Source organism: Amphiura filiformis, chromosome 8 (genome assembly GCF_039555335.1).
Source record: "Amphiura filiformis chromosome 8, Afil_fr2py, whole genome shotgun sequence".
NCBI lineage: Eukaryota > Metazoa > Echinodermata > Ophiuroidea > Amphilepidida > Amphiuridae > Amphiura > Amphiura filiformis.
Window position 1 is genome coordinate 10,428,880 of NC_092635.1, and position 72,089 is coordinate 10,500,968.

The 72,089-nt window shown below is 37.3% G+C and overlaps 2 protein-coding genes across 3 annotated transcripts; both read left to right on the forward strand.

Moving 5' to 3' along the window:
- Positions 1–722: 722 nt before the first annotated feature.
- On the forward strand, positions 723–22,680 carry LOC140158600 (uncharacterized). The gene is made up of 10 exons (XM_072181756.1): positions 723–792; positions 1,941–2,353; positions 4,227–5,201; positions 7,350–7,805; positions 8,222–8,302; positions 8,740–9,297; positions 9,936–10,406; positions 14,601–14,756; positions 15,581–16,039; positions 16,734–22,680. Exons 2-10 carry the CDS (start codon positions 2,047–2,049, stop codon positions 18,032–18,034), a joined length of 4,764 nt encoding a protein of 1,587 aa, XP_072037857.1. The 5' UTR covers positions 723–792; positions 1,941–2,046; the 3' UTR covers positions 18,035–22,680.
- A 6,711-nt stretch (positions 22,681–29,391) lies between these two features.
- Positions 29,392–40,654, forward strand: LOC140158593 (uncharacterized). Of its 2 annotated transcripts, XM_072181744.1 has the most exons (4): positions 29,392–29,658; positions 32,344–32,427; positions 34,749–34,832; positions 38,769–40,654. In XM_072181744.1, the coding sequence occupies exons 1-4, from the start codon at positions 29,427–29,429 to the stop codon at positions 40,352–40,354; spliced, it is 1,986 nt and encodes a 661-aa protein (XP_072037845.1). In that variant the 5' UTR covers positions 29,392–29,426; the 3' UTR covers positions 40,355–40,654. The 2 variants fall into 2 exon arrangements, with proteins under 2 accessions (XP_072037845.1, XP_072037846.1); XM_072181745.1 differs by lacking the exon at positions 34,749–34,832.
- The last annotated feature ends 31,435 nt before the right edge of the window (positions 40,655–72,089 follow it).

A 72,089-nucleotide genomic window follows, 5' to 3' on the forward strand; every position in this document is an offset into this window, starting at 1 on the left:
GATGTCCGATTTTGATGGGGTTTGCAGCAAAATGTAGCATTTGTAAACTGCCAGAATATGATGCAAAAAACTTCTAATTGAAAATTGCCAACATGTGACTCATTCCCCTTGATCATGTCACAAATGAACTTAATAGCAATTAGCATCTCATGAGTGCACATAAAAGCTAAAATATATATGAACTTGCGCCGTTTTTTTAACAGGATGAGCTTGTGCCTGGTGTATCTCTTTCATATGTCACCATGTGTCTGGCATACTATGATTTAGGAGCATATTTGGTTTTGCACTCTCCCTGTAATGCCTAGTGATACCAAATGCTAAACTGTAATGTGCAGACCTTTAACACTCATGCTGAAAAGACACAAAGTATTATTTAGTTTTGAACATGTGCTGATCAATGCTGAAGTACACTACTTTTGCCCCCATGTTTAGCATTCCAATTGGTCAATTTCATTATTACTTAGCATTGGTTTACACATAGTCCTAGTTCTCCAAGTCTGTAGACCTTCTTTGGTGTGTGTTGATGAAAGAAAAAGATCAATGACTAATCATATGAAACCTCAAAAATGAGAACAGGTGTTAGTAGGCTTTGATTTTCTGTACCCAATCATCCGTAAAGTTCTAAATTTTCATAAAGTTGTGACATAGCACTGTTATCAGTTTTACAACAATGTTGCAATACTTTTAGAACTAATGTCTAGTACATTTTGTTTCATGCAGATGTGAAGCCAACTGTTGTCAAGAGAGAAGTGATAGACTTAGCATATGATGAACAAACTTCAACCACATCAAGTAAGCTGATGTCTCTCTCATTTTTATTGTTTGAAGAGTTTCTTCTAGTTCTCCCTCCATCAAATCAGTTAAAGACATTTGTTGAGCTCTTGTGCTTTTTGTATGTGTTTGTAAACACTGCCAAATGAGACCATACATTATAAAACAGACCTACCATTAAAATATGGGCATACATTTTCCCCAAAAAATATTTTTACCATTGTCCAAAACAATAATAAATCCCATTACAAAGTACCTGAGAATGTGGACTATAAAAGTTGACACAACACAAGCCCCGATCTTGTAAGCTTGCACATCTGTGAGTGAAGGCATATTAACCAATCACAATTTTGCATACAAAAGTGCTAGGTACTCTGCGAGAATCATCAATGGTTGCCATTCATGCATTGAGCAGCGAGTGCCAGCAAGGACGATAGTTTCACGATCAGTTTACTTTAAGGGCTCATATTGAAATTCCCTTACACAGGAAGTTGTGCGCCATCCTGCAGCTTTTCTGTGCTAGCCTTCTTTTGTTAAAATCCTGTGTGATTATATAACACTGCAATTAGCCACTTAAATTAGGAGCGCGCTTTCCTGGGTTGTGCGATGAGCCATAGTCAGTTTGTTTTCTTCCCATTCATCATGGACCACTTCAAAAGGCAGGGTGTATCACTGATGCATATTATCCATCCGTTTTATGACCGAGCTTTCCTGAGGCACGCGCTTAGCGAGGGGAATCCTGCCTTCTTTCTGTGTGAAAGCGTGGTAGGGTATTTCAATATGAGCCCTAAGCATGTATTTTAAAATATGGTTTTGACTTCATCAACTTAAAATTCCAAAAATGATCAAGGAGCAATCCTTGAAAGCAGAGTATTGGGTGAAATGGAAATTCATAAAGTCGTCTCAGAAAGGAGAAAATCATGTACGATGTGCATTTTGCAGTGTGGATTTTCAGCATCGCTCACACTCACTGTGGATTGTATGACATTGTACGTAAGCAAGTCTAGGCGTGATATTTTTGAAAATATGTTTAAATTTTAATGAAAAATACAACAAGTTAAAGTTCGGCAGGTTTGCATAAAAGGTGAAAAAGCTTGAACGTTGGCTATGATTGGATACTTAATTGTGTTTGTACTAAATCTATTTTGTATCTCTCTCATTAACATTAGGTTCAAATCAGGAGGCTAGATTTTGCACAGATGTACCTAAAAGAGGCACCTCCCAACACATTTGTATGTAAAGCGTACCACAATATTGGATGTTGTGAGGGCAAACATGGACTTGCATGGTAGGGAAATGTGTCTGCTTGTTCTGAAAGCAATATGCCAAGAGAAATCTGTAGATCTCATTTGTAATACGAGAGTGGAGAATCAACTTGATAGTATTGTTTCAAGATACAGACATGAATTTAGATTTACTGCATCAGGCTGGCCATTGAAAGTGTCAGTGTCAGACTTTGTTAATAAAGAACAGTTTGAAGAGATTCGTAGAGAGCATGAGAAAAGTGTGGCCCAAAGCAACAGTGTGGATGCATCTTCTGTGACTGAGGTCAAGATGGAGACTGAAGAAGTCCCTTTTGAAGGTATGTGCAATTTTTTGCATGGGATAGGTTTTAATTTTTGAAGTACAGGTGATCTCTCCATTTAACTTCCTCAGGAAAGTAATGCGTTGTTCACCTTAAGGTGGATTGGAGGGGAGCATGATATAATGGTGAGACAAATAAAGCTGACACACAAGGGGAATCATATGGGTCCTTAAAGGAGATCCCAAGACTTTAATAAAAGGGGTGTCATTTGTGCCCCATGTGCATGAATTTCCTTGGAAGGGGGACAACACCCATAAGTTTTTATATATTGTTGGCTTTAACCAAAGTATGGTACTCTTTACTTAAGAAAATATAAATGTGATTATGGCTCCCTTAAAGGAGTATTTCGTGATCCTAGCATCCTCTATTTATGTCATTTTTCATTAGATATCCACGAAAAAAACCTATTCCCAAACTTTCAGTTGATTCCGATTTTGCGTTCGCGAGTTATGCATGATTATGTGTATTACACTGCTCCATAGGATAGACAATGCGTTGTAATTTCGTTCTGGTGCACCAGAACGAAATTCAAATTTCACGATATCTTTGCTAAACTAATTAATCTGCAAGAAATATTTTGTACATAAACATTATGTAGCCAGAGGTTTCCAGTGATATAAAAATCTCAACTTTTTTTGAGAAAAGTGGGGGATGAGGCTGTGGATCACGAAATGCCCTTTAACTCATTTCCTACAAGATCAACAATGTGTTATTCTTATAATTTGGTTCACCCAGAGTTTGTTAGTGATGTATGTGCATATTTCGCTGGCCTAAGCAGTGAATCGCGCCGGTCAAGTAAATCACGCCAAGTGTACACTCACGCGTGCAAGAGCGATTTGTCAGCAAGCTTGCGGCGCAACCGTGAAAAAGCATTGACGGCACTACCAAACTAAGTGAACCAAATTATAAACACTTGAGAATGTTCTTGCAATCTTATTGGTTCTTGCCCGCGTGACATGACACAATATATCACACACTTTAGCGCGTGCATGTCGACGCGATACTCATACACATTATTTGGACCAATCGGGAGGTGTACATGTATAGCAACAACGGGACTGATTGATTCTGAGCCCTAGGTAATTCCTTGTAAAATGTAGGATTTAATTTGAATGAAATTTGGTATACTTATGATTATATATTTATGTGTTTAAGAATGAGAATAAAGGTATTGTTTTTAGCCGCTGTCTTGCATCTATCGTCTCATATAACACGCAACATCATTATTTTTGGCGTAAAACAACTCGGCTTTGCCTTGTTGTTTTACTTAAAATAAGGATGTCGCCTGTGTTATATGAGACGATAGATGCACTCCTCTGCTGACTAAAAACAATACCTTTATTCTCTAAATATTAAAGGCATAATATACGATCTTATAATATGAAATTAGTTAATTTTTTTCAAACCTGATTTTTTGGCATATTTGTAATGTTTACACATGTCACAGCTTGCACCTAAATTGAATCAGCCAAAATTGTTGTGTTTATAGGTCAACAGAGCAATTTGGACATGTCTGCCATAGAACTCTGTGTTAAACAACCAAAATAGCCAATGAGGGTTCTTTCAATTTCTCTTGTTATTTAAGCTTAAAATGGACAGAAAGCCTTCCGGCAGTTATTACTTATATCATTTCAGCATTTTGGGCAATGAATAACAAAATACAAATTTGACGGAAATCATACATTAAGGCTTTAAGAAATGCATTGAAAAATATGTCTCCTCTCCTGATCCCAGCTGTCCTAAACATCCTCAAAAGAGTGGTATGCAGTTCACCTCCAATGTTATCAGTCAAAAAAAGTAAGCTACGCATATTCTGTACTGTCTCATTTATTATTTTGTTTTCTATATTTTTTTATTTGTTTCAACCTAGACTCAAATGATGATGAAACCATCAAAGATGGAGAAAGCTTGTCTGGGGGAAAGACAGACTCAAATGATAATATAACCAGCAAGGATGGAGAAAGCTCATGTGGGTGCAAGACAGACTCAAATGATAAAGAAACCATCAAGGATGGAGAAAGCTTGCCTCGGGGAAAGACAGAATCAAATGATAACATAACCAGCAAGGATGGAGAAAGCTCATCTAGGTGCAACACAGACTCAAATGATAACAAAGCCATCAACGATGGAGAAAGCTCATCTGGGTGCAACACAGACTCAAATGATAACATAACCAGCAAGGATGGAGAAAGCTTATCTGAGGGAAAGACAGGCTCAAATGATAATGAAACCAGTAAGGATGGAGAAAGCTCATCTGAGGGAAAGACAGACTCAAATGAGAATGAAACCATCAAGAATGGAGAAGGCTCGTCTGGGTGCAAGACAGACTCAGATGATAACCTAACCAGCAAAGATGGAGAAAACTCATCTGGATACAAGACAGAATCAATGGATAACAAAACCATCAAGGAAGGAGAAAGCTGGATTGGATTAAAGAGAAGTGCAACAATAGACTTCAATATGAGTGCAACAACTGTGCTTGATGTTGTCAGGGAGAATCTTCACCTTTCATCTACTGACATTGCAGTACATGTGTTTCAAGCTATATGCCAAGAGAAATCCATTGAGTTCATATTTACTGACAAAATGGAGCATCAAATTGTGAAATACACAACCGCCATAAAAAGAAACCTCATAAATGATGATGGCAAGATGACGTTTACACCATTTAGAGTGATGGTATCTGACTTTGTCCAAGAGGAGCAGTTTGATCTGATGTGTGAGGAAAGTGCTGTCCACAAGAAGTCTAATCCCCATTTCAACTTATGGCATGGTCCATTTGCACGATGGTACTCATTGGCTGGAAACAAACAGAAGGAATCTGAAATGAAATTGAGAAGTAAAGGTATGTCTAGGTTTATTTCACCTTCTTGGCCAAGACAAATTGTGATCATACACCACAAATGAGTCGTAAAGTTGGCAAATTGTATTCTGAGTTACAGTGTAAAATGTGCATGAAGATCATATTAATAGGTACCTCAAGTTTGTGCTACATGTATCTCATTTTGGTAGTGACAGTCAAACACCTTTTAAACCAATCAATAATCCTGTTGTTGAAGAGGTTATTAAGCTTCTACCTATGTCTATAAAATTCTTAGATAGCTCTAGTCTTTGTTTGCTTTGTTTGAAGGAGCAAAGTTCAACAAACCATAACCCTGCTTCTAGATATCGTTTGAAGTCAAATGATATAGCATTTTAAAGTTTACTAGTGGGATACCCGCGCTTTGCGCGGGTCCCCGCTAGATGAGTAATCAGTAAATGGGGGCGTTCACTATAACAGGAAGAATTTCTGAACAGGTAGAATCATTGAAAAGGTACATTTTATTTATCTAAATCTGTCTCTTCTTACATTTTCTTTTTTAGTTTCTTCTGCTCAGATTTATTTAACCCCGTTCCCATTATTTTCTAAATCTATTCTTTCATCACTTTTAGCTTCTTTTTTTATTTGCTGCTTGTGATTTCCCGTTTCCATGTTTTTTATTTAATTCTGTTCTCATTATTTTGGCTTCCTTTTTTCTTACATTTCCTGATTAGTTTCTTTCCTTTGTTTCGTTCCCGTTTCATTTAGTTACTTTCACCCCTTATCATAATCCCGTGAGAGACCCGTCCATGTACCTTTTTGTCCTTTATTTTTCCTTCTTTCCAGATATCATATCCACTGGTCTCTGGCTCATAGTCGTGTGTGGCTCTCGCGCCGCTTACGTGACATTTGCTTAATCGCGCATTACATGCACGCTGGCGCCGACGCGCTGCCGACCAGCTGCAGTGACGCATAGGCTGGTAACCGATTTTCATAACAAAAACCCCGTTTTTACCCATATTTTCACTGTTTTTGCAGCCAATTCTTGACTGTTTTCAACCAAATAAAGTTTAAACACATTGCCGTATATTCATCGATCTCCCGTATGAATTTGGCGACATTTGGATCGAAATTGACGGAGCCTTTACGTGCATACATAGATAGATACATAGATACATAGATACAACATTCCCCTCTTTATAGTAAGATGATATATATTTTCTAAACACAAACTAAAACAAAATTGACCGGGGACTGACTTTACGGCTCATTTATGGTGTACAATGTACGGTCACAATTTGTCTTGTTTACAGGGTAGTCAATGGATTAATTTGAATTGAACCATATATATGTGTTGCCTTCGCTCATCCACCAAGATTCTGCTTCATAACCCCAAATGGAATCTTGCTTCATGTGGTCATTGGTCATTTTCTGATGCAGCACCTGTATTTTGGAACTCAGTTCACATGGACATCAAAACAGCTCCAAATGTCAGATTTAAAATTTAGTCATTTGTATTCTTAGAGCATATTCCATGTAAACGCCACTAGCTGAATATCAATTTTGTCTTAGATATTAGGCGTTATTATAATGCGATTGAGCAAAGTGTTTTCAATTTCAATAAATGAGCTATTCTCAGAGCTTCATTTTGCTCAAAACCCCATCATAATTAGACTTGCGGTTCCAGAGATATGGTCATTTTAGTGGTGCTCAGAACAATGAAATAAGGAAGTTGAATACCATTATTGTTATATCTCTGAATCAATATTTCCGACATCTGACTCATTTTGCTTGATCACATCACATATACCGTATTCATTCCAATAAGCGCCCATGCCCCAAAAGCGTCCACCCAGGGTATTTTCAATTTGCTAAAGGGTACCATTAATGTTGAAGTGACAGATAGACGTCGATACAGTGATATAGCTGGAGGACTACAAGCCCTGTGTAAACTTGCAAAACATTTTCTGCATCAGAAAAGCTACTAGAATGTCTCAGGACCCTTTTATAACCTACATCAATTTGTCTCTAATAAACGCCCCTTACGAAAAAATTAGGTAAACCAGGTAAAAATAAGCGCCCATGCAAAATGACTTTGTTAAGCGCGCTGGGCGCTTATTGGAATGAATACGGTAAGTTGTTTTGAACTTGAACATATGTTATTATTTTCATGTTTTTCCAATCTCATTTCAGGAGCTGATAGAGAGCCCAAGCAGACTGTCTCATACATGTATTCGGAAACTGAAACCTACTTGTATATTAACTGGTCCCCTTTGAGAAGCATCATGAAAAGAAACGGGTGGCAGTTGGCACAACCAGTATATGAAACACTTATTATGAAGGTCATTTGTGAAGAGCAATCCGTAGATTTGATTCGCACACCAAGACTGAAAGATCAAATTATTCGCTTCACCTCTATGCTGAGGTCAAAGTATAAAAAGTTAGGTCCTTCCTATAGGAAACACTTCTGGGCTCATATTACTCAGGGTCCACCCTGGGCATGCAAGATCTTGGCTTCAGAGTTCCACAGTCGTGAGCAGTTCCAGAGGATTTGTCATGAGAGTGTACAGCATGGACCACACCCAAAGTGGACAGAATTTGTGAATCGGCAGGATTTTGAAGTACCACTTGCAGCGCTATCCCATGAAGGTATGTTTCATTTAAATATCATTTGCCCTATTGAAAGTGTAGATTTCACCTGTCTGTGGCACATTACATTGTAATGTGCCACAGACAGGTGAAATCTAATTTACAAGTCCGCACGCTACTTGTCCAAATATGAAATGCACTACTTTGGTACAATTTCAATTGTATCGTACTAGGCTTTTTATTTGAGAAATCCAGAAAAATTTATATTTTCAAGAAAAAATGGATGACAATATATTTCGAGTCTACGGTTTGTTTACAAGTAATATGAAGTCAATAAATCCTATGGAAATTAATCTATAATTTTCATATAATTTACCTACTCTGCACTGATTTAACAATAAATGTTTGTAATTTGGGCATTATAACTTTAAAAATACATTTTAATTGGTAGCCCTATATATTGATTTTGTTGTCAGATATGAGCGAGATTGTTGTGAAGACAGAAGGAATAGACCAGGATGAGTTGAGGGATATCACTCAGACACCACTGCTAACAGGCAAGTTGATCAAATGGAGTATTGTCACTAATTGTATGCAGGGAGGTATCCAGGGAGTACTCAGGGTCTGGGCTTGGGACAAAATGACAATATTTTTTTATTTACAATAAATTCATTCATTCATGTACATTATTTTTACTCATCAAATAGCAAAAAAAACTAGAATACATACAAAAACATAATACAAGTGAGAGTGAAGGAATCACAGGAAAGGCCAAGAAGAGGCCTGAAAGTATGTGATCCCTTAATTGGTTAATTCATCATTTGACATGGCAGCAGATTGTCATTTCAATGAAGAAAAAAAAAATGTTTTAACTCAATATCATGTCAGAATGCTTCAACAAAACCATTAATTTTGCCTGTCCCAGGAGCAAACTGTACCCTTCATACATGACCAGAATGCTGTTCATGTTGTGTTTCCATTTTTGACATTTCAGATTCCAGTGCAAGTCACGAGGCTGACCCTGATGAGGAAGAATATGATGTGACTATAACCAACTTGAATGTGAAGCGGTCAACAATGCAAAATATCATGAAACAAAATCCTCAACTGCCTGACAGATCAAAAGAATTAAACAAGCTTGTGTTTAAAGCAATTTGTCAAGAAAAGTCTGTGGATTTGAAATATACAAAAAGACTGGAACATCAGATTTCTTGGTTCATGCACTTGATCAAGTCTGAGATGGAGTTAGATAAGGTAGTAGATTGGCCATGTAAGGTGGTGCTTTCAGAATTTGTCAATCAAGAGCAGTTTTACCATCTTCGTCGCAAGAATGCAAGGGACCGGTTGCAAGAAAGAAGTGACATGAAGGAAGGCAAAGATTCCAAGGACCAATTAAAAGAAGGGAGTGGTATGACGGAAGACAGAGATACCAAGGACCAATTACAAGAAGGGACTGACATGAAGGATGATAAAGATACCAAGGACCAATTACAAGAAAGAAGCGACATGAAGGAAGACAACGATTCTGAAGTGCCAGGAGGAAATACAAAAGGTATGTATAGAGATATACATTATAGTGGTGAGCGTAGGCTGTTTTGTAAAAGGGAATATTACATACTGCAACAAAAAAGTATCACAATTTCAAAACTGATTGGGGTAAAAAACCATATTGGGGATACGTTTTCATTACTCTGATCACGATAATGGTATGACAGTCGGCAATATTTTGATAAAAATGTGTCTTCAAAAATATGAAATTTACCACATTAAAAGCGAATGGGCCGCTACATTTGCCTGTCATAAACATCGCAGATCAGCAGCCATTACAGCTTTAAACTGCAGATTACGTAATTTACGTGCATGTATGTGTAAATACAAATTGCAGTAAGGCTTTTGAACTGGATACAAATACACATTTTGGCAAAACTTAAACTCAACATAAAGAACGGCTCATTAAAGAACTTTGGTTAGATAAAGGGTTTTGAAGCTGCCCACATTATCGCCATTATCGTTTATCGCGAAAAACATTGCTGGCAATATCGCGACAAAGAAAAAGTGCCAATGAATATACCTATGGACCAGTATGTTCAGTATCCATCCTCATACATGTATCAAGTGATGTGGATATATTTCCATGCATTATAATAGCTATTAAATTATATTTCCTATTTGAATACATTTTGATTTCAGATTCTGCTATAGACTGTAAGACTGCAACATTGTGCAAGAATGCTAGAGTCCCCATCAATTTTAACCACAAGACAGTGCTAGATATCGTCAAAGAAAACCTGGATTCACCGCCATCAGTAGTAGATCAACTTGTGTTTAGTGCTTTATGCAAAGAGGAGTCTGTGGATTTAATATACTCTGATAGACTGAAGGGTCTGATACATAAGCTTATTTTCAAGTTAAGCTCACAGCTCAGAAATGTGGCTGGTATAACTAATTTATACTGGCCTTGTAGAGTCCACGCTTCAGAGTTTCACATCCAGAGTCAGTTTGTCCAAATGTGCATAGACAATGAACAATACACAACGAGAAAAAAGAACACAGACAGTGAGCCTGTTTATAAGAAGTGTAAGGTTTCCAGTCGCTACTGCAAAGTTACTCCTCCAAACAAGAAGTGTCGTAGTGGCCACAATGTTGATTTGCATTTTGAAGGTATGTACTTCCAAATAGGCCACTAAAATATTGTTTTAAACATTTGATTGAATGGACTGCACTTCGCCATGATTACGGTGAAGGACACTGGCTCAAATCCTTTGTTTGGAGCCAATCAATAATTTCACGCACAACCTCTATTACTATAAATATTCGGTTCATCACTAACAAAGGCTTGCACATCTGAAACCATTTGATATTATTAAATAAGTCTACCACAGAGAAGTAAACACATTATGTAATATTTCTCCATGTACTAAATTTATTCAGCTTATAGAGTGTATGCGATAAACCAACCGGAACGGTATAACAATTGAAATGGCAGCCGGAGGACAGTTCTAAGATAACTTAAGATGACAGAGGGACAGGTCTCTAGATCGATTCCACAACCATTCATACCTTTAATATGTTTTATTGTATTATCATTTGAATTTTCCTGTGGTCACTTATGGGGACTAGCTCGAGATACTCTAGCTAAAATACAGGTTTACATTTACTATCTTACAATATCTTGCTGTATTTCAGCTAGAGCTCCAAACGACAAGCTTCCGGGTTTTTTTGGAGAACAATACTGTTACATAAGACGAAGAAGAAGCCCGCCTACTTTGACTATGAATAAGTTTATTACATAAGCTTACATAATCGCATGGTCTTTATGCCTAAATGACTTTAATTCATCATTTGCAGATGTAAATATAAGCTTGTCCTGTTCCTATGCACTTACGGTAACTCCTGACATCACCAAATCAGCAATCGTTGCACTCTTACCCCTGCAATTTGTATTTTCTTCTTCACCTCCATGTGCGAATTCTCCATCTTGGACAACGCCAATATTTTGAAAATGGCGTTTAAAAGCAGGTGGTGAGCGCCATGCACAAATTCTCTACATTCAGTCAATTTCCTCTCAAACTATCGATGGGATTAGTTTGACATTTTAAAACGCTTAAAATATCATACACAAGTAGGCCTAGATGTTAATAAATAATATTAATGCAAGCTAAAACCATAATGAACCCCACAAAACTAACTATTAATCAAATACAGTGACACTTTAAATTCGCCGTGTTGGTTAGGCTCCGATCACTCAGTGTGCAAATTGAACGGCGAGTACCAGTGATTTACGGCAGCTGCGAAATGTATGGAAAGTACCATGTACAGTTGAGCAGTTTTGCCGTGTCTCTCTATCATGTCACTCGCCGCCTGCTAGTCAATTTCAATATTGCGGAGTTTGCGCACTTCACTGGTAAAAATGCAATAGCTGATAATAGGGGTGTTTGGAGCGAACTTGTGTTTTGATGTGCAGGTTAAATTTTAAACAAATCATTATTTGGTGTTTTCGCTCAAAATACTATTTTTGTTCTTTTTCTCTATTGATTGCAAGATCATAGAGGAATGGAAGTGATGCCACAATTTTCATCCGAACCATGAAATAAGATATGCATACCCTCTTATAAAATGCTAAGCCCAGCTGACCTTTGACATTTTTCGCCGTCTTCATCGATAGACATGAAGGAGTATTTCAGGTTACAAACTACCCGAAATTCTGCAAGCATCATTGGAAATGCTGCCACAATTTTCGTTCAAATCATCTAAACGAAGTAAGCTAAACGCGATCTGTACTTTTGTAACATTCCGATCGCTTTTGATCACCTGTTATCGGGAAATTTCTGGACACACGTGAGTTATTGATACCTGCCAATCATTGGTGTTTATGTGTTACGTGCACAATGGTGTTATAACATACATTAGCATGGACACAATTGAAATTACAGTGCAATGAAATTGCGCACCAGATCTATAGAAATAACCTTGCCCGGTTTTATGCAGAATTAGACCCTGTCTGATGGGGACAGAATTTTATTTAAATGAGGATGACTCTGTCATGAGTATTGCATACCCTCTATTAGAACCAAGGCTAACCTCTTTACTATTATAAACAGTTGAAAACAGACCCTTTTGTCAGCTGAATGTGTTTCATGATTACTAGAGAACATCTTTTTACAGTAGTGCCTATCAACTGTAACAACTTTGTATTTGCTGATGATAATGTGCTTATATGAATAAGTGTTTTGGATGCACCATGAGTTGATGAGTGCCACTGTATTGATCCAATAAAATTGAATTGAATTGATCTGATTCTAACCATTTGAAGTTGGTTCTGGTTGTAAGTACCTATTTGAATATGCATTCAATTCAATATTTCAATGGACTGTTTCAATATTATGTAATGCCGATACAAACTAAATTCAGAGCAAGGCCTTAAAAAAATGTTCAGTTTGCCACTCCAGTTCAATTGCCTGGTAGCATAATGCCACAGTACACATAGGTGGAATTTATTTAGCTCATGATGCCAAGTAATACAGATAGGCCTACAACACATAGGTGGAATTTATTTAGCTCATGATGACAAGTAATACAGATAGGCCTACAAGTGGGCCTACTACAAGAATGAAAACTAAGTTGTGGCTGGTTGGTTTTCCTGTGGATAAGTTGAATGACAGCAAACTACCATCAAGAAGAGAGGTCTTGGCATCATTTTTATATCATAAGAACATTGAAAAAAAGACAATCAGAGATGCTGCACACGCCACTGCAAGTGATGTTCTGAATGTATATTATAAACTTGGAGTAACAGCTCAAATGAAAAAGAATGTGGTTCCTAAAATTGAAGGTTTGTTCACCCAATGGGGCAAATTGAAGAAGAACAAGAGTAAGAGAACAGAGACTCAGGGGAAAAAGGAAATGGACTGGCAAAAGGACTTAAATAACATGTTTGACATCACTTATCATGGACCCAAAGCAGCCTCTGATAGGTGTGCAAGAGAGAAATCCCAAGTGGAAATAAGAAAGAAAAGTGAAGATGGACAAAAAGGTGATGAAGGTAATATAACGTCATCTGCAGAATCGGATAAATTCTCCATCCAAATGACAGTGCTCTTTGTTACAAAAGGACAATTGCTTGTACTTTAAATAATACAGAAATAATGGACACTTTGAGCAGTTCATACATAAGTATATAGCAAACATACAAATTTTTTGAAATAGCCAACTACTCACTGGCTGTTGAATATGTTGCTGTTACCCCTATTTTGCCCTTTTTACAAATTAAGATTTTTTATTGATTTGAGGATATTTTATCCTGAATTTTCTTTCACAATTATGTTACAACTCTCTGATGACAAAAGTTTTTAAGGAAATATCTCAGATAAATATTACTTTCCAGTACTTTGTTGAAACTAGTTAAAATCACCATTGACTTTATGTGCAAAATTTAAATGCTTGGTAGGGACCTCTAAAATTTGTTCAAAATGTATAATTTTTTTCATGCGATGTTTTTTAACCATAATGTACCAAATGTGAGGGTAGCCCATTAAAAATCTAAAAAAATTTTTTCAGATTCACCTTACCACACATAGTGCAGCTATGAGCAAGTTTATTTGTCATTGGATTTGAATGTTCATGCAAAACCATTTGTCATTTTCAGCCAATATTACATATTTGAACAGTTCAAATCCTATTGCAACCATTATTATGTTTTGATGAATCCAAGTGTGTGAAAATAGTGGATCCAAAATATAATAATAATAAAATTGGATGCTTTACGCCTAATATTTATTGGTCTCGCTATGAGTTTCAAAATACATATAATATTTTAAAACTCAAAGCTCGACCAATAAATATGGGCTCAATTGATCCAATTTTATTGCTGCATATTTTATTAGCTGCATTATGGGTACTATCAAGTATATGTAGTATCCAAGGTCACATACGGAAGTCAACGGTCATGTGAGGTTGTTTGTTTGCCACTCATACAGTATGACATTCGGCTATTATATTGACCTTATTATAATATATTTCCGAAATTTAATCGCCCCATGGTGAAGGCATCCCAATCAACACTTTGCGTCGAAAACGGCAATGTTTCTAGTTCATTAAGTCACCATGGCTACAAACTGTGAGCTATCCAGACAAATGAGGTATCAAAATTTGCAGAATTAACCTGGGCTTGTTTTTGTTATTCCAGTTTTTAAATTTGATGCGTATATATTGAGTTTTATCTAGTGATAAAGGGGAGTAATTACTGTTTGGTAGGCGTTTATTATATTGGCCTCTGTATTTAACTTTGAACAAATCTTCAGACAACTTGTTTATGACCGCCATCTCTATTTTTTCTTCAAATATATTCCCTACTAGATTCTGATAGTACAGATTCAAAAGGTGATGATGACTTGTGCGACTTCTTTGGAGCCGAGACAACAACAGATTCCGTACAGGAAGACAAAGAAGGAAACAAAACAAAGAAAGGGAAGAAACATGTGAAATCAGCAAAGAAAAAAGAAACAATATCAGGTATGTACCGGGAGCTTGACATTGACAGGGGGTATTACCTGTGAGCATGGACTTTCAAAACTCAGTGCCCTTAACATGTATAACTGTATGAGCATTACTTTAAAAGTGTGCCCCTCTACAAGTACAGGGTACACAACTTCCCCCTAAATGCTTTGTTAAATAAATCGAAAAATATGTGACGAAATGCAAACATATAAAAAGGTATGGGTAGCCTTATTTGTTTTGCACATATGGAACAAATTATAGCGTCAGACATCATTCTGTTCAGTCACAATAGTTCATTATGTACAAAAAAGAGTGTTAAAAGTTGCATCCGAGTCCATAAGAATCAACTTGCAAACAATAATTCTGCTACGGACTTGGGTGCAACTTTTAAAACTGGCTCTTTTCTTACACAATTAACCGTTGTGACTGAACGCAATGTGTGACAGTATAAATTGGTCCAGATGTGTAAAACAAATAGGGCTACAATGTATACATAAATATTTACATTTTATGAAATATTTTCAGACTTATTATAAAAAGTATTAGGGTGGGAATTTAAAGTTGTGGACCTTAGAAGTATGACAAGAGGCATTTCTATACCTTTTACAAGTATTGGCCTTTTTCTTACTCCCTTAGCAAGTAAATGATCAATAACAATTTTCTCGACTCTGACCTTGCATTATATCACAGATTTGATACAAATCCTTTGTTATAACAACTGGGGCGCTTTGGGATTAGCTCACTTTTGAAAAAGGCGGGGAAAAGGTGTGGAGCATACATCCACACTTCACTTTGAATTTTTGTGTTTTTCTTTCACATTTCTTCCAATGTCATTTCAGGAGCTGATAGCAAACCCAAGCAGACTGTGTCATATCATGCAGGAGTAGGACCTTCAACCTTCTTGTATATTAACTGGTCCTCTGTGATAGCCATCATTAAAAGAAATGGTTGGCAATTGTCACCAAGACAATATGAATTACTTATCCTGAAGGTAATTCATGAAGAGAAGTCTGTGGATTTGATTCTTACACCAAGACTGAAGTATCAGATTCTTACCTTCAGTACCAAACTGAGATCAAATTATCAAAAATGTCCACGTGTTGCTAAGAACCAATTCTGCCGTCAACTAAAACGGAGTCGACCTTGGGCATGCCAGGTTTTTGCATCTGAATTCACCAGTCAAGAGCAGTACCTTAAGATATGCGAGGAGAATAAACAGCATAGACCCCACCCAAAGTGGACAGAATTTGAGAATCCCAGTGATTTTAAAGTGCCACTTAAAGGTGTACCCCTTAAAGGTAGGGTTCTGTGTAAATGTCATTATGTTTGTGTTATTGAAATTGTTATGTATTTAGGCTATTCCTTTTGAAGTCCAAACACCCTCTATGAATGACATGATTTCAAATGGAGTAGCCTATTCAGGTAATCCCATTTGAAATTCACACTCCCTGTGTAGAATATTTAGGTCATGACTTCCATAAGGGGTGTATGGATTTCAATTGGAATATATATGTAGTCCATTTAATTTGGTTTTGTTTGCTTCCTTCGAGCACTGTTGAAGCACAATGAGATGCGCATCAATAGTTAACTGCATGTGTAATGCATAGGGGTAAATACACCACAGCCCATACTGTGCATCAACAGTGCTATTCGCCTATTGCACGGTTCCGCCATGATGTAAAGAGACCCTCGAACTGGCATGACATGAAAGAAAGAATTACAGATCTTTACACAATGTTTTATGGATTGAATGGTTCAATTCCCATTCATACATGCTGTCAGATCGAGGCTCTCCTCACACATGGCGGAACCATGCAATGGGAGAAGTAGATTTGTTTGTAATAGATACTAATTTAGATACTAATTGAGACTTGTAAAGGTAGCATCAGAGTACTAAATTCTGACAGGATTTAAATCTTTATCAATTCTTTACAAAACACCTGTTGCCATGTTTCATGCTGTATTTATTATTTTACTCCCCTGCTTATACAGATGTGGGTGTTACCGCTCGTGACAGAAAATCTTCTGGCCTCTCTTCATATGAAACTATGAAATCGGAGAAAAGAAAGAAGAAAATGAAGCATAAGAAGAAGAAATGGATCCAGTGTGACGAGTGTGAGTGGAAGTTCCGCAAACCAGTCCAGTTACTGCTTCATTCAAAGTGGCATCTGCATGTCTGTTGCTACTGTGGTCTTTCTTACAATAACAAGTACAGTCGAATATCGCATATGAAGAATAAACATCAATATATATCAAACCAGTGTATGTGTCAGGGTAAATGGGTGAAATATAGGCATAGAAAAATGGAGGAACATGTCTGTTCATGGTGTAATAAGCGGTACAGTACAAAGGCTGAAGCCAAGACTCATTACCCATGTGTGCTTCGCTTATCAGCCAACAAGAGGATGTGCTGTATGTGTTATAAAGGATTTCCTTCTGTCCCCAGCCTTATTAGGCACACAAAATACTTCCATTCAAAGTCTTGGAAGTTTATGTCTAGTCTTCAGTGTAAATACTGTGAACGGTACATGGCTGACGTACAGCAGCTAAGGAGGCATATACATAGACATGAAAAGAAGTACAAGAGATTCTGGATGGCAAGAGTAGCTAAAAGAAGTGGCTGGATCAGACTGCAGAGATCACAAGAACAATTGAAACGGACTTCACTCTTCAGATACAATATGATGCCCAACTCTATGATGCCAAATTCCAGCAATATGCTTGCAAAGTCCAGCAATATGCTTGCAAATTCAAGCAATATGCTTGCCAAGTCCAGCAATATGCTTGCAAAGTCCAGCAATGTGTTGCCCAATGTCAGTAGTAGGTTACCAAATTCCAGCAATATGCTGCCGCATGCCAGTAATATGCTGCGCCACTTTGGCAACATGCTGCCAAATTCAAGCAATTTGTTTGCAAACTCTAGCAGCATCCTGCCAAATGCTATCAGTATGATGCCAAATACCAGCAATATGCTGCCACATTCCAGCAGTATGCCGGGGGACTTTGGCAACATGCTTCCAAATTCAAGGAATATGTTTGCAAACGCCATCAACATGCTGCCAAATTCCCACAGTATGCTGCCGAATCCCGCAAATACACTGCCAAATTCGACCAATATGCAGCCACATGCCAGCAATATGTTGCTGCCAAATTCAAGCAATATGTTCCTAACTTCCGGCAATAGGCCTATGCTACCAATATCCAGCAATATGCTCCTAAACTCCAACAATACGGTACCAAATTTCCAGCAACATGCTGCCAATTTCCAACAATATTGTGACCAATTGAAGTAATTTGGTAAAAGCAGTGTGCTCATGAATACCAGCAATGTTCAGCAAAGCACTGGCCTTGGTACAAGCAGTATGCTCTCAAATACCAACAATGTTCAGCAAAGCACTAGCCTCTCACCACTGCGGCCTGAGTTTTGATTCCACACATCGCTGTCAGGGTCTGATTTACCAGGGTATGGGCCCAGACCAGAAAAATGGAATTGTTTGCTTGTCACTAGATCACTTTAAGAAGTTGGGTCGGTGGGTCGGGAAATTTATTTCCCCTCATATCTCATAAAAGTAAAGTGTTAAGTACTTGTTTTTATGTAAAACACTAACTGACCACAGAATTTCCACCGAAGACAAATTCCAGGTAAACCCAACTTTATTTGACATATACATGTCTGGTAGACTCAAAATACTGTACATTTGAAAGAAATTCTGAGGATGATAGTACAAAATATGGGAACCGTCAGCAAGGTACGACTGAATGGGGGAAACATGTAGTAAATATAATTTTATAACATTTCTTTTATAGCTTCAGTTTTTCAGATAAAGTGTGTTATAAATAGTGGCACACCCAGGGTAAAGCAGTGTCTATTGTGTAAAGTATGCAGTGGCCTTACAGTTTTGGTATTGTGGGCTATAAACAGTGGCAAATCAAGGGAGAGAGCAATGTATGTAATGTGTAAGGTATGCAGTGGCCTTGTTGATTAGGCATAGTGTGCTATAAACAGTGGCACACAAAAGGGGAGGGCAGTGTGTCTAATGTGTAAAGTATGCAATGGATTTGACAGAGTGCACTATAAACAGCGGCATAACTAAAGGGAGGGCAGCGTGTCTAATGTGTAAAGGATGCAATGGCTTTGTGGATTTAGCATAGTGTGCTGTAAACAGTGGCATAACCAAGGGGAGAGGGCAGTGTATCGAATGTGTAAAGTAGGCAAAGGCCTTGTGGTTTTTGCATAATGTCATGATGTGTTATAAGAGTGGCATAACCAAGGAGGGCAGCGTGTCTAATGTGTAAAGAATGCAGCAGCTTTGTGGGTTTGGCATAGTGTGCTATATACAGTGGCACGCCAAAAGGAAGGGGGCAGTGTGTCTAATGTGTAAAGAATGCAGCAGCTTTGTGGGTTTGGCATAGTGTGCTATATACAGTGGCACGCCAAAAGGAAGGGGGCAGTGTGTCTAATGTGTAAAGAATGCAGCAGCTTTGTGGGTTTGGCATAGTGTGCTATATACAGTGGCACGCCAAAAGGAAGGGGGCAGTGTGTCTAATGTGTAAAGAATGCAGCAGCTTTGTGGGTTTGGCATAGTGTGCTATAAACAGTGGCACGCCAAAAGGAGAGGGGCAGTGTGGCTAATGTGTAAAGAATGCAGCAGCTTTGTGGGTTTGGCATAGTGTGCTATAAACAGTGGCACGCCAAAAGGAGAGGGGCAGTGTGTCTAATGTGTAAAGTATGCAATGGCCTTGTGGATTTGACATAGTGCATAAACAGCGGCATATAAGGGGAGGGCAGTGTGTCTAATGTGTAGAGTATGCAATGGCCTTATGGATTTGACAGAGTGCACTATAAACAGTGGCATAACTAAGGGGAGGGCAGTGCGTCTAATGTGTAGAGTATACAATGGCCTTATGGATTTGACAGAGTGCACTATAAACAGTGGCATAACTAAGGGGAGGGCAGTGTGTCTAATGTGTAGAGTATGCAATGGCCTTATGGATTTGACAGAGTGCACTATAAACAGTGGCATAACTAAGGGGAGGGCAGTGCGTCTAATGTGTAGAGTATGCAATGGCCTTATGGATTTGACAGAGTGCACTATAAACAGTGGCATAACTAAGGGGAGGGCAGTGCGTCCAATGTGTAGAGTATGCAATGGCCTTGTGGATTTGACATAGTGTGCTATAGATGAGTTTACTTCTGACGTCAATGCCTGGCAGTAAACGCAGGTATCATCACAATTTCCATTGTTTTTTGCTTGGCAGTATGCGCGCATCATATTTTTTGTTCAGGGCTCATGTTTTTAAAATTCCCGCCACATCACAATAAGACTATTGAACAGTGTAGAGGTTGCATGGCGTTCACTAACGCATAAAGATATACCAGTCCCATGCCTTTGTTAAGAAACATTGAGGTCACCTCATCTATAAACAGTGTCGTAACCAATTAAAGGGGGAGGGCAGTGTGTCTAATGCGTAAAGTATGCAGCAGCCTTGTGGGTTTGGCATAGTGAGCTATAAACAGTGGCATATGGGGGGGGCATCTACATGTATGGTGTAAAACAGTGCTAAAGGGAAGATGAATATCAAATCCTGGTCAATCTTATCCCAGTGTTTCAAGCAGTGAGGAACTTTTCCCCCTCCTTCCTAACAAAACACGGCTTGTGTGTTTCTGACCTCACTATTTTTGTTATGGGCTTCTACACCCAAATCACAAAACGGGAATACCGTTGACTATAGAAAAATTACTTAATTCGTGTACATTGTGGAACATACTCTTTACGTGGCTGTGCGTAGTAAGCTGTTGTACGCAGATAACCTCGCAATATGGACGCGTAGAGTAGCGCTGTACGCTCATGTATTAGCATGATTAGTCGCGGAGTAACAAGCGTAGTTGAATGTTCCACGATGTACACAAATTTAATAATTTTTCTATAGTAATAATTAAGGTTTGCCAAGGACATGTTGAAACTATTCATCTCCCTTGATGAGTGACATATGGTCAAGTCCGCCTTATCTGGTCTACATGGGCTCATAAAAAGTAGGGTTACTCAAAGGCACCAATTAAGTAACTGTGCTTACATGGGGCATTTTGAAATAGATTGATGTTTTTGGCATTAAGGCACTAGAGCCAAATTTGTTGATCTTAGAATCGACCACCGATGCTACTTCGATGCTTGTTATTAATGAAATCTCAACTAATTGATCAGAAGTAATGGTAAAATTGTATTAGACAATGCATTAAGTACGAAGATTAAATGTTATAACAATTAATAATAGCGAATTGAAATTTCAAAAATAAATAAGGGTCGACCAAGCATCAATGCTCGATCAAAAGATAAACTAATTTGGTTCTATTTCCTAATATGGGGGCTTAAACCCCAAGTTAACCCTTGTCATGCACCCAGTAGCGACTGAATGATTACAATTTAGGGGGATGAGCACATTTTGTTCCGGTTTTACTGGGACTTTTTGCGTGCACAAAATAAAAATTAATTTCAGACTAATTTCAGTGCTTTTCTGTGCTAAAAAAGGCGATGCACACAGCAATTATTGCTTTATTGTTTCTTCTGTTATCCCTTTGCAAAAAATTAGGGGGTGTGGATGTTCCCCTCATCCTCTTGTTTACGCCACCTATGCATTCACCTGAGTAGTACTATTTTTCAAAACTATCTAGTGAATTACTAAAGAACACTGAAAATAAATGCTAATTCATCAGTCGCAACACATAGTAGCATACGCAGGGGCGTAGCCGGGCAAATAAAAAAACAATTGGGCAAAGATGAAAAATAATTGCATCAGATGCACATCAAAATCCAGGAAGGTTATCTCATACTTGTTTGTATTTGTTTTGAACAAAAATATACACCATTATGTGCAAAATTGCTTTTTGCAGATTTTGTTTTTAAATATTTTGAAAAAAGGCAAATTTCAAAAACCTTCCCTAATTTCACGTCTCTGCTTTATGAAAAGTTAATTGAAATTTTTTTGCTCGGAACAATTATTTTGTATGTTGTCACAAAAAATTTGGGACAAAATGTGCATTTTTGTGACTTTTTTTCAAAATCTGAACATTTTGGTTTAAGTCTGACATTACCATAGAATTACTTGACTCAATTTCCTTTCCAAAAATGTATAGTTTTATATATTTTGGACAGAAAATTCTGAAATAATGAAGTCGGAAAAGGTCCATGTTCTCTCCCATTACTCTGGCCTTAAACCTGCGGCATCACATAGTGGCGGATGTTGATCGTATGTCAGTATGTGAAACAGAACATATCAGATTCTTACGGAATTGTTAACATAGGTCAATTTATTCATTAAAATTATTAATTGATTATGTCGTTATGAATACGACAGAGCGACGAATCCGTAAAATCGCTGTTCTGAGTAAACGGCGTTTGAAAATATTGGTACCATTCCATCGGCCCTTCTAAAATATGAGAACATTCGTGAGCACTCATTTGAAATGTATATTATAGAAAGATCGCCTGATACATAATCACAAGCATACAGTAACTCATTTTGCTCAAAATGCTTGATTCGTCACTCTGCCGAATTCGTAACGATGTATAGTTAAGATTTCTTCCTTGGTGTACTTGAAGAACATAACAAACAGTGGCATAGGGTGGGTCATCCGATTGGGGGCACCGGCCCCCGGGTCTGATTGGGGGGCACAAGCCATTTTTCGGCCATTTTCCTATGGGTGCCCCTATGATGCTACGCCACTGATAACAAATTGGTACTTTTGTGTATGAAAATGCTGATTTTGTATAGAAAATACTTATTTCAAGTCTTGGGAGTAGTGAGTGAAGTGTGAAAAAGGTTTCTCAGCTCTGGATACTATTAACCTAGAGCTATATATAAACATCAGTATAATATTCAATACATTATAAAAGTAAAGGATGCTGATATATAATATTTAATAAAAGTAAAACATCTCATAGTTTTTTGTGTTGTTTCTTAATTTATGACGGCTAGTGGCAATAAAATACATAAGAAAATAGACAAGCATGCTAGGCCTTTGGTGTTAGCCTATTGTATGTATACAGGCCTTGCCGTCTAGATTTTAAAGGCGAGTGGTTAATTACTCGCTAGCATGATGCTAGGCGAGTGGTCGAATTTTCACAAATATCACTTATTTGGGTATAATCAAGTAAAGCTTTGGTCTTAAAATGGTATCTATGTATTTATGTTAAAAATGCGCGTGAAGCATGCTAAAATTTTTGACTCTCTCCGCTTGGAGGGGGCACAAAATCGATTAAATGCTGAATTGGTTGATTCGATGGTAGATTTTGGGAGATTCGCGGCGAGTGATATTAAATGTCTATGGCGAGTGGAAAATCGCTTCGCTAGAAATCGAGTTTAGGCGGCGGTGGCGGCGAGAGCGATCGCTCACCTCAAACGGCAAGGCCTGTGTATAATGTACTAATAAGGCCAAAAAAAAAAAATTGTTTGTTTGTCCATAAAGGCTTATGAAATAGTTGGGTCGGTAGGTCGGATTTTTTTTTGATTTTTTTTTTTTTTTTTTTTTTTACAGATATTGCACTTGAAACTGACAACTGACAAGACTGGTGAATAAGTCCAAACACACAGCACTTCACTGGTTTAACTCTTGAGATGGTTCTGCTGATAGGCCTGGCATTTTCGGGTAATTTTGTACCCGGTACCAGCGCATTTTTCAAGGGGTAACTGGTACCAAATTGCCAAAAAAAAGTTTTTTTATTTTTCAAATTCAATGCATTTTGAAATCATTAATAGACTATGACATGAATACAAATTATCAATTTTCATATTAAAAATACAAAACATCTTAATTTTTTTTTTTTTTTTAGGTCACTATGAATAATCATATCATTTAGGTCTAGGTCCAGGGACACTACAAAACAGAAAAAATAAAAAACTTAAAAAAAAAAAAAAAAAAAAATTTTTTTTTTTTTTGAAAAAATTCAAAAAAAAAAAAAATTCCAAAAAAAAAAGAAAAAAAAGACACGGTCGGGACCAGGGTACACGGTCGGTCGGACGTGGACAAACAAACAATTTTTTTTTTTGGGCCTAATTACAGTAACTCAATTTTCAAAAATGCCTCCTTTAGCCGCCATTGACCAGATCGTGTCAGAAATGTACATTTAAGTTTGTAGGCCTAGCGCTATCGGTGCCCTGATAGGTACCAATGGCTCTTTCAATAGTATTTATAGTGTCAGGCCCATAACCTGGGGGGGGATGCATAGCGAGCAAAAAAAACCAGGTTTTTAAAAATCCGCCCCCACCCCAGTGCAAAAGGTCCAAATTTTGGAGAAAAAAATCCACTTTTTCAAAATCAGCCCCCCCCCCCAAAAAAAAAGTGAGCACATGATGCAAAATGTTCATCAATGTTGCATCAGGGAATTTGCACTGGGATCAAGGGATATTTTTTAAATGTTTATTGAAGATGGTCCAAATTTTCAAGTTTAACCATTCATATAAGCCATTGGGAATTTATTTGGTAAAAAGGTCAAATTTTTAGAAATTTCCCCTGCAAAAACTCCTGGTTACGGCCCCATGTTGTCAAAGTTCATTGAGTTGATTGACAAATTGCTTTCCGCTCCACAGTAGCCTTAAGCCTAGTATGCACCCGGGAGTACGCAATTTCAATGGATTGTGACTGCAGGTTCCTACCGTATATGGGTCATTTATTTGGCAATGGACTTTGGAAGTGACGGGGCGGTGTGGACACAGCAGTTCGAAACTGTCTTTCGGTGAGAGCCTACCATAGGGCCTTTCAGTGAGAAGGTCCAAAAAAGGGGGCCTTTTCGTGAGGCTGGGGAAAATGTGACCAAAAAGGGGGTCATTCAGTGAGACTGGCAAAAATTTTGGATCAAGATATAAAGGTTAATACAAAATTCTCAAAAATTTATCAAAATTTGACGAAAATTAATGAAAAAATGGGGTCAGTGAGCGATTATCAGAAATTTCTCAAAATGTGTGGAAAAGGGGGGGGTCTTGTGCATGTGGTGACAGGAAAACAAAAAAGGGGTCACTATTGATGAGAGGCAGTTCAGTAAAACAAGGTGTTCAGGTGTCCATAGCTCTGAGTTCAATAGTCAGGCTTGTCTTTTGAAAATTGCTGGCGAGTGACAAATCACTCTCCTCAAAACTTGTCAGGTGAGCTGTAGGCGAGTGATTTTAATCACTTGTATTTTTAGTATTACACCAAATGTAGGCGAGTAATAAAAAGCTCTCCTCAGGATCATTTTAGGTGAGTGATGGGCTGATGGCGAGTCAGGATCGCTCTCACTCTTCTCTAACTTAGACAACTAGAAAAGGCCTGAAAAGTTCTACTACTGATTGGTCACAAAAATTTTTTTATTAAAGGGGCATTTCGTGATCCACAGCCTCATCCCCCACTTTTCTCAAAAAAAGTTGAGATTTTTATATCACTGGAAACCTCTGGCTACATAATGTTTATGTACAAAATATTTCTTGCAGATTAATTCGTTTAGCAAAGATATCGTGAAATTTGAATTTCGTTCTGGTGCACCAGAACGAAATTACAACGCATTGTCTATGGAGCAGTATAATACACATAATCATGCATAACTCGCGAACGCAAAATCGGAAGCAACTGAAATTTTGGGAATAGGTTTTTTCGTGGATATCTAATGAAAAATGACATAAATAGAGGATGCTAGGATCACGAAATACTCCTTTAAATTTCAGACTTTATACTTTAAGAAAATCCATATGACATTTTCTCAACTTTGTAACTAACTTACGGAACTAAGTATAGAAAAACGATTTTACTTTCTTGTGTTTTGGTGTTTTCACGGGTATTTCAATGGGACGATTATTTAGTGGTGTGCCCCCTTAATTAACCGGAAGTGAAACTTCCAGCTGACCGAGCCAGTAAACATCGCGTCGTAAATTGTCTAAAAAGGAAAAAGATTTTACATTATTTTTGTTTTTACTTTACAATGATGAAAACAACAGATCCTGACAACAGGATTCAGTTCAGTTAAGTTTACATTTTATGGTTTCTTTATCATATTATCAGTCATTGGTATTGCATCAATTCGGTTTAACTTTAATTTAAGCTTATCAACAGTGTGCACTGGCACTGCTATACTAAAATGCAGTAAACCTTTGACGAGCGCGTATTGTAAGGATACATCGCGTATTTACTGCGTTGCACGCACTTGTCTCTGATTGGCTGCTAAGGCGATATAACGTTGCTGAGTGGAAATTTATGAATGAACTGTGCGCCGTACGCGTTGTTAGCGCCGAATTTGCAACATCACGGAAGTCGCGCTCGTCAAAGGTTTGCTGCATTTGAGTATAGCCAACATGTTAATGAGAGGGAAACGTCAGTTAACAGAACTTAACACATTTGCTAGTCAGCCAAAATGGCCTAAACCGGCAATACAAATTTACATTGAAATTTAAAAGTAACCGCTTGCTCAAGGAAATACATAAATATGTTGTCTATACTTCACTTGACCATATGATTTTTTTGGTGATGAGAGACTCGCACATGGACATGGAATTTTAAAATCGATCGATTTAGGGGGGTTCTACACCCCGTTTTATTTTGAAATTTTTGGAAAATGCTGAAAGAAATTCTAAAAAAACAACAAAGACTGTAAAAAATTGAAAAATTAAAAAAAAAAAAAAAAAAAGCGGAAGAAAAATTTAAAGTTGATTTGAGGGGGTTCTATACCCCCCTTTATTTTGGAATTTTTGGGAAAAGCTTAAATAAATTATAAAAAACTAACAAAAATTGAAAAAAGTTTTTAAAAAAAAGAAAAAAATTAAAAGATGGCTCAGGGGGTTCTACACCCCTTTCTTTCTATTTGTTTAATGCTGAAATAAATTATAAAAAAACTAACAAAAACTGATTTTTTGTTATAGGCCTAGGCCAACTGTAAGGAAAAATTTATTTGTGAATTTTTGTGGAAATATTGAAATAAATTATAAACAAATTGAAAAAAAAAAAAAAAAAATGTTTAAACTGCAAATTGAAATTTAAAATGAAAAATTTGAATTCACCTGGCATACCTACAACATGAATGATGATGATAAATCCATTTATTATTCATTATGAGGCAATCCTCGGTAAGTCGGTTTTAGGGGGTCGAAATTATTTGGCGTATGTATTTTAGGGTTTAGTTAGGTTAGGGTTATGCTGGATTCGTACTCTCTTGTCGCCTGCCATTCTGAAGAAAACCCCCGGTGACAGTGGTATACCACAATATACTGGCAAATTCATTTTGAGACCCCACTACATTCACAAGGCGTGTACTCAGCCGTGAAAAATGTTGTTGTTTCAAATGGGGTGTCATTGTAAAGGGGAGTATTGTAGCTATCCAGTGATATGCAACACGATATGAATATGTCACAAATAATTGGAGATACAGATGCTTGAAAAAACTTTCCAAACTTTCGTTGAGGAGTTTATAATCCGGAAGTAACCATTTTGCCCTCCATGAGCAACATGCCGACACAGCTTAAACCAGGATTAACATGGCTTAAACCAGGGTAAACATGGCTTGAACCAGGGTTAATATGCATTGAACCAGGGTTAACATGGTTTAAACCAGGGTTAACATGGCTTAAACTAGGGTTAACATGGCTTAAACTAGGGTTAACATGGTGCAGGTTTTTTTTTCTTTTTGGGCTTGACTCTAATCTGTGATGCAGTTAGGAACTGCCTTGAGTTCAAATCATATGTCCATGGTACTAATAATACTATGTGACCACCTACTACAAATGGGATGTAATGTCAGCAGAGTTTTTTTGAGATATAATCCATAGAACATCTCAAAAACAATAGAAAACAAAGGAGTTTCCAACTCTTGCTGATTTTTACTACCTTGCAAACAAGCAAGGCTTATACAGGGTGTAACAATAAAATTTGTACAATTTTGAAAATAGAATGACACATGTATGACGCTTATTTTGTGATTTGATATTTATATGTCTATCAAGATAATTTCTTTAGCCACCAGCTAAGCTTTGTTTCAATAAAATCGACGGTATAAAAGTGAAGATATGGCCAATTATGTAACCTAGTCTTAAAACCGCTTGGGCCACTTTTATCTAAACTGTTACAAAAGTGACTGAATAGAGTTGGAACCATGGACGATGCTCTTATGATAGGTAGTTCTAAACAATGGGGTATTCGAAGTGCTAGAAATGATTACATAATAGAATAATCTCCTTGAGTTTTTGAAAGTCACAACTAATCACTGACATAACAACCTCATTTACTAGAAATCGTGGCTGCAGCTCAACAACTTCAACCCCAATTCACGTTGGAAGAGCGTGTTTTTATGGTTGTGACATTCGGTATCACACGGAGTCAAGCAGAAACCATAAGATTGTTAGCTATAGTTTATAGCTCATTTTCCAATCTCATGTCTTCCATCAAGGCATACAATTACATATAACTATGAGAAGTATGTGGAATTTGTTAACAGAAATACAATAGTGGTAAGCCCCAGAACAGCTACAATCCATGAAAAATGGTTGGCACACTTTGCCTGTCTTTTGGTATATCTCTGCCCCAGCTCCCCCAATTCAATGTTGGACCAAGCCATGTTGTCAACAGGTCCGTGAGACCCTCCAACATTGAAAGATGGGGAGTGGGGAAGGTGAGATATAAGGGGGAGTCTGTACTTCACATATATTGCATGCATGTTTCACTCACCTCCCCAATTTTAATAGGGCACGCATTTCCATTGTTTAGTGCAAGTGTGCCAACTCTTTTTTTCCTGGATTGTAGAAGCCAAGCTGAACTTAATTTCAAAATCCTATTGTTTTGTACCTATGGATGCAAAAACTGTTCTCAGTTTTACCAACGATATCTCAGGGATATGAGAAATTACTTTATTTATAAGATAATTTGAAAGAAATTTCATGAATTCATTTAAAGATTTTAAAGAAAGATCATATGATCATTATAAGTTCATGTTAATGAAGAAACACGACTTATAATTCTTGTGTCAGTTCTTTGATGTTTAATGCACGATAAGCATATTTACGGGTACAAACTTGATGTGCGCAAACATGGCAAAAGTTGCCCAACATGTTTTCTGGACGTTTTAATTAATCGGACATAACTTTTGAACCCAAGCTAGTAAAGAAACCAACTAAACGTCTTCTTTTAGCCAAGATATTACTGATTGTATTGCATAAAACATTTGTGCCATAACTCTTTTAGTTTTTCCCTGAGAAGTCAAAATGCAATTGTATAAATTTTATTGTTACACCCTGTATTAAGCAGGCACCCAGGCTCTTTTTACCCCATGGTTGCCAAGTTTTGGCTCCTGGTGTGTCCAGTATTTTACACTACAAACTATAGGACCAGGAGCCATCTTTTGGACCAGGAGCTCATTTTAGCTCCTGGTCCAAGCATACTTAATATAAGGCCTGCAAACAAGCAACAGTGCCAGCTGCCATGTAATATATCATTGTAAATCTTATTTTGAGGAAAAGTTGCCTGTCCAATTTCAAAAAGTGAAAATGCCGACAATTACAGCCCATTTGTGGTGGACGGCCACATTAAACAAATTGGGCTATTTATTTCTCAATGTGCTCTACTTTTTCAGAGCACAGTTCAAACCTGCTATTCTAATGCTATCCTTGCTTGATTCAATGGTGTGTTTTTTTTCCAATTCAGTCACCACTTCCACCTACACATCGTATCACCAACCCATGGTCCAGCACCAACAACAACCCCACCAGCAACATCACCATCAACTACAGCACCAACAGCATCTTCACCATCATCATCAGCAGCAGCAGCAGCAACAGCATCAGCCACATCATCATCAGCAGCAGCAGCATGCACATCTTCAGAGTCTGTCAACTGCACTCCCACCTATGGGCAACTGGCATGATCCACTTCAGAATAATCCCATGAATACCCAGCAGCAGGAATCTAAACGTAAGTCTTACGGGATGGGTGCGGTTAGGGGTAGGATGGGGTAAACGTATGTCTTATGGGATGGGTGCGGTTAGGGGTAGGATGGGGTAAACGCAAGTCTTATGGGATGGGTGAGGTTAGGGGTAGGATGGGGTAAACACAAGTCTTATGGGATGGGTGCGGTTAGGGGTAGGATGGGGTAAACACAAGTCTTATGGGATGGGTGCGGTTAGGGGTAGGATGGGGTAAACACAAGTCTTATGGGATGGGTGCGGTTAGGGGTAGGATGGGGTAAACACAAGTCTTATGGGATGGGTGAGGTTAGGGGTAGGATGGGGTAAACGCAAGTCTTATGGGATGGGTGAGGTTAGGGGTAGGATGGGGTAAACACAAGTCTTATGGGATGGGTGCGGTTAGGGGTAGGATGGGGTAAACACAAGTCTTATGGGATGGGTGCGGTTAGGGGTAGGATGGGGTAAACACAAGTCTTATGGGATGGGTGAGGTTAGGGGTAGGATGGGGTAAACACAAGTCTAATGGGATGGGTGCAGTTTGGGGTAGGATGGGGTAAACACAAGTCTTATGGGATGGGCGCGGTTAGGGGTAGGATGGGGTAAACACAAGTCTTGTAGACCTTTTCCGTAATTGCCAACCTTTCACCGTAGATGGGGTAAACATGGACTTTGCCCTCGCTTTCGATATTGTTTGTCACGTGATATTGATGTTGACCCCATCTACAGTGAAAGGTGGGCAATTACGGAAAAGGTCTATAGGATGGGTGTGATTAGGGGTAGGATGGGGTAAACACAAGTCTTATGGGATGGGTGAGGTTAGGGGTAGGATGGGGTAAACACAAGTCTTATGGGATGGGTGTGGTTAGGGGTAGGATGGGGTAAACACAAGTCTTATGGGATGGGTGTGGTTAGGGGTAGGATGGGGTAAACACAAGTCTTATGGGATGGGTGAGGTTAGGGGTAGGATGGGGTAAACACAAGTCTAATGGGATGGGTGTGGTTAGGGGTAGGATGGGGTAAACACAAGTCTTATGGGATGGGTGCAGTTTGGGGTAGGATGGGGTAAATGCAAGTCTTATGGGATGGGTGCGGTTAGGGGTAGGATGGGGTAAACACAAGTCTTATGGGATGGGTGAGGTTAGGGGTAGGATGGGGTAAACACAAGTCTAATGGGATGGGTGTGGTTAGGGGTAGGATGGGGTAAACACAAGTCTTATGGGATGGGTGCAGTTTGGGGTAGGATGGGGTAAATGCAAGTCTTATGGGATGGGTGCGGTTAGGGGTAGGATGGGGTAAACACAAGTCTTATGGGATGGGTGCGGTTAGGGGTAGGATGGGGTAAACACAAGTCTAATGGGATGGGTGCGGTTAGGGGTAGGATGGGGTAAACACAAGTCTTATGGGATGGGTGCGGTTAGGGGTAGGATGGGGTAAACGCAAGTCTTATGGGATGGGTGTGGTTAGGGGTAGGATGGGGTAAACACAAGTCTTATGGGATGGGTGCGGTTAGGGGTAGGATGGGGTAAACACAAAGTCTTATGGGATGGGTGCGGTTTGGGGTAGGATGGGGTAAACGCAAGTTATATGGGATGGGTGCAGTTAGGGGTAGGATGGGGTAAACGCAAGTCTTGTGGGATGGGTGTGATTAGGGGTAGGATGGGGTAAACACAAGTCTTATGGGATCGGTGCGGTTAGGGGTAGGATGTGGTAAACGCAAGTCTTATGGGATGGGTGCGGTTAGGGGTAGGATGGGGTAAACACAAGTCTTATGGGATGGGTGCGGTTAGGGGTAGACTTTAATGCACAAATCACACATATTTACGTGTTCACACACTTTGCGGACCCTTCAATCTGAAGTCCAAAGCGTACAAAATCTTGAAAATGTACCCCATTTATATATTGCATGATTTGAATATAAAACTTTTGATATTGTGCATTCATTCTCGGCTTTTGGTGGCTTCGTATTATTTTCTACATGAACAAAAGAAAAATAAGCAGCAGCGTAACCCAGCAGACTCATAAGTCATGACTAGCGACACATTTACATATACAATAGAGAGCTTGGGATTTCCAAACGTATGTATCAAACGCCCATGCGTCCATTCAAATTCTAAAATATAGTATACAAATATTGACTGCTATGAGGGTAGCCTCGGGGCATAGTCATGGTTTTGAGATCACCTTGGGCCTATAATTTCAATCATGCCCCGAATAAAAAGCAGTCAATATTTGTTTTATATACCAAATCTTAAGATTCTTGTCATCTGTTTGATTAAAAGCATCGATTTTGGGAAGAGAAATTAATAGTTTCAATGCGAACGGCACATATTACAATCTGTGATTTTCCGCGTAATTATAGCGTGCGAAAACATTAACCTGTGCGTAATCATTTTACGCTGGGAACAAAGCACACACAGAACTATGCCCGGGAAATAGTTACTTCTGCGGGCATAAACAAAAATATGCCCGCGCTTTTAACCAATCAGATAGCGGGAATCTTTAGATGAGGTATATAGTCTATATTTTGTACTGAGCCAATCAGGGATGTGGTAAGAATAGCAGGGCTGAAAGGGATTAAGCTTAAAAGAGCTAAGGGATCTGAAAGCTCTGTTTGGATTGATTACTTTTATGATTATATTATGTACTTAACCAATTGTGTGTATTGTTTCATTCCCTCAATTTTTCTTTGCAGGAGAGAGACCCTACACTTGTAGTCATTGTGGCAAAGGCTTCATTCAAAGCAGCAACTGTAAATTACATGAAAGAACTCATACAGGTATGCAAGTATCCCTTCCTTAGAAATATTAATATCCCTGCTCCTTGGATAACTCATTCCCAGGCGGCGGATGACATGATCGAGCCGGCAACTCGTGAAACCGCCCGGCCGTATGGCATTTTCCATATACTCGGTATGTTTTGTGGGGTTCATTATCGAACCCCAACGGTTTTAGCTTGTATTTATATTATTTATCAACATAGGCCTATTTGTTTGTGATATTCCAAGCGTTTTAAAATTTCAAAATAATCCCATTCAATTACACGGTTGACGATGAAAATTTACTGAATTTAGGGAATGCACGTCATACACCACCTGCTCATTCCCTACTTGGGATATATACTTCCCCTGGCTTTAATGTCCTCATCCCACAGGCTTCATTCAAAGCAGCAACTGTAAATTACATGAAAGAACTCATACAGGTATGCAAGTATCCCTTCCTTAGAAATGTTAATATCCCTGCTCCTTGGATAACTCATTCCCTACTTGGGATATATACTTCCCCTGGCTTTAATGTCCTCATCCCAAAGGCTTCATTCAAAGCATCAACTGTAAATTACATGAAAGAACTCATACAGGTATGCAAGTATCCCTTCCTTAGATATGTTAATATCCCTGCTCCTTGGATAACTCATTCTCTACTTGGGATATATATCGGTTGACATACACAACTCTTGCTGCAGTAGTTTTAGATCTTTCAGTGCTGTTACGGAGGACACAGTCGCTAAGACCATCACCGGGTCTGCTGCAAAATTTTGCCCTTTGGACCCAATACCCACTGTTCTTCTCAGACAATGTTTGGAAGCTGTTCTTCCTACTATAACACGTTTGGTAAACACTTCTTTGTTGACAGGAGAAATGCCATCGGGGCTTAAAGTTGCGTGAGTCATCCCACTGCTTAAGAAATCCAGCCTTGATCATGAAGAGCTGAAAAATTATAGACCTATCTCAAACCTGAAGTTTTTGTTCAAACCCATTGAGAGGACAGCCTCTTCTCAACTTCATGCTTACCGAGATAAGAATAACCTGCATTCACCGATGCAGTCAGCCTATCACAAATTTTATAGCACTGAGACGGCCTTGCTACGTGTGCAGACGGACTTACTTCGGGCAGTAGACATAACTAGACAAACATCAAGAAGCTGTGTTGATATTACTCGATTACTCAGCTGCGTTTGACACAATCGATCATAATATTCTTATTCGGCGCTTGTGTCAACGCTACGGCATCACAGATACTGCCCTGAAGTGGTTTTCTTCATATGTACAAGGCCGTACTCAGTGCATTGATATCAATGGTATTTTATCTGACGAATACCCACTTGATGAAGGTGTCCCACAGGGCTCAGTATGTGGCCCCCTTATTTTCACCATGTATACGGCACCTATAGGTGACATAATTGCAGCCCACGGTTTGAGTCACATGATATATGCGGACGATACACAACTGTATCTGGTTTTAGATCCATCAAAGCATCTCCATGGTATAAATAAGCTTGAGAAATGTGTGTCTGATATCAAAGCATGGGCAGCCTGTGTGCAATAAGTTAATGCTAAATGACTCTAAAACGGAAGTTATCCATCTTTGTTCTCGTTTATAAATACACTTCTTTACCTTCATTCACAAAGGACATACCATTGGCTTGAACAGGTGCCTGTGAAGCAAAGAATATCAAGTAGGGAATGAGTTATCCAAGGAGCAGGGATATTAACATTTCCAGGGACCTCCATTCACAAAGGACATACTGCCGGTTTGTACAGGTACATGGCAAACAAAGGACATCATCTCGGCAGCCAGGATGTCCCAAAACTATCAACTTTATTCTCATTTCGTGGTAGCAGGTCACATATGGTAGTCATCAGACAAGGCGTAGCGTGCAGGTTCTTTTTAGGGGTCCCTTATATCATATCTGTCCCTTGCAATCACTGGGCAGAATATGGCAGTGTTTTTGTTTCCCAAAATGTTGGCTCTGCTGGGCATGGGTTTTTGTGATTCCTGGCTGGGAACTCTGTCCTGTTTGGCTTATGTTATTTATATCCCATGTTTTCTTTTCTGTTAGGCACCAGAATCAAATTTGATCGATCATTGGATCAATCGTCTATTCTGCTTTGATGCTTGTTATTAATGAATTAACAACTAATTAATAAGAATTAATGCTAAATTTATATTGGTCAATATCAATACATACTAAGATTCATATGTTATCACAATTAACAATAGTCAATTAATTGATTTAATAAATAACAAGGATCGACCAAGCATCGATTTGTTTCTATTGCCTTATACAGATGTGAATCATTTATTTGTTTTTAATTCCTAGGAGAGAAACCATTTAAATGTGACATATGCAACAAAGGATTCAGAAAAAGTAGCAATCTGATATTGCACCAGAGAAACCACACAGGTTAGTATCAGGCTATTCTACAGGCGTGAGAAGTTTCCTTATTTTTAAAGGAATAGCTTTTTTTTGCCCAAATTTCCACTTTTTTTAGCCCGTTTTGAGCTTTTTTGCCATGTATTTTAAGCATTTTTTCAAAATTTTCCTTTTTTTCATTGAAATGTATTCTCATGTGAATTTCAAATTGGGTTACCTGAATGGGCGACTTTTATTTTAAATTTAACACCTCCCCCCACCTGTGTGAAAGATTAAAGTGAAGGACCCTGATTGGCTAATTGAAGCATCCCGTGAAATATAAGTAGGGCTCTGATTGGCTAATTGAAGCATCCCATGAATATTTACATTGTGACTTTTGACAGTTTCTAGAAAGCAGTGTTTAAGAAATAATTTGTTGACTTATCAACATTGACCAGGGAATAAATAAGATTGGGAAGTGTCACTCTATATAAAAAGTAATAAAACTATGGAAGCCACCATTAACGTGCCATCGCGTAGGCCTGGAACACTACCGCGCTTTCTACCGGTTGCATCGCGTCCGTGCTCCGCGTTTAAGTAATGAAAATTACCCGTAAAATCGCGGCTTGCTGCATCCACGGTTAGACTTTATCAAGCCTGCTACAGTGCATTTTTGTCTCGCCTGAACTTTGTTCAGGATGGGACTTCACTAATCACTATTTCTGTCTGTCCGTGTGTGTGGGGGGGGGTGGAGGGGTGGATGTATGTGTGTTGGTCCGGAGTTGTATCTGGGGAACCGTAAGACCTACGGGGACGCTACTTGGTGGGAGGAAGGGTATCCAAGTTTGCTCCGCAATCGTATGTTTTCGGTAAAAAATTAGCAAATTAACATAGCTAATGTGCATAATTTATGCGAAAATCAGGGCAAATTGATGTGGACAGACTATTTGATGATCCATTGGGTGCATAGTAACGAAACCTGGTGACAGGAATGATACACACCTGCTGATCACCTGATTAGTTTTTCAGCGAAAAGTATGTGCATTTAGTTGTTAATTTGCATAATTTATGCGGAACGCTTCTACAAATATGGTTGGAAATCTGAAGAAATCCGCCTTGTGGCGTTGTATTTGGGGATCCGGAAGAACCCTAGCCCTATGATGATGAAACATGGTAGGGGGTAGCATCACCAGAGGATCTTGACCTGATTTGATTTTCAGCGCAAAATATGGTAATTAAGTACCTAATTTGCATAATTTATGCATAACATGCAAAAACCTTTTTTCTCAGAGACTAGGGGTCGCACATTCTTCAAACTTGGTGGGTGGGTGCATCTTGACCCCAGACAGAACAAGTTTGTATTACTGTCTGTTCAATTAGCTTAGATTCTTGAATTTTTAAGATATTTGAAAAAATAAAAATTGTGGCCAAAGTCATCAAAGAAAAGTGTTAGCACAGCCTTAGACCTAACATGATTTATACTTTTCAAATTCCAAAGTTCAAGTAAAAACCCCATTTCTTTTCAATTTTGCCTCACTTAAGGCAGTTACTTGGGTCCACCAAAAGGATTCGCGACCTTTTTACAAATCAAGTGGGACGGTCCATTCTCAACTTAGGGCATAGACCCTATCCAATTTAGCAAAACAATCTGTCCACCAATGTCCTGCCATTTCAATTGTTATACCGTTCCGGTTATTAGATAGGTGTTGATGGTCCACCGGTTTTTGTTACACAAAATTATATGGCGAGATTACGTTTTATGCATAACATTATTCTGAGCATTATTTTTTCTTAAACAATGACATTAAAATTATGGATTTCGTTCTTATTTCAACTGGTTTACAATGTAAATTGAGTTTTGTTTAATACCATCATTCCTTCCCAAGAATATCAGCATTCGCTTGACATATTTCTTAAACAATGACATTTTCAGATACAGTGACTTTACAAGAATTGTTTCTGTAACCTGATTGTTTTACAAAAGTTCTTTTGTTTCCAAATGTCCTTTATGTCCAAATGTCATAGTTTGTATTCAACAAACAAAACGAAATAACAAATTGAAAATAAATGTGTAGTTTTATAATAGGCCTATAGGTCTACAACTTCTCAGACCCATTCGCACAATAAATAAATAAATAAATAAATGAAAAATAAATACGCAAGGAATGTATTTATATAAGCTGGGCCTATTTTAGATGATCGAATAAATACTATCTCATCCATGGTTCATCTAAGGTCAAATTACTAAAATAGTGTTTTATGGGCACAATACTTGGTGGGTACAGGTAGAATTTTCGGACGGTCATTTCAGGGTCATCCAAGGTCACCAAGGGGTCATTTGAGGTCAAATTACTAAAACTGTCGATGGGCATGAAACTTGGTGGGTACAGTCAACATTTAGAGGTCAAATTTTCGGAAGGTCTTTTCAGGGTCATCCGAGGTCACCCAGGGGTCATCTTAGGTCAAATTACTAAAAACTGTCGAATGGGCATTGGGTACAGTCAACATTTAGAGCCAAATTTTTGGACGGGAATTTTGGGGTCATCCAAGGTCACCCAGGGGTCATCTGAGGTCAAATTACTGAAAATTGGTGTATGGGCATGAAACTTGGTGGGTACAGTCAACATTTAGAGTCAAATTTTCAGAAGGTCATTTCAGGGTCAACCGAGGTCACCCTGGGGTCATCTGAGGTCAAATTACTAAAAACTGTCATATGGGCATGAAACTTGGTGGGTGCAGTCAACATTTAGAGTCAATGTTTCAGAAGGTAATTTCGGGGTCATCCAAGGTCACCCAAGGGTCATCTGAGGTCAAATTACTAAAAACTGTCATGTGGGCATGAAACTTGGTGGGTACAGTCAACATTTAGAGTCAAATTTTTGGAAAGTTATTTTGGGGTCATCCAAGGTCACCAAGGGGTCATCTGAGGTCAAATTACTGAAAATTGGTGTATGGGCATGAAATTTGGTGGGTACAGTCAACATTTAGAGTCAAATTTTTGGAAGGTCATTTTGGGGTCACCCAGGGTCATATGATGTCAAATTACTAACTGTTGTATGGGCATGAAACTTGGTGGGTACAGTCAACATTTAGAGTCAATTTTTTGGAAGGTCATTTCAGGGTCACCAAGGGTCATATGAGGTCAAATTACTGAAAACTGTTGTATGGGCATGACATTTGGTGGGCACAGTGAACATTTAGAGCCAATTTTGAAGGTCATTTTGGGGTTATCCGGGGTCACCCAGGGGTCATCTGAGGTCTAATTACTAAAACCTCATCTGGGCATGAAACTTGGTGGGTACAGTCAACATTTAAAGCCAAATTTTTGGATGGTAATTTTAAGCTCATCCGAGGTCATTCAGGGGTCATCTGAGTTACTAACAATTGTCACATTGGCATGAAACTTGGTGGGTACAGTCATCATTTAGAGCCAAATTTTTGGACGGTCATTTCAAGGTCATCTGCGGTCACTCAGGGGTCATCTGAGGTTAAATTAATAAAAACCTTTGTATGGGAATGAAACTTGGTGGGTAAAGTCAACATTTAGAGCCCAATTTTTGGAAGGTCATTTTGGGGTCACCAGGGTCATCTGAGGTCAAATTAGTAAAAACTGTTAGATGGGTATGAGACTTAGTGGGTAGTCACCATCAGCCATGTAATCGTGCCCAAACCGAGAACCACCAAAATGTAGGGGTCAAAGGTCAAATTTCAATATTGATCCAATCAAGCTCCAATTGAACAGGCAAATCACCATGGCTTGTTGCAGGTTCATTTACTTGTACCAAAAGTAATCGCGAAAGCAGGTGGTCGCGAAAGCAGGCGAGACTCATGGTTCGAGAACCGCCTTGTTTTACAGAAACAGTAAATTTGAATCATTGTGAAGGTTTTAGGGTGAATGTTTTACACTTGAAAATGATCAATTAGAGAGAACAAGAAAAAAAGTTCTATCCTCATAATTACTGTATCTTTTGTTCCATTACATTACAGATTGTTCTGGTAGTTCACCAAAGAGGTTTGCGTCGACTGGAAATATATCTACCTCCAACGAGTCAGAGACTATAGTGTTTCTAAAGCGTTCCATTATTCTAGGCATTATCATACAAAACAAGGATTTGTCTAAGGAAAAACAATATTTGCTTGTGTTTGAAGCAATATGTCATGAAAACTGTATAAATCTAATACATACAGAACGCCTTGAGAAGTTCATCAAACATTACATTTGTCTCCTTAAAGAGCAAATAGTATGGATGGTACCTGACCCTCAAAGTGACTATTTCTTAACTCAAGTAGAAAAAGCCCCACCTTGGGAATGCAGAGTGCTAGCTTCTGAATTTTCAGATCCTGAACAGTTTCGGAAAATTTGTAGAGAGAATATACAAAAAGGAGTTAATGGATCTTTAACACAGGGCTTCAAACAGCATGTTCGCGCAGGAGGTCCTAGGAAGAGGTACACATCAAGTATCTTCAAAATTTCATCAAGTAACCAAAATGATGATGAAGGCAAGAAAAAAAGAAAAAAGGAAAAAAAGAAAAAGGAAAAAAGAAAATCTAGAAGAAGAGAGAGAGAAAAGAATAAGATGGTCATCAACACCACATATCCGTTCAGGCATAGCATGCCTATTTCTTCTGGTAGTTCTGAAACTAGTCTCACAACCTATACAGTAAGAAACCACATGTGCAATGCAAGCAACAATACGTGTATAACCACTGCAGGGAATAGAATTCCCAACACATGTGTTAACATTGGATCGGATTATCACAAACATGCAGCTAGGACCTGTGATGAACGGCAAAGGGGGGCTTGCAATGAGAAGCAGATTTCTTGTTTCAAATGTAAATATTGCCATATGTACATCACTAGTCAACACTTTTATCAGAGGCATATTCATAGACATGAGCAGAAATATAGGAAATTTTGGATGGCATCAATAATGCAGAGTGCCACATCAGTTATCAATTTGGATGGTTTAGAAACCAGACCCACTGTCCATATGGCTACAGGTACTACACAGGGTAGAGAGAGCACCATCCATACTAGTAGCCAGACAGAAGATGCAGCTAATCAAATTCATGTTGCAAGCAAAGACAAGACCACTTTGAACACTAAATCTGGCAATGCTGTACTAACCATGCCTATCTCTTATAAATATATCAATGGCAACTTATATCTAACCTACACAAAGCCGTTAGATTCAGGCAAGGGAATTCAGGTCAAAACATTTATGATATCTTGTAATAGCACCACAAGCAACCTGAAAGATGGTAGCAATAGCAAGAGAATTCAGGATGCTCTAGTTAAGTATGTGCAAAGTATGAGCACAGTAAGCAAGGACATTCACAAGGCACCAGTAAGTAACCCCCAGTCTTTCACTCCCCAAGTCATATCTCATCCTAGCATGAAATGGGTTTATCTTAAACGCACAATTAACACCAAGTTTCTCAAGAAGAAGCAGATATCTTGTTTTGAATGTAAATACTGCAAGATATACATTGCTGATGCACAATTCTGTCGGAGGCATATTCATAGACATGAGAAGAAATATAAGAGATTTTGGATGGCAGCAAGTAAATAATGTGATGACAGTCACTGGTGGCAGATTGCTGACTACGTACCACATCAAGTAATTCCTGTTTGGAACACTACATCAGTAACTCTTGCAAGCATGTTGTTTTCCATATCTTTACAAACTACAGACAAACTGGAGAAAGGGCCAAAACCATTTATACCAAGACCACATGTCTGGTAGCTCTGTTCAAAGCTTGGCCATGCTTCACAAAATCCATAACATGGCAAATGTTGTTAAACATACAGCAGAAGGAAGCAAGATTATGCAGGTCACCTAGTGTTAGGTATGCACATCTGAAGCAAGGCAATCAATTCAGCATCGAAGTGGTTACGTAATTCTCTTGGTTACCGGATCACGCTACTTTGGTATGCCTTCGAGTGCCATATACTTTATGTGGTGATCATTTCGATCGTGGTTCATTATTCTAGCGCGTGATCCCGCTGACATAGTAACATTACGTAACTTCGATACTGAATAGTGTCATAAGTTATCAGGCAAAGAGTAAGACCAATCAAAACAGATACCACATCAAGTAGATGTGTTTAAAAGATATAAGGAGGTTTTATGAGAACACAAATTATGATGCACAAATCTGCAGTCAAAATTAGGACTATTCAGAACAACATAATTTGGTAACCCTGTACAAAGTAAGGACATAGGAAAGCCATCTGTGGTACTCTAACTGCATGTAAGAATTACATGAAGAATGCTAACCCCTTTGTTGAGCTCTCTAGAAAGTGTCACAAAATGTGGACCATTATAACACCACAAAAAGAATGCATAGAACGGCTTTGAGGTGTTTGAAGAACAATTACATTATTATGTTGTGATGAATCAAAGTGTGTGAAAATAATTAGACCCAAAACAAAATAATGATAATGATCAAATTTTATGCTTTACGGGCAATATTTATTGGTCTCGCTGAGTTTGAAACAGCCCACGAAGAACTGCCAAGAATGCCACTGAAACCCCTCCAGGGGCCATATAAAGTGGGCCTTAAGCTCTATCCACTATCCAAGAAATTCACAGTGGGAGTTATGCTGGCCCATGAAATTAACTATATGTTGCCCTCCCAGTAAAAAACTGTTGAGAACACCTGCTCTAGTTAACCCTAACCCAACTAGGACTCACTAAAGCTCACTATTAAAACCACTCTGTGTGCATGCATTCCACGGGACTTGATGATGCAATCAGACCAAGTCATATATACCCAGGGAATCGCTGGTCGGCGCCAACGCCACCTGTGTAGCTACATGCTGGGGATCTTCTGCGGGCATGCGAGGGGTCCGAGGTTCGAATCCCGGGGTACCAAGTGACTTTCTTCTTCATCTTCTCTCCTTTTTCGCTCCTTCTTTCCCTTCCGATAGCCAAAAAACCACGGGTAGGGTTAGGGTTAGTGGATTTGTTTTTTGCTTTTAAGAACTTGAGATTTCCATAAAGCAGTATACAGACTTTTTATTGTACGTACAATATTGTATGTACAATATGTACGTTATTTAATCTATTGCCATTCTATTTCCAGTAATGTTTAAGTTCTAACGAATGTTTGATGACGTAAAATCGAAAATATATTTCTGCTAGATATTGTATGCAACATATTATCGATTTTTCTTCATCAAACATTCGTTAGAACTTAAACATTTTTAAACAAAATATATTTCTGCTAGATATTGTATGCAACATATTATCGATTTTTCTTCATCAAACATTCGTTAGAACTTAAACATTACTGGAAATAGAATGGCAATAGATTAAATAACGTACATATTGTACATACAATATTGTACGTACAATACTCGGAGTCTGAAGCGCGCTTTATAGTGTGAAGATTGCAGGCAGAAAGCTTATATGATTGTCTAGTTGACGTTCACCTTGGCAGTGAGAGATGGTGGTCTTGTTCTATGATAACACCTTCACATTTCAAGGGCGCTATTACCTTTGTTAATGTTTGGAAAGTGCTCAACAGAAATTTTTAATATGAAAATTGTTATTTATTTATTTATTTATTCATCCACACTCTTCAGTTGCAATATGGAAAATGACAAAGAATATGTCTTGAGTTTTGATGTGCACACGAGAGGAATTAACGCAACTGTATAATTTAAAATACCATTTAATGGGTAACTTAATATGTGTCAATACGCTTGCTAAACATGCTAAAATAGAGATTTATTTATAGAAAAATTACACAGTAAGTGTTTTTTCTATGCCTTGTTGGTGTAATTTTATTTATATGTGTGTGATTTTGATAGAAATAAATAGAATATGAAATGAATATGAATTAAGTAACCTGATTACAGTGAGTGTACATGTAGTTCAAGAAAAATCCATGCATTTGAGCAGCAGTACAAGTAGTACTGAGGGGACAGAGGTATTATCTATTGATAAATTTAGCCCTTCCAGTTTTTCATTAACCTTATTCTGGCTTAGTACAGGGTGTAACAATAAAATTTATACAATTGCATTTTTGACTTCTCAGGGGAAAACTATAAGAGTTATTGCACAGATGTTATATGCAATACAATCAGTAATATCGTGGCTAAAAGAAGACGTTTGATTGGTTTCTTTACTTGGGTTCAAAAGTTATGTCCGATTAATTAAATCGTCCAAAAAATGTGTTGGGCCACTTTTCCCATTATGTTTGCGCATATCAAGTTTGAATCGCGTAGATATGCTTTTAGTGCATGAACTGACACAAAAGAATTTATAATTAACATGAACTTAATAGTAATATGATATTTCTTTAAAATCTATAAATGAAGTCATGAAATTTCTTTCAAATAACCTTCTAAATAAACTCAATTTCTCATATCCCTGAGATATCCATTGGTAAAACTGAGAACAGTTTTTGCATCCGTATAAGTATAAAACAATAAAATTTTGAAATTAAGTTCAGCTGGGCTTCTAGCTGTTTTGGGGCGACCACTATTGTCAGCATTTCTGTAAACAAATTCTACATACTCATAGTTATGTAATTTGTATGCCTTGATGGAAGATGCGAGTTCGAAAATGAGCTATAAATAATCGTTTTTTTGGCATTTGGTGATGGGGGGATCCATCCCCCTCACTCTTCCCCTACTTACAGGCCTGGTTAGTGGCATCAATGATATACCAACCCCAGTTCTAGACATGTCTGTTGTTGAAATCAGAGCACCTATGGCTACTGGAGCAAAATGGCATGGCCAGTCCTGTAAAGTCAATAAACTTGCAGTTGGTGCCAGGATGTCTGGCATGTGGCTTGAAGCTCTGACCGTTTTTGTACCTAGAAAATTGTATTTTTGGCTTTACAACAATTTATGAACACTGGTGGGAGGGTAAAATTATGGGGGAAGAAATTTTGGCGAGCCAAAAGGGGTTTAGCAAGCCAAGAGGGGGGGTGGGGAAAGTGATTTTTGGCACACATTCAGGGCGCCGTTTAAATAAAATGCTTGCTGCTCTTGCAGCATGTATATCTAGACCATTTATGGTTTGCAACTTGGGATCCCAAAAATTTGGCAGGTGCAGGGGGGGCATACATTTTTTGGCAGGCCGAGAGGGGGGGCAAGTAATTTTGGCAGGCTGAGAGGGAGGGCAAGTGATTTTTGGCAAGCTGTTTGGATATTCCCCCGGCTCATAATTATTGCACAGCCCCTAATTTGCTGATTTTGGAAAAGTAGACTTTTTTTTCAGTTAAGACTGGGGGTGGATTTGGACATTTTTGGACCAAAAAGGCATAAAAAACCTCTTTTTTTCGGTCGCTACGCTCGCAAATGGGCCTTTTTGGGGCACCCCGCACCCCCCTGGCTACGGGCTTGGTTTTGTGCATTGTATGTGAAATTGTGTGAGCCCCTCAGCTCCGCTGTGCATTGAGCTTGGGTTTAAATTTCCAAATGGCCCACCAAAAATCACTTCTCCCCCCCCCCATGGCCCGCCAAAAATTCCTTGCCTCCCCCTATCGGCCTGTCAAAATGTCCCCCACCCCCTCTCGCACATACCCAATTTTTGGGATCCCAGTTTGCAAACCTACTACGGTTGCGAGTGAGCGCACCGAGCAGGAAAACTTTTCACATTAAAGTCCATACTGTTTTCGTAAGCCTTTTTAGAGCATTTTATTTAAATGTATGCCAAAAATTACTTGCCCCCCAGCTCCCCCCCCCTTTTTTTTTCTCAACTCATCAAAAAATTCTTGCCCCTGCCCGCGCCCGTTACCCTCCTGATTATTGCACAGCCCCTTATCATTGGAGAGAAACCTTTCCTGACAGTTTTATACTGATATTTCAACATTTTGTCTATAAAATTCAATATTGAATGAAAATCATATTTATTTACTAATTCGGTACCCTCAAACGTAAATAAAATATTTTCTATACCGCCCTCCCCCGTATTTGCCCCTCCCCTTTTAACTAAAAGGAACATAAAAAATATTAAGAATCATATGAAAATGAAAATCATATTTGATGGAAATCGTATAAGCCTCTAAGTCACCGAATGTCCCTTTAATACTTAACCCGGAAGTGAAGTTTCTATGCCCAGCCACAAATAAGATACCATTAACATAAATTTACATATAGATACCATTAACATAAATTTACATATAAACCATAAATATTAATATTAAATATAAATTAGTAAATAAATAAATAAATAAATAAATAAATAAATAAATAAATAAATAAATAAATAAATAAATAAATAAATAAATAAATAAATAACTTCAGTACATCGCAGTACATTCTAATATATCCATGTACATTCTAGTACATTCTAGTACATCCCAGTACATTCTAGTATATTCTAGTACATTTTAGTACATTCTAGGACATTCTAGTACATTCTAGTACATTCTAGTACATTCTAGTACATCCCAGTATATTCTAGTACATCCCAGTACATTCTAGTACATTCTAGTATATTCTAGTACATTTTAGTACATTCTAGGACATTCTAGTACATTGTAGTACATTCTAGTACATTCTAGTACATCCCAGTATATTCTAGTACATCCCAGTACATTCTAGTAAATTCTAGTACATTCTAGTACATTCTAGTACATCCCAGTACATTCTAGTATATCCCAGTACATTCTAGTACATTCTAGTACATTCTAGTACATTCCAGTATATTCTAGTACATCCCAGTACATTCTAGTAAATTCTAGTACATTATAGTACATCCCAGTACATTCTAGTATATTCTAGTACATTTTAGTACATTCTAGGACATTCTAGTACATTGTAGTACATTCTAGTACATTCTAGTACATCCTAGTACATTCTAGTACATCCCAGTACATTCTAGTAAATTCTAGTATATTCTAGTACATCTCAGTACATTCTAGTACATTCTAGTACATTATAGTACATCCCAGTACATTCTAGTATATCCCAGTACATTCTAGTACATCCCAGTACATTCTAGTACATCCCAGTATATTCTAGTACATTCTAGTACATTCTAGTAAATTCTAGTACATTCTAGTACATTCTAGTACATCCCAGTATATTCTAGTACATCCCAGTACATTCTAGTAAATTCTAGTACATTCTAGTACATTATAGTACATCCCAGTACATTCTAGTATATCCCAGTACATTCTAGTACATCCCAGTACATTCTAGTACATTCTAGTACATTCTAGTACATCCCAGTATATTCTAGTACATCCCAGTACATTCTAGTACATCTCAGTACATTCTAGTACATCTTAGTACATTCTAGTACATCCCAGTACATTCTAGTACATATCTAGTACATTCTAGTACATCCCATTACATCCTAGTACATCCGAGTACATTCTAGTACATCTCAGTACATTCTAGTATATCCCAGTACATTCTAGTACATCCCAGTACGTTCTAGTACATCCCAGTACATTCTAGTACATCCCAGTACATTTTAGTACATCCCAGTACATTCTAGTACATCTCAGTACATTCTAGTACATCTTAGTACATTCTAGTACATCCCAGTACATCCCAGTACATTCTAGTACATCTCGGTACATTCTAGTACATCCTAGTACATCCCAGTACATTCTAGTACATCCCAGTACATTATAGTACATACCAGTACATTCTAGTACATCACAGTACATCTCAGTACATCCCAGTACATTATAGTACATGTCAGTACATCCCAGTATATTCTAGTACATCCCAGTACATTCTAGTATATTCTAGTACATTTTAGTACATTCTAGGACATTCTAGTACATTCTAGTACATTCTAGTACATTCTAGTACATCCCAGTATATTCTAGTACATCCCAGTACATTCTAGTACATTCTAGTATATTCTAGTACATTTTAGTACATTCTAGGACATTCTAGTACATTGTAGTACATTCTAGTACATTCTAGTACATCCCAGTATATTCTAGTACATCCCAGTACATTCTAGTACATTCTAGTATATTCTAGTACATTTTAGTACATTGTAGTACATTCTAGTACATCCCAGTATATTCTAGTACATCCCAGTACATTCTAGTAAATTCTAGTACATTCTAGTACATTCTAGTACATCCCAGTACATTCTAGTATATCCCAGTACATTCTAGTACATCCCAGTACATTCTAGTACATTCTAGTACATTCTAGTACAAGTACATTCTAGTAAATCCCAGTACATTTTAGTACATTCTAGTACATTCTAGTACATTCTAGTACATTCTAGTACATCCCAGTATATTCTAGTACATCCCAGTACATTCTAGTAAATTCTAGTACATTCTAGTACATTCTAGTACATCCCAGTACATTCTAGTATATCCCAGTACATTCTAGTACATCCCAGTACATTCTAGTACATTCTAGTACATTCTAGTACATCCCAGTACATTCTAGTAAATCCCAGTACATTTTAGTACATTCTAGTACATTCTAGTACATTCTAGTACATCCCAGTATATTCTAGTACATCCCAGTACATTCTAGTAAATTCTAGTACATTCTAGTACATTATAGTACATCCCAGTACATTCTAGTATATCCCAGTACATTCTAGTACATTCTAGGACATTCTAGTACATTGTAGTACATTGTAGTACATTCTAGTACATCCCAGTATATTCTAGTACATCCCAGTACATTCTAGTAAATTCTAGTACATTCTAGTACATTCTAGTACATCCCAGTATATTCTAGTACATCCCAGTACATTCTAGAAAATTCTGGTACATTCTAGTACATTCTAGTACATCCCAGTATATTCTAGTACATCCCAGTACATTTTAGTACATTCTAGGACATTCTAGTACATTGTAGTACATTCTAGTACATTCTAGTACATCCCAGTATATTCTAGTACATCCCAGTACATTCTAGTAAATTCTAGTATATTCTAGTACATCTCAGTACATTCTAGTAAATTCTAGTACATTATAGTACATTATAGTACATCCCAGTACATTCTAGTATATCCCAGTACATTCTAGTACATCCTAGTACATTCTAGTACATCCCAGTATATTCTAGTACATTCTAGTACATTCTAGTAAATTCTAGTACATTCTAGTACATCCCAGTATATTCTAGTACATCCCAGTACATTCTAGTAAATTCTAGTACATTCTAGTACATTATAGTACATCCCAGTACATTCTAGTATATCCCAGTACATTCTAGTACATCCCAGTACATTCTAGTACATTCTAGTACATTCTAGTACATCCCAGTACATTCTAGTACATATCTAGTACATTCTAGTACATCCCATTACATCCTAGTACATCCGAGTACATTCTAGTACATCTCAGTACATTCTAGTATATCCCAGTACATTCTAGTACATCCCAGTACGTTCTAGTACATCCCAGTACATTCTAGTACATCCCAGTACATTCTAGTACATCTTAGTACATTCTAGTACATCCCAGTACATCCCAGTACATTCTAGTACATCCTAGTACATCTCGGTACATTCTAGTACATCCTAGTACATCCCAGTACATTCTAGTACATCCCAGAACATTATAGTACATACCAGTACATTCTAGTACATCACAGTACATCTCAGTACATCCCAGTACATTATAGTACATGTCAGTACATCCCAGTATATTTTAATACATCCCAGTACATTCTAGTACATCCCAGTACATTCTAGTACATCACAGTACATTCTAGTACATTCTAGTACATCCCAGTACAACCCAGTACATTCTAGTACATATCAGTACATTCTAGTACATCTTAGTAAAATCTAGTACATTCTAGTACATTCTAGTACATCTCAGTACATTCTAGTACATCTTAGTACGTTCTAGTACATCCCAGTACATTCTAGTACATATCTAGTACATTCTAGTACATCCCATTACATCCTAGTACATCCGAGTACATTCTAGTACATCTCAGTACATTCTAGTATATCCCAGTACATTCTAGTACATCCCAGTACGTTCTAGTACATCCCAGTACATTCTAGTACATCCCAGTACATTCTAGTACATCTTAGTACATTCTAGTACATCCCAGTACATCCCAGTACATTCTAGTACATCTCGGTACATTCTAGTACATCCTAGTACATCCCAGTACATTCTAGTACATCCCAGAACATTATAGTACATACCAGTACATTCTAGTACATCACAGTACATCTCAGTACATCCCAGTACATTATAGTACATGTCAGTACATCCCAGTATATGTTAATACATCCCAGTACATTCTAGTACATCCCAGTACATTCTAGTACATCACAGTACATTCTAGTACATTCTAGTACATCCCAATACATCCCAGTACATTCTAGTACATATCAGTACATTCTAGTACATCTTAGTAAAATCTAGTACATTCTAGTACATCCCAGTACATCCTAGTACATCCGAGTACATTCTAGTACATGTCAGTACATTCTAGTACATCCCAGTACATTATAGTACATCCCAGTACATTATAGTACATCCCAGTACATTCTAGTACATCCCAGTACATTCTAGTACATTCTAGTACATCACAGTACATCTCAGTACATCCCAGTACATTCTAGTACATGTCAGTACATTCTAGTACATCCCAGTACATTATAGTACATCCCAGTACATTCTAGTACATCCCAGTACATTCTAGTACATTCTAGTACATCACAGTACATCTCAGTACATCCCAGTACATTCTAGTACATCTCAGTACATTCTAGTATATCCCAGTACATTCTAGTACATCCCAGTACGTTCTAGTACATTCTAGTACATCCCAGTACATTTTAGTACATCCCAGTACATTCTAGTACATCTCAGTACATTCTAGTACATCTTAGTACATTCTAGTACATCCCAGTACATCCCAGTACATTCTAGTACATCTCGGTACATTCTAGTACATCCTAGTACATCCCAGTACATTCTAGTACATCCCAGTACATTAGTAGTACATACCAGTACATTCTAGTACATCACAGTACATCTCAGTACATCCCAGTACATTATAGTACATGTCAGTACATCCCAGTATATTTTAATACATCCTAGTACATTCTAGTACATCCCAGTACATTCTAGTACATCACAGTACATTCTAGTACATTCTAGTACATCCCAGTACATCCTAGTACATTCTAGTACATCACAGTAGGCCTAGTTCATCCTAGTACATCCCAGTACATTATAGTACATCTCAGTACATTGGGGTACATCCTAGTACATTATAGTACATCCCAGTACATTCTAGTACATCTCAGTACATTCTAGTATATATTAGTAAAATCTAGTACATTCTAGTACATCCCAGTAAATTCTAGTACATCCCAGTACATTCTAGTATATCCCAGTACATTGTAGTACATCCCAGTACATTCTGGTACATCCCAGTACATCCTAGTACATCCCAGTACATTCTGGTACATCCCACTACATCCTAGTACAACCCAGTACATCCAAGTACATTCTAGTACATCCCAGTACATTCTAGTACATCCCAGTACATTTTAGTACATCCCAGTACATTCTAGTACATCTCAGTACATTCTAGTACATCCTAGTACATTTTAGTACATCCCATTACGTTCTAGTACATCTAAGTACATTCTAGTACATCTTAGTACATATTCTAGTACATTCTAGTACATCCCAGTACATTCTAATAAATCCCATTCCCAGTATAATTATTATAGTATATCCTAGTACATCCCAGTACATTCTAGTACATCCCAGTATATTCTGCTACAGCACAGTACATTCTAGTAAATCATAGAACATCCCAGTACATTTTAGTACATCCTAGTACATTCTAGTACATCTTAGTACATCACAGTACATCCTAGAACATTCTAGGACATCATAGTACATCCCAGTACATTGTAGTACATCTCAGTACATTCTAGTTCATCCTAGTATATCCCAGTACATCGCAGTACATTCTAGTACATCTCAGTACATTCTAGTATATATTAGTAAAATCTAGTACATTCTAGTACATCCCAATACATCATGGTACATCCCAGTACATTCTAGTACATCTCAATACATTCTAGTACATCTTAGTACATTCTAGTACATCACAGTACTTTCTAGTACATCACAGTACATCTCAGTACATCTCAGTACATTCTAGTACATATCAGTACAGCCAAGTACATCCCAGTACATTCTAGTACATCCCAGTACATTATAGTACATCATAGTACATCCCAGTACATTATAGTACATCCCAGTACATTCTAGTACATCTCAGTACATTCTAGTACATCTTAGTACATTCTAGTACATCCCAGTACATTATAGTACATCCTAGTACATCCTAGTACTTTCCAGTACATTCTAGTACATCACAGTACTTTCTAGTACATCACAGTACATCTCAGTACATCTCAGTACATTCTAGTACATATCAGTACAGCCAAGTACATCCCAGTACATTCTAGTACATCCCAGTACATTATAGTACATCATAGTACATCCCAGTACATTATAGTACATCCCAGTACATTCTAGTACATCTCAGTACATTCTAGTACATCTTAGTACATTCTAGTACATCCCAGTACATTATAGTACATCCTAGTACATCCTAGTACTTTCCAGTACATTCTAGTACATCCCAGTACATTCTAGTACATCCCAGTACATTCTAGTACATCATAGTACATCACAGTACATTTTAGTACATCCTAGTACATTCTAGTACATCCTAGTAATATCCCAGTACATTCTAGTACATCATAGTACATCTCAGTACATTCTAGTACATCTCAGTACATTCTAGTTCATCCTAGTAGGCCTACATCCCAGTACATCCCAGTACATCCCAGTACATTCTAGTACATCTCAGTACATTCTAGTACATCTTAGTAAAATCTAGTACATCCCAGTACATCATAGTACATCCCAGTACATTCTAGTACATCTCAGTACATTCTAGTACATCCCAGTACATCATAGTACATCCCAGTACATTCTCTAGTACATTCTAGTACATCTCAGTACATTCTAGTACATCTTAGTACATCCTAGTACATCCCAGTACATCCCAGTACATTCTAGTACATTCTAGTACATCTGAGTACATTCTAGTAGCCTACATTCCAGTACATCCCAGTACATCATAGTACATCCCAGTACATTCTAGTACATCTCAGTACATTCTAGTACATAGTACATTCTATTACATCCCAGTACATCACAGTACATCTCAGTACATCCCAGAACATTCTAGTACATCTCAGTACATCCCAGTACATTATAGTACATCCCAGTACATCATAGTAAATCCCAGTACATTATAGTACATCCCAGTACATTCTAGAACATCTCATTACATTCTAGTACATCTTAGTACATTCTAGTACATCCCAGTACATCATAGTACATCCTAGTACATCCCAGTACATTCTAGTACATCCCAGTACATTCTATTACATCCCAGTACATTCTAGTACATCATAGTACATCATAGTACATTCTAGTACATCCCAGTACATTCTAGTACATCACAGTACATTCTAGTACATTATAGTACATCCCAGTACATTTTAGTACATCCTAGTACATTCTAGTACATTCTAGTACATCCCAGTACATCCTAGTACATTCTAGTACATCACAGTAGGCCTAGTTCATCCTAGTACATCCCAGTACATTATAGTACATCTCAGTACATTGTGGTACATCCTAGTACATTATAGTACATCCCAGTACATTCTAGTACATCCTAGTACATTTTACATCCTATTTCATTATAGTACATAGATCTATGCTGTTAGTTTCCGTTTCCATATTATTTATTTACTAGCGGGAGACCCGCGCTTCGCGCGGTTCCCCGCTAGTTGAGTAAACGGGAGCGGTTAGTAAACGGGAGTGGTTAGTAAACATGGTAAATGGTGTCTTGGTGTTGATTATTCATCCAGTATTGTATAGCAATGATCATGTTAGCTTGATAATCATATGTTATAGCTCCTGTCATATTAAAGAAGCTAAACTTTAAGTGAATCCAGACCTGTGATAATGTTGTTACTCACTCAATCCCTCAGATTTCTTTTGAAACAGCTCGTGACAAAATGGTTGATTTTAACTTTATCCCAACTAACATAAAACATTAATGTTAGAAGAGGTTGCTAGAAAACGCTTCAATTTTGGGTTATAACGGTATAAAACATGTAAGCAACATGTTTAAAATTGCAGCAAAACATTTTAAGCGAGCCTGTGTTGTTAATAGCTAGGCCTACATTATAGCCAGGATTTATTTGCGAGGTATATTTACATTCCATGCTATTATTCGGTACTTAACTGCAAACTGAAACTCGCTTCTGTTAACCTCTATTTGTTCAAGTATGCCTGTGTACTGTAATACATCCGAAAGCATGTAGACTATGGGGCATGCATCTCTACGGCCCTTGGTTTTCCACTTTTGTAGTCTACTCTTGAGAACTACATGAAAACACAACAAATCAACAGTAAAGATATGTCTGAATTGATATTCAAAAAAGTTCCCACGTTTTACTTGGGACATTAAGGAGTTATTTAGGGTTAAAAATGGGTTTTTCGTGATTGTTTTCCATTTTTGCCCAAAAATATCCAATATTAAAATAGCTGTAACTTTCAAAATAAATTGAGTAGAAATTTCATTTCTATTGTAGATGTTTCATGTCACATGGATTTCCAACACTGATGAATAAAAATGTTACAGCACAACTCTAAAATATAAAAAAAATGGCAAAAACCATATTTGTGTGCTATTTTGGCCATTTTTGAGCTAAAAATGTAATTTTTGCATGGGAAAAAAAATATATATATTTTATTGATTTAAAAAATATGTCATTATGTCAACCTAGTTATTCTGAACAAAAAAGTTAATGATGGTGAATGTCTGTGACCTATAGTTTTTGATCTATGGCCCTTTCAAATTCACATATGGACTAAAATAGCACATTTTTGTTCAATATTTCCAAAATAAGTTGAGATTTTTATACCACTGGGTATCTCTGGCTACACAATGTTTATGTACCGTAAAATGGGGTAACTTCAGTCAGCGGGGGGTAACTTTGGTCGGTCAAATATATTTTTCTTAATGGTCATATTTTTGTACAGCAATATTATTTCTAGTCATTATTTGGTGTCAATTTGTTAAGATATATGTTTATAATGTATAGGCCCACTGTTAAAGCGAACTTTCCTTCTTCAGGATATCCTTGCAAAATTATTAAAATTCAACGGAGACCTACTGGGATCAACTTCAATAGGAGTTCAGCGCCCTCATAGATATGAAATCCATGAACATAAATTCTGAGGGCATTATAATACTAGGGATGACCACTGTCAATACAGTTTCCACTAGAATGATTTCACACCGACACCGCCTGGCTAATAATTATTTGGTGCAGCAGAGACACTAAAATGAATACACGGGATCGATACACGTGAATTGCTTTGCACAATTTTGATATCAGACGAAAATCTTCGGATACCGGGTTAGAAAATGATGAATATCTCCCGTAAATGAATTTTTCTCAAGAAACCAGATGTGGTCTCATACACTTAAAGTTCAAAGTTCAAAGTTCAAATTTATTTTATCAATCAATATCATACATAGCATAGCATATATAATAATAACATTGAGTACAATAGACATAGTTTAATAAGTATAATAACAATTAATAATAAGAGTAAATTGCAATAATATTAACAAAAAGATATATTGATAATAATTTGTGATGGTTAATATAACTTGAATACATAATCTATGTAATATATAATATTACTGTTCATGACGTTAATATACAATATATAATAATATGTTTATATTAATATGTGTTGAACAGATATGATGGTCGCTAGAATGCGCTTTGAAAATTGGCCGTGCGCTTTGAACTCAAAATCGGACCAAAACTCTAATTTTATATTGCGTTGGTCCTGTATGGACTACATCGTGTAGTACAGCTGCACTCACTACTAGGCAGTATAAAGTCGATGACCATTGACCTCAATGGGGTATACAAGCTTATTCACGCACAACCAAGATCAATTACCCGGCTATTGTGAGTAGCCTTAGTCATGTCCCTCGACTAATTATTCGTCTCAAAGAGCTTCAAAGGTCTGAACCAAATGGCCAATCGTGGCTGTGCATTGAACCTACCATGGCGATTTCTGCTATGAAGGTATAGGGTTGATGACAATGTGTGCCGGTCCTAGGAAATGGAATATTACTGATAAATATATAAAGATGGCAAAATCAGTAAACCAGTTTAAGTTACAAATAAAGAAAAGTGTAATTAAAAATTACTTCTAATATTTAGCCATCTCCACCCCAACTATCAATTTCTTCTGTGAACTGTGGAATGTCTATATGAAATGTTATAAATATTTATATTGCTTCTTTCTTTGCATGTTCTTCTCCTCTTTCTTATATTTGTTAGCTTTGTGTAATTGTATGTTGTAACTTAAGGCAGTGTAAGGGGGTGCTCGCTTCAGACCTTTTGAGCATCTCCTCATTCAAATGTTGTGTCTTTTATATATATTTTGTATGTCGATTTGTATGAAAATAAAATGATGATGTATGATGATGATGATGTACATCATTTCCTACAGAGTCGTGAGATGTGTCAAACTTTTCCCTTAGTCATAAGGAACAAAAAAAAGTCAGTGGTCGCATATCTGTAGGATCATTGGTTAATAAGATATAGTCACTTTTTTAAATTTTTTAACCAAATATCTTAGAGAGTCGTGCCATATGTCAAAAAGGAACAGAAAAGTCAGTGGTCGCATATCTGTAGGATCATCGGTTAATGAGATATAGTCACTTTTTTGTACGTTGTGCACTTAACCCCCTTGTTTTTTACTTCTGGATATCGTTTGGAGTCAAATGATTTTTCATTTTAAAGCTTATGGTATATTTTCTAAACACGAAATAAAACAAAATTGACCGCCAGCCGACTTTACAGCTGTTTCGTGATGGACGGTCACATATATTCATTAACATATTAAATCGTTTATCCCTTTTGGTCAATATCGAATTGGTTTGTAGCTGACTTAGCTTGGGGCCAATGCATGAATTGGCATATGGCCAAGTCAACTGTGGACGAATTGGTTTGGGCCGAATCGACCTGCTTCCATGCTACCAGGAAATGCCGAAAAATTACGTACTTTTACAAGGCAAAAAGCAACTTTTCTAGGCATTGTTGACATGGTGCCCCCGCTAAAGAAAGTTTCCTACTATAAAGACCTAACTTTTGAGATGGTTTGTACGGTTTGAAGGTGCAAAATTAACAATAAGCTTAAAATAAGACGCCGTTACCGCCGGTCATCATCAACGACTTGACAGATGACGTCATCAGATGCAATCTCTGTCTTGATAATATCGACATGGACTAATTATAGAGCACGTAGTGTGATGGACTGGAAACTGCACGCATCGATCTGAGGACAGCTTTCAAACATAAGTCTTGATAGTAATACGCTGTTTTAATTAGCCTATATCTGGTGGCAGCAGCATTTTTCTACAGTCACGTGATAATTGCACCGGCGGATAATACACGGGGGAAGCCGACGGTGTCCACACCTTTTTCAGCTTTTTGTATTTGATCTGTACTTGGAGCTGGTGGGGGAGAGAAAGCATAAATACATTAAGGAAAAAATACAACTCGAACCAAAGATCAAGGCTCCATTTCAAATTTAACCCTAAAAAATCATTCATTTTTGAAACAGGACGTTGTTCAAATTTGCGCCAAAACTTCACCTCTGAAATAAAATATTGGGATTTTGTCTCAGATTCCTTCATGTAGACACTTGCCTGAAGCAAATGAGCTGAAAACGGGCGAATTTTGACAATTATCTTTAGAAAATAAAGCCGCAACAAGCTCAAATAAGCGGTGGACTATTTTAACCGAATTTCACTGGTACATAATGATTTGGTGGTGCGCCCTCTGAAAAGATTTGAAGAATAGAAGGCTGACTTTGCGCCAAAACATGTGGGCCTATTTAATGATATATGAACTACCACTCATGTTCTTGTCAGCGCTACAGTGCAAAATTTATCTTTAACATTACATTCAAATAATAATTACATTGTAAATTGGAACTGACACCAATTTTTTTCAGGAATACTTGTTTGTTGTATGTCAACAAAATCGATTAAATTTTCAGGATCATCTTATTTTCATGTTGTTATAAGCAAATATAATGTTCCAGATAACGCTAGTTAATAAATACATGAAGAAAAAGAACCTTAAAGTTGCACTTTCTGTTAGTATTTCTTTTTGGACTTTAACTTTTTAACATGTTCTAGCAGCCCTATATAAAACCATGACACTCGAAAGGCCATATCTCTGGAATGAAACGTCCGATTAAGATTATATAAACGCCAAAATGTTTCTGTCATCAATTCCCAGGCAATAAGTTAGGTCTGAATCAATTAAAAAGTACTTCAATTTTTAGTGGACATGCCTACGTAATACGAAAGTGCAATAACTTTGTAATTATTCGCGCAAGACATATAAAAGTATACGTTTTTATGAAGGCAAGACATCAATAAATCTTAATATAAATACAGATTTGCGGTAAAAACAACAATTAAGAAGAAAATCATAAAAATGTTTTTGGCAATATTTGTTAGGTACATAATAACAAAAAAAACACTCTTTCCAAAATATTTTATTTTATTTTTAGCTCAATCTTGAGGCTCAATTCCAAAAACAGTTTTTGTATTTTTTTTTTATTGCCCTTATTTTTTGAGATATTGACCATATAAGGCATCAAATTGAACTTTTTACAATTCACAAACGCCTATTTGCACAAAATGATGTCTAAAATCGGAAATAGACCAAAATATAAAAAAATGAGAAAACTGTTTCTTGAGTCGATCATGCTTTTTACGATGATCATATTTGCTTACCTATATATGCTGTATTTATTGAGTTATCGTGTACCTAAATCGCCATTTTACCGAGAAAATGAACATTGAAATAATGGCCGGTGAAGTTTAAAGTGGTCACATTTTGCACTTGCATCGAATTTCAGAGGAGAATGCGGCAGTTTCCGTTTTGGTACCTTATATTACGTGAACATCGGGTAAACCCACAGCCCCTTGAGAAGTTTGAGCGAAATCCATTCATAACTTGATATTTAAATCGGGGGAAAGAACTTAAAAAACCCCACATTTTATCAGCTAAAACGGATCCATTTGACCACTGTTTTTGTCAATAATCAATATAGTTAATGAGCTAAAAGGACTGGAAAGGCTCATTAATATGTAATTTTTGCCAATAATGTGCTAAAAGTCAATGCATAAATATTCAGGTTCCTTTTATTTTGCATTGCATACTTTTGCCCTGAAACTTGGTCAAAGTGTTTCTAATATGTTTCTAATGTATCATACAGTGAACCCTCCCTCTAATTAGCATATTTGCATAATTAATGAGCTAATTTGCATAAATGCTAATTAACTATGCAAATATGCAAATTAGGGGGCGACTTCACTATATAATACAATAGAACATATTAGAAACACTTTGACCAAGTCTCAGGGGAAATTTATGCAAAATAAAAGCACCCTGAACATTTATGCATGCATTTTTAGCAAAATATTCGCAAAAATTATATGTAAATGAGCTTCTCCAGTCATTTTAGCTCATTAACTTTATTGATTATTGATAAAAACAATAAGATACAAAGAAAATATAAATTGATATATTTTGAAAACTGTATGTCCGATTGACTCCAAACAAAAGGCATATTGATCAATGTACTTTGCTCTACTCAATTAATATGTTTCAAACATGTGAGAGCACTTTCATAATGCCTCCATAACCACCTTAACATCTGTCCATTCATTTACCATGTTTACAACTTCGGAATAGATATAATTAATTATTACAGAGTACAAAATGATATAGAAAGGCCAAACTTACTATTACAAGCAATTTCCACACAAACCTGAAAGAATTCTTACGAGCCCAGACATTTGGATATTGTTAAATAAGCATTGTTTTATAATAGACACCAAGTATTTACTATTTAGTTATTTTCAGTTGTGGCGTTAAAATATCCAAACAATTGCGTTTCCGACAATACAGTTCTTTCAGGGACACCATGTAGCTAATATAAGCAACTCAACAAGTGTTTTTGTGTGTGTTCTTGAAATGTTAAATAAAAATTCCTTTAAAAAAGGAATGGGGCGCCCAATGTGAGCTGGACGGGATATGATGATCAAATACGAGAGAAATGCTTCATGGAATGAAGCTTTCGTGTCAATTTGCGATTATGTGGGGTGGAAGTTCTGTTTGGGGGCCCTATTGTAGTGAGGATATTGCTTTGGATATTGATTATTGTTAAATTTCGTTATGCAGGGCCTAGGGTATATGATGGATAGTATAGAAGACACAAATAAGTAAGCTTCCCCCTAGTCATGTTTGTAAAAATAGTTTACAATAACATTTTTTGAAAACATTTACAAATATTGTTGTAGTGTGTTTTCATACAAAACGTTATCATGACCTTTATATAACCCGACATTTTAATGTCATTAAAACGTTGTTACCTAAACCAAAAATATAACTTATTTAAAACGTTTTTAAAACGTTTTTGTGTTTGCTGGGTTCTAATATCTTTGGTAACAATCAGTTAGCAGTCAAGCGCATAAACCAATTAGTGATTTCATGATTGGTCAATGGTTGTTTGGTTTGGTTTAAGGATTAGGTGTGCAAAGGTCACGGCCCTGTTGCTACTGCAATCACTATGGACCACAATGGCCTCATTCCAGTCGCATATTATCAATAGCCTTAATTAAACAATCATAGTGCAAAATTGGACCTTAAGTTGCAGAGTATGAGTTTTTGTACTCACATTTTCAAAGGTCATTCAATGAATGCACAAATGTATTGGGGTTAAAGAACTGTGCCCTGATAGATGAGCATGTTGTAGATTCTTCACGCTGTAAACAACTAGTTCATGTGCAAACATGTTCAAAACATACATAATTAGAATGGTCAAATGTCACCGTCTATCGGGTTCTAAGAGGCGGTAAACTGGTTTAAACCAATACATGAGCATACAAAGGTCACGGTTTATTTGGCGTTTTTATAAGCCCATTAATTTTGTATTTTAAACAAAGAATATACGCACAACATTTTATCCCGTGCATATCAGAAAACAATAATAAAATAAAATCCAAGCATATTGTGGTTTTATTCATAAGCTTAGCAAGTTTTAAGCAAAACAGTTACGAAGTAAATCTAGCAAGACCGAAATTAGAAGCATTTTGGGATGTACTAGAATGTACTAGATTTTACTAAGATGTACTAGAATGTACTGATATGTACTAGAATGTACTGGGATGTACTGGGATGTACTAGAATGTACTAGAATGTACTAAGATGTACTAGCATGTACTGAGATGTACTAGAATGTACTGGGATGTACTAAAATGTACTGGGATGTACTAGAATGTACTGGGATGTACTAGAATGTACTGGGATGTACTGGGTTGTACCAAAATGTACTGGGATGTACCATGATGTACTGGGATGTAGCTGAATGTACTGGGATGTATTTGAATGTACTGGGATGTACTAGAATGTACTGGGATGTACTAGAATGTACTGGGATGTACTATAATGTACTGGGATGTACTAGGATGTACTAGAATGTACCGAAATGTACTAAAATGTACTGGGATGTACTAGAGTATACTAGAATGTACTAAGATGTACCAGAATGTACTGGGATGTACTGCGATGTACTAGAATGTACTAGGATGAACTAGAATGTACTAAGATGTAACAGCATGTACTGGGATGTACTATGATGTACTAGAATGTACTGTGATGTACTAGAATGTACTGGGATGTACTATAATGTACTGGGATGTACTAGGATGTACTAGAATGTACCGTGATGTACTAGAATGTACTGGGATGTATTAAAATATACTGGGATGTACTGACATGTACTATAATGTACTGGGATGTACTGAGATGTACTGTGATGTACTAGAATGTACTGGGATGTACTAGAATGTACTGGGATGTACTAGAATGTACTGGGATGTACTAGAATGTACTGGTATGTACTATAATGATCTAGAATGTAGTGGGATGAACTAGAATGTACTGAGATGTACTAGAATGTACCGAGATGTACTAGAATGTACTAGAATGTACCGAGATGTACTAGAATGTACTGGGATGTACTGGGATGTACTAGAATGTACTGGGATATACTAGAATGTACTGGGATGTACTAGAACGTACTGGGATGTACTAGAATGTACTGGGATGTACTAGAATGTACTGAGATGTACTAGAATGTACTCGGATGTACTAGGATGTACTGGGATGTACTAGAATGTACTAGATTTTACTAAGATGTACTAGAATGTACTGATATGTACTGGAATGTACTGGGATGTACTAGAATGTACTAAGATGTACTAGAATGTACTGAGATGTACTAGAATGTACTGGGATGTACTAGAATGTACTAGGATGAACTAGAATGTACTAAGATGTACTAGCATGTACTGGGATGTACTATGATGTACTAGAATGTACTGTGATGTACTAGAATGTACTGGGATGTACTATAATGTACTAGGATGTACTGGGATGTACTAAAATGTACTGGGATGTACTAGAATGTACTGGGATGTACTAGAATGTACTGGGATGTACTAGAATGTACTGGTATGTACTATAATGATCTAGAATGTAGTGGGATGAACTAGAATGTACTGAGATGTACTAGTATGTACTGGGATGTACTAGGATGTACTAGAATGTACCGAGATGTACTAGAACAGGCTTCCTCAAATAGATTTGTTGAAGCGCCACATGAAATTAAAAAAAAACTGCAAAGCGCCACTCAATGGCTGCGAATTCATGGGGGAGTCAGAGGGGTTTCCCCTGTGAAGCTATCGATTTTTATTAATTTGAGGTGCAAATGACGCCATTTGGTGCAACATTTTGTACTATTTTAGCCTGTCTTTACAAGGATAACATGGGAATCGCATTGTTTATTTATTTATTTTTAAATCTAAACGGCGCCGCGCGCCACTCGGGAAGCCACGGCGCGCCACATGTGGCGCGCGCGCCGCTATTTGCGGAGCCCTGTACTAGAATGTACTGGGATGTACTGGGATGTACTAGAATGTACTAAGATGTACTAGAATGAACTGAGATGTACTAGAATGTACTGGGATGTACTAAAATGTATTGGGATGTACTAAAATGTACTGGGATGTACTAGAATGTACTGGGATGTACTAGAACGTACTGGGATGTACTAGAATGTACTCGGATGTACTAGGATGTACTGGGATGTACTAGAATGTACTAGATTTTACTAAGATGTACTAGAATGTACTGGAATGTACTGGGATGTACTAGAATGTACTAAGATGTACTAGAATGTACTGGGATGTACTAGAATGTACTGGGATGTACTAGAATGTACCGAGATGTACTAAAATGTACTGGGATGTACTGGGATGTACTAGAATGTATATACTAGAATGTACTAAGATGTACCAGAATGTACTGGGATGTACTATGATGTACTAGGATGTACTGGGATGTACTAGAATGTACTGGGATGTACTAGAATGTACTGGGATGTACTAGAATGTACTGGGACGTACTAAAATGTACTGGGATGTACTAGAATGTACTGGGACGTACTAGAATGTACTAGGATGTACTAGAATGTACCGAGATGTACTAGAATGTACTGGGATGTACTGGGATGTACTAGAATGTACTGGGATATACTAGAATGTACTGGGATGTACTAGAACGTACTGGGATGTACTAGAATGTACTGGGATGTACTAGAATGTACTGAGATGTACTAGAATGTACTCGGATGTACTAGGATGTACTGGGATGTACTAGAATGTACTAGATTTTACTAAGATGTACTAGAATGTACTGATATGTACTGGGATGTACTAGAATGTACTATGTACTAGAATGTACTGAGATGTACTAGAATGTACTGGGATGTACTAGAATGTACTGGGATGTACTAGAATGTACTAGGATGAACTAGAATGTACTAAGATGTACTAGCATGTACTGGGATGTACTATGATGTACTAGAATGTACTGTGATGTACTAGAATGTACTGGGATGTACTATAATGTACTAGGATGTACTGGGATGTACTAAAATGTACTGGGATGTACTAGAATGTACTGGGATGTACTAGAATGTACTGGGATGTACTAGAATGTACTGGTATGTACTATAATGATCTAGAATGTAGTGGGATGAACTAGAATGTACTGAGATGTACTAGTATGTACTGGGATGTACTAGGATGTACTAGAATGTACCGAGATGTACTAGAACAGGTTTCCTCAAATAGATTTGTTGAAGCGCCACATGAAATTAAAAAAAAACTGCAAAGCGCCACTCAATGGCTGCGAATTCATGGGGAGTCAGAGGGGTTTCCCCCTGAAGCTATCGATTTTATTAATTTGAGGTGCAAATGACGCCATTTGGTGCAACATTTTGTACTATTTTAGCCTGTCTTTACAAGGATAACATGGGAATCGCATTGTTTATTTATTTATTTTTAAATCTAAACGGCGCCACTGGCATACACTGGAAGCTCACGGGCGCGCCACATGTGGCCTGCCATGCATTATTTGCAGAGCCCTGTACTAGAATGTACTGGGATGTACTGGGATGTACTAGAATGTACTAAGATGTACTAGAATGTACTGAGATGTACTAGAATGTACTCGGATGTACTAGGATGTACTGGGATGTACTATAATGTACTAGGATGTACTAAAATGTACTGGGATGTACTACAATGTACTGGGATGTACTAGAACGTACTGGGATGTACTAGAATGTACTGGGATATACTAGAATGTACTGAGATGTACTAGAATGTACTCGGATGTACTAGGATGTACTGGGATGTACTAGAATGTACTGGGATGTACTAGAATGTACTGGGATGTACTAGGATGAACTAGAATGTACTAAGATGTACTAGCATGTACTGGGATGTACTATGATGTACTAGAATGTACTGTGATGTACTAGAATGTACTGGGATGTACTATAATGTACTAGGATGTACTAAAATGTACTGGGATGTACTACAATGTACTGGGATGTACTAGAATGTACCGAGATGTACTAGAATGTACTGGGATGTACTTGGATGTACTGGGATGTACTAAAATGTACTGGGATGTACTATAATGTACTGGGATGTACTAGAACGTACTGGGATGTACTAGAATGTACTGGGATATACTAGAATGTACTGAGATGTACTAGAATGTACTCGGATGTACTAGGATGTACTGGGATGTACTAGAATGTACTAGAATATACTGTGATGTACTAGAATGTACTGGGATGTACTATAATGTACTAGGATGTACTGGGATGTACTAGAATGTACTGGGATGTACCGAGATGTACTAGAATGTACTGGGATGTACTTGGATGTACTAGAATGTACTACGATGTACTAGATGTACTAGATGTACTAGAATGTACTGGGATGTACTAAAATGTACTGGGATGTACTATAATGTACTGGGATGTACTAGAACGTACTGGGATGTACTAGAATGTACTGGGATATACTAGAATGTACTCGGATGTACTAGGATGTACTGGGATGTACTAGAATGTACTGGGATGTACTAGAATGTACTGGGATGTACTAGAATGTACTAGAATGTACTACAATGTACAAGAATGTCCTGGAATGTAGTACAATGTACTAGAATATACTAGAATAAATTCAAAAATAGTAATGAGTATTCATGAATATATTTGCATATTAATAAGAAAATGGCTGAACATAATTTGCATGCATATTCTATTCTTACATAGAACGTATACCAGCTGTGGGGTCGCACTGCATTGTCATGATTGTAAACAATCAACGTAATTGCATTGAAAACCCCCGGTGAAAACCTCACCTGGCTTAACATTGATTCATCATGATGTGATTGATCTTAGGAAGGAGAAATGTACCGGTAGGCCTACATGTACAGTACATGATACAAAGTCAACGATCAGATGGTAAGTTATTACAGTGTTGCATGACTCCCAGCTAGCCGTTTTAGTTTTTAAGCTTTCTAACTAAATAGCAAGCCATCTCTCTATCTGTGATATTTTGCTTGCTACCTTGATTTAAGGGGGTACTACACCCCTCGATAAATTTGTGTCTATTTTTGCATTTTTCTCAAAAACTAATAACACAGTGGTAACAAAAGTTATGTATATTATAGGGGCAAGAAATCCAATTACTTCACTGGAATTTCAGTGACCCACGCACGACAAGCGGTTTGTTATTTATGATCAGAAATGAGGTACCACTAGGATGTACCTCGTTTCCTATCATATAAACTGAACCGCTTGTCTTGAGTCACTGAAATTTCAGTGTAGTAATTGGATTCCTTGCCCCAATAATATACATAACTTTTGTTACTAGTGTGTAATTATTTTTTGAGAAAAATACAAAAATAGTCACAAATTTACCACATGGGTGTACATAGTACCCCCTTAATTAATTGCTATGATTTGATTATTTTCTATGCTTGCTATATCACTTGTAACTAGATTCAATTATTTGCTGTATATATTTTATTTTTTTTGTCCCTGAGGAAGGGCAGTTTATCTGCTTGAAACGTCGGTTGTATTTTTGTTTAAGTTTTGTCTACTATCCCTGCTGTGGTTTTGAATTTTTACTAGTGCAGCGCGCAACATTGTACACACATGCTTTACATACTGCATTAGTTTTATCTTGTCTTTGTCTTGTTCCCCACACCAAGTTGGTATACCTGGCTCACTCGAATCTTTCTAACTATATTTGGCTATCATGCTATTGATTGAGTATTATAATTACAGCTTAACAGTAAATATTTGATTACTTCGGTCGTTCAAATACGTGCTGGTACAATGGGTCAACTCTCTTGTTGTCATGAGAATCAGGGTGATCATTTATCTTTTCTGTGTATTTACTTGTGTTTATCTTTTCTGTACCGGTATTTACTAGCGTACGCTCGGCGCACAGCTCAGATCACGGAAGTAATAAAAAATTAACAGTGTATAAATAGGGACTGATGTTGAAAGATAAAAAAACAACACTTGTAATGTTGGGGCTGATGCAAAAAAAGGGGCCCTGGAAATTTGTATCCCTCTGAAGGTGGGTGGAGGCCTTTAAAATCACCTGAATTTTTCTCATAGAACATAGTTTATAGCGATTTGCGGTTTTCGCCCTGCTGACTACAACTTTACAAGGTTACACTTTTTTCTGTGCCTGGGTTGATGAATATTTTTCTAAAAAGGGGGTATATAGCTATTGTCAAAAATCAATATCATGTTATGTAAGTGACAAATGAAAAAGCAACAAACGTGGTGGATTCATGATGACTTAATTTTTTTTACAGGGAACCTGGTTTTCCAGGACAAGTAAAATAAAACATGAATCATCCGAACTTTCTCAAAATTTGGTGAGGGAGACCAGACTTGCCTGTCTTCAACTGCTGTATATATACATAGCATGGTATAGGCAGTTTGTAGAGAGTGTCTTATCTCATTATATAAAATCTCTGTCTCTCCTTGCTACTTCCAAAGTTGATTGGCCCTCAGGCTCAGCTGCACTTTTGATTTGTTTAAATGTAGCTACCGGTATTGAGATTCTTTTCCTTTCACTTAAGGAGGTACTACACCCCTGCCCAATTTTTGCCTATTTTTGCATTTTTCTCACAAATTATAGCGCATTGCGGAAAAGTAAGATATGTATATTATAGGGGCAAGGACTTCAACTACTGTACTGAAAATTTTATTTCAACACAGACAACACTTTCGAAGTTACAGTCAAAAATGAGGGAAAACCAATATTTGATCAATAAATCAATAACTATTTGTTTTGAGTTGCTGAATTTTCAGTACAGTAGTTGTAGTCCTTGCCCCTATAATATACATATCTTACTTGTTACCAATGTGCTATAATTTTTGAGTAAAATGCAAAAATAGGCACAAAATTGGCCAGGGGTGTAGTACCCCCTTAATGCATTATTCAAATACTTACCTACCCAGGGGCATCAATCGGTCTTGAAAAGTGGGAGACAAAGAAAGTGGACTTTGGCATCACATCGCACTTACATGAAGGAGGGGTGTTGATTTTTTCAAAACAAAGCCCCAATTGAAGCCATACTGTACATAACATAACAAACCTCAAAATGTGAGTCTAATAGACTTGCATGACAGAGGGGGGATGTGCTCTCAGAATTTTTATTTCAAATTGAAGCCATTTGGAACATGCAGATTTAACTATACTAGAGCTATACCCGTATGCATAAATGATAATTAAGCTCAATATGCCGGTATCTTACTATAAAAATGGTATAGGCCTAATGCTATAGGGACTTTTATTGAGACCAATTCCTCCAATTATTGTACCAAGTTTAAGCCCAATCCAGCTGATAGGATAATGTTTCACCCCATATGACCTTTGACCGCAGATGACCTGTTGGATGACCTGTGACTTCAGATGACATTACTTAATTACCGGTAGTTAATTAAATTAATTAATTTATATATATGTGACATGATCAAGGGGAATGAGTCGGATGTCGCTAATATTGATTTTGAGATATTAGCCAAGAAAGTGTAAAATTCTTTTGTTTTATATTGTTTTCAGCGATTGATAAATTGACATAACTTTGCAGAGAAAAGTTGTATCAACATGGGATTTTCTGTTTCTGAAAGCTCTAAATTTTCTTTTTAGAAACCTGTGTAAAACTCATTTTCGACCAGGGCCGACATGTGACTCATTCCCCTTGATCTTGTCACATATATTTACTTGTTTCACTGACTATATACCGGGTACTCTTTCTTTTTTCCTTCAAAACCCACAGTGGAAGACATTGGCTTAATATAGATTTTACCAAGTTCAAGTACATACATGTATCAGAATGCATCAGCTATTTATAGAACACAGGCAGCAAGTGCAATTGTTTATACCATGATCACTGACTTGGGCACTGTGGATTTTTGAAAATTCACATTTTCGCAGATTTTGAGCCCAATCCTTTACCGATCTCAACCAAATGTGATCCCTGCATTCGACGGAAAGTAGCTTAGGACACTCCCCATATTTTCCTTGATCTCCCGTATAAATTACAGCCCAATCGGACCAAGTTTAAAATTTGACCTTTGACCTTCAAGCTCTGATTTCGACCAAAGGTAGCTTAGGACACTCCCCGTATTTTTCTGCATCCCCGTGCGAATTTGGCGAGGCTTGGATCAAAACTGAGGGAGCATTTTACCCACATACACGCACCCCCCACAACATAAGGCAAATTATAGTAAGATTATTTAAATAAAGTAGCACACTCCTCAAAAGGTGCCAGTGTAATAGACTTGCACACCACAATGTGCTATGTGAGGGGGATATCATTGTACCCCTTTCCCTCTGAAGTTGGACAAATTTCCCATGAAAAAAATCTCAAAGTAGAAGTCCCAATTGGATCCCTTTGCTTCATATTTTTACACAGAGACTATAGTACCCTTGTGTACCCTTATCCCAGGGAATATACAGCCTGTCTCAAAAAAAATTGTGCAAGTAAAAACCACCCTCTGTGGCAATTAGAAAATACCGTTGTGACATAATGCTTACATCAACGTCAAGGGCATAGACTTAGCTCTCAAATGCCGTTTAGTCTGTTCAATTTGCTTGTTTTAATCTCGAGATATGCTTACTTAAACAACGAAAGGGTAAAATCACAATTGTGCCACTTTTACTAGGGAAGAGGGCTGTACATGTAAATCAGTGATAGCATCAAGTTTATCAAGAGTTCCTTCGTGAAATTAAAAGAATGCATCAATTACACAACAATACAAAATTGTTTTTAATGTTTTATCATGGTAATGGTATAATGATTCTCTTTTTCCACTTACGACAAATTAAACGATAAATAAATATTTCACATTCTCCTGTAAAATTAAATACATGTGCATGTCAATGATTTTACCATGGTAAATACTGTTCTCTTTGTCATTCAAGACATGTTAAAAGACAAACAAATATTGCACACTTATAGGTTAATGAACTTTGACAAGTTCATGAAATTTGACAAATTAATGAAATTAGACAAAATAATGCACTCGCGCTGGTGTTAATGCGTCTAGTGGACGAGCCCGAAGGGGAGTGCATTAGACGCATCAACATCAGCTATCATTGATTTACACGTGCAGCCATATTCCCTAGTAAAAGTGGCACAATTGTGATTTTACCCTTTCGTTGTTAACTAAAATATCTCGAGATTAAAAGGGCAAATTGAACAGAACAAACGCTATTTGAGAGCTAAGACTGTGCCCTTGACGTTGATGTAAGCATCATGTCACAACAGTATTTTCTAATTGCCAGAGAGGGCGCTTTTCACTTGCACAATTTTTTTTGAGACAGGCTGTAGTAATGGGGTTTGTCAATTTTATGTGTCTCACAAGCAATATCTTGTATCATTTTCATATTGACAGAATGACAGTGCTCATCAAGTTGGGACATGAATCATGATGGAAAGTAGGCTTGATCATGTTATGCCTACACCCATATTTTTGAATGAAGCGCAAGGTGACTTGGTAAGATTAATTGTTTGTTTTCCTAAATTATTTGTATTGTAGGTTGCTATGGACACTTTTATCACAGGTATTTCGAGTTGTGTCACCCTTATTCAAGGACTTTCAAAAAGTAACCAAACCAAGTATTTTGCATTATTTTTAAATGGATCCAAAGCAAGTATTACATTGTTATTCTACCCTAAGTAAGTATTTTAGTGATATGGAGTCATGATGAACACACACTGGTAGCTGGTAGCCGTCAGTCCCCAGGAGGATCACTCATATGAAAGTTGTAAGCGTCCACGGGAAAGAAAACAGGGATTTAGGGTGGTTTGGAAAAGCAAAACGAGGATCCGCGATTAGGGTCTCAAAACACTCATTTTACTAAAAGAAGGGGTGTTTTTTTAAGGATGATCCTCGCTTAGGGTAGTTTTTTAATATTACCCAATTAACGGACGTTAGTGGAGACATATTTACCACTTGAGTTATTTGGCACAAAAGAGTGGTTTTTGAGCAATTTTACTAACCAGATTTTAAAAAATCGGAGCCGACTTCAACAGCGCCAATTTTAAGCTTACCGATATCATCACTGTCACTGGAAGGCACTCTACCGACACATGCAATGAATAGGGGCAAATTTCAAACCAATTCCTCACTTATGGTGTTTTTATATTGTCTGTCCTTATGTTTAGGGGTAAATTTCAAACAAATTCCTCGCTTAGGGTGTTTTTATTTGAGTAAATTTCTTGTTTAGGGTTAGTTTAGCTTAGGGTCATTTTTGAAATTCAGTTCACGCGGATGCTTACAACTTTTATACATGAGTGCCCCCCCCCCCGGGTCAGTCAAGAGGTCTGAAGAAAAACCGAAGTACACATTTACAAGTACAGATTTTTTCCTGTTGCCATAAAACTCCCAAATGGTTCCATGTATTTGTCCAACCATCTGGTGTGCTAAAAAAACTCACATTAGAACCCGGGATGGGACTGTAGGCCATCCAACCTCGAGAATAGGGGGGGGGGGGTCTTGAGGCCCAAGTTCCTTGTTTCATTCATTTTTGCAAGATATTTAAAAAATTTGGGTATGAAACTACCTATGTATGTTATAATGGCCGTTTTCTATCATTTCTAGTATTGATAAATAGTCATATTCAGAAAAAAGGTAATATTTAGTATGATTTGGCTGAAATACTGATTTTGTACAATGTAATGTGATTTATGAAGTCTTCATATGCAAGGGGCAAAGTGATTTGCCTGATTTGGAAAGCATAGTTAACATACTTGTGGCTTTCCAGGTTTTAGCCTCATTTATTAACAGCAATTGGACAAATCAGAAAATGCATGAACAATGTACCCTCTGGATTCTAAATTTAGGCCTATGTTTTCTTTTATTTATCTAATATTCAGGTTAAATGGCTTCAACAACGGCATATTGTAAAAATTGCAGGCTATGGAGAAGGACAAAGCATCCCTCACATTTTACCAGGTAAATATTGTTATTATTGATATTTCTATTATTTATTATATATTTATAAACATTATCATTATCATTATTATTGTTTTTATTTTTGTTATTATTATCATTATTATTATTAGGTATGTTTCCTGTAGCACGCGCATTACATTTTTGACGGCTTATTTTGCATGTTAGAAAAAAAAAATCACTTTTCAAAGAAAAAAACAAGAAAACAGAAAAATCACAAAAAAATTATATAAAACACTACTGGAGTAAACATTGACACATTACACAACAAACGAGCCTAGTGAAAAACTACTGGAGAAAATATCACACATTTTTTAATACTTTTTTAATCTGCAGGTTGAAAGGAGATCATAGATATTCTTGAATATGAAGAAATATTATTATTAGTATTGGTATTTAGTATTAATATTAGTAAACAACTGCACTGTCCTGTCGGAAACAGTGAGACCTTACCCAAAAAGAGAACAGATATCATATTAAGCTATATAGACCCTTTTTGCATAATCAGTAAATGCAAATACTTTTGATCACACGTCCTGGGTTCAACATGTTTAAATTCCACCCACTGCTGATTGCTCTCCTTGAAACTTATACTTGCGTCGCATCTGTACTTTAAAACCCCTAGTTGTGTTAGAGACTGCACAGAATCAGTAAGTCCTAATTCTTGTTAAAGATGCAAAAGTTTGTAGAAATTGGCCTTAGTTGTCTCAGCTTGACTTAAAGATGCAGCAGTTTGTCGAAACTGGCCTAAGTTGTGTCACCTAAATCTTCCCCCTCGCCAAAAAGCAACTGGGGCGTTAGGACTTAGTAAACAATACAAACCCTGATCGGATTTGGAAAAGCTACAATGGATCGGGATACGGTTAACAGAAGGTAGGATCAGCTGGTCAGATGTGTAAAAAAAAAAAAGAATTGGTCCGAATCAGGAGGGTTAATTCCAATTTTTTTTGTGACAGGTCTGGTGGGTCGGGTTGGTATTTCGGGGAATTCCAAGATCAGGGTGGAAAAAATCTTGCCCCGCACGCAGGGCATTATCCAACCTCCCTCCCTCTTCCATGCACTTTCATGGAACATTTGGTGCTAATCACACACATAATCTAGTTTCAATAGTAAATTATGTGATATAAATTATTATAAACTGTTCATGCTGCATAAGTTTCAAGCATTTGATTATTGTGATCTAAGTAAATCCCAAATTTTGTAATACCAATTGACCAATACAGTGGAGGTATTGGGTGACCCCTGCCA

Excerpts from the sequence above, each read along its gene's own strand:
- LOC140158600 (XM_072181756.1), top strand. The coding sequence starts at position 2,047 with ATGGACTTGCATGGTAGGGAAATGTGTCTGCTTGTTCTGAAAGCAATA. Across the intron at positions 5,202-7,349 it reads AATGAAATTGAGAAGTAAAG|GAGCTGATAGAGAGCCCAAG; the intron begins GTATGTCTAGGT and ends ATCTCATTTCAG. Across the intron at positions 7,806-8,221 it reads TGCAGCGCTATCCCATGAAG|ATATGAGCGAGATTGTTGTG; the intron begins GTATGTTTCATT and ends TTTTGTTGTCAG.
- LOC140158593 (XM_072181744.1), top strand. The coding sequence starts at position 29,427 with ATGGTCCAGCACCAACAACAACCCCACCAGCAACATCACCATCAACTA. Across the intron at positions 32,428-34,748 it reads ACATGAAAGAACTCATACAG|GAGAGAAACCATTTAAATGT; the intron begins GTATGCAAGTAT and ends TTTAATTCCTAG. Across the intron at positions 34,833-38,768 it reads GCACCAGAGAAACCACACAG|ATTGTTCTGGTAGTTCACCA; the intron begins GTTAGTATCAGG and ends ATTACATTACAG.